The following is a 72,089-nucleotide window of genomic DNA, read 5'->3' as shown; positions in this document are numbered from 1 at the left end:
TATCCCTTCGACTCAAGCCCCAAACCACCAAGGTCGGACCCTAGCTAGCCACCCTAGGACCATGACCAATAACAATGGACCCTCACTGGACTAACCCTAAGCCCACAGACACTCCATGCACACCCAAATGCCCGGAGATCGCAAGGAACCCTAGCCGCCTCCACTACAGCCACTCGGCCTTCAACCCACACCACCAAGTCGCAACTCCAGCCTAGTGACACCATACTTCTCGACTTGTACAGCCCCTTAGGACCCTTACTCGGCAGCCCCTAGAATCCTTGCAATAAAAACGTGAGAGGTGAGAAGGTTTTATGCATATATCATACCAACCAAAGCCATAATAAAAAAAATAATGCATTGACCGAACATTAAACACACGAAGCACACAAAGCCGAATGTATATGATGTGAATGATGCGAAAACGAAAGTATATAGCGTGCCTTGATGATTTATGAACGAAAACTTGAAGAATTTCACGTCGGGGAGGCGCAGGAGGAGCGGGGAAAGACCTCTTCTTGAAAGACAACAACGGCCGAAGCCCTAGCTGAAGAAAACCGAGAGGAAGCTGCTATATGGAGGGGAGGGGCAGCTGCTATGTGTTAATTAGGTTTAGGGTTAGTGAAAGTAAGTTTAGGTTTATTTAAAATGCGCTAATGGGCCCTCAATTATAATTTAAAAGGATTAAAATGATTTTTGAGCCCATTTAGTAATAAAAAAAAACCCAACAAGCCCAAAAATACTCCTAAAAGATATTTTGTTTTGATACATTTTTGAAAATATTGCCCGAGCCCTCAAAAAGTCCTCCGAATCGTTAAAAATGTGTATCGGTAAAAATCACGACCCAGCGAGTAAAAATTACCCACCAAGGCCATTTTCGAAAAAACACCCTTAAAACACCTCATAATAATAAATAAAAATTAAACAAGTAATAAAAATAATTTTCCTGATAATTCCCCGGTCTCTGTTCCTCGATCGAGCACGAAATGTATCTAGAAACCCTAATGCGTGAACTTTTAAAAATTTCGTGAAACAACTCCTAACCATGCACCAAATGCATACAAAATAAATAATGCATAATTTAAATAAAACCTTATATTGCATGCATTCAAGTTACGTAAATTAAATTTCCTGGACCTTACACCAGTACGAAGATCAAATAAATTACAGCACATATAAATGCAATTCATGTAGGGTACCAAATAATATTGGGTATCAAACAAGATCCAACGAAACAACAACAACAACTATGGTCACATGTGTCAGGGTTTGACGTGTCAAATACGCCCTCGACCCTGCACATCTGTGTCAGGGGTCTCAATCTGCAGAACTGCTCAACCCTTCCGCTAGTCATTAAAAGTGTGACGCTAAAATGCTCTCGGCTCTGATGTATAAATAACGCTTCCAAAAGTAAACAGAAATCTCGGAAACAACGGAGTCATGTCTCCATATAAATATGTGTTCAACAATACATATAAATCCACAGATTATTCCAATATATTTAAAAATCCTGTTTTATTTTAAGAAATAAGGAATAATCTTAAAATGCATTCAAATACCACAAAAAGCACATAGTCACATGATTCATATAAAATCTGTCAATTCACATCAACTAAATTAAATGTCGATATAGATGTCGTAAGGAATAAATCAATCCATACATTAACCTTCATATTTAATCACCGCAATAATTTAAGAGGTCCTTGACACTTCTTGGTTACCAAAACCTGTGGCAAATAAATTTTTTCCATCAAATAATTACTCAACTCTTAGCCAAATACATGTTATCATTCACAGCTTGTAGCTAAGCTCGGTTTTAAGATCATAATGCATCAAATACTTATCCAAAATATACTTATCATACATGGATGGAATGCTATCTCAGATATCCATATTTCATTAGAAGACATTAAAAAGAAATTCAATCATTTGTACATTCTTAAACACCCAAAAATATAAACCAAGTGTTACATGATTAGATACAGTTTTAATGTTCAACATATAATAGCAAAAACTCATATCTAACTTATTATTGACTTAAATCAATATTTGCCAGTTGGAAATGAAATAAAATTCAAATATCTAAGTTTTTTTAGATGAAACCATATTTGGAATCTCAATCAATTATTCCCAGAATTTACTATAACATGCTAAAACCAATGAAATCTGAGGACAGAGATTTGCAGCTGATCATTTCCAAAAAAACATGCATAACTATTTCAATTCTTAATGGAATTAAACAATTCTTGTTTCATTTAAAAGAAACAAGAATCATTTCAAAATACTCTGATTCCACGTTTTGATTTTAATGTTTAAACAAGCATTTTCTTTAGTAGCTTTAATTGTGTCCACGCTTTTGCAAATACTTTTGGTTGGACAGTTCATTTATGATCACAGTTTGGAAGTTTATTAATATTTATGAAAATTTTTATTTTTTCCGCAAATTTCAAGTAGTTCAAAAGTACGATACATTATACACACCACCACTCAAATACAGTCTTGTCCAAAGACGTTAAACTTATGTATGTAGTCTTTCTCACATAGACATTAAAGAAGTGTTGACTGGAAGGTGCTGCCTTCAGTCTAGTCTAGGAGTTCAGTTTAGGCAGTAGTGTAAGTCCTAGCTGGGTGGGTTTGTACAAAGTGTTGTATAGATCAAATCTTCTGGTGAATCCTATCCAAGGTGGTAGAAGGGGTGACGTAGGAGCAGTTGAAGTCTCCGAACATTCATAAACATATCTTGTGTATTTAATGTTTTAACTATTATTGTTTTCAAAATGATTTAACTAGTTAGAGCATCCATTGGTTCAGTTCTCACCATAGCTGAAAAAACTAATCTAGTCTTTTGGTTATTCAGTTACACAAGATATACAAATATATCTGTGTTTCTTAACGAAGGATTATTTCGAGTGTTTTTCGCTTGGTTTTAACTCCAAACTCGATCTAATTCATCCTCGGGTTTAGCCTCCCACTCAGTTCAAGCCAGCCCACTGGTCCTCATCTCTCGTCTCTTCAAACTTATCCTCACCTGCGTCGATCAAGTCTAGCGAGTCTAAAGATTCAACATGCATAAACTGGAAATAACAAGTAATACGTAATAAAATCACATGCAACTTTAAAATAGGACGTACATACTTGAACTTTAACTTGCATACATGAACTTGAACATACGTACATATCATAGACGTGCCATCAACGTAAAACTTTTCTTAAACATGCTTACATCGTACATACTTGAACATACATAAACTTCATCATTTTGCATAGAGATATGTTTCAAAGCAAGTGATCCATACATAAATGCGCCTGATCAGACTAAACAACAGTACTGGGCTGACAGGGAAGATCCACTGTCACTACATGAGATCCCCATTCATAATTTAACGGGTGGATTGGTCCCTAATCATACTTTACCGCTTTCCAATCCTGATCTAAACCTGTTCATAATTTAACGGGGTGGATTGGTCCCTAGTCATACTTTACCGCTTTCCAATCCCATACATAATTTGGTCACAAGACATTTAGCATACCTTAAAAACTTAAAAGTATTTTCTTTGCATGTCGAACATACTTACTTGGCGTTGAGGGATTCGTTGGATCTCGCTTAGGCCACTGCTGCACGTACTATCATGAGTTTAAAATACTTAACTTGCATAACTTAGACGTAGGTATTCGTGCTCACCACTGAATCAAATAAATAGCTTATGACATTCTAGATTACTCGGGACTTGACCTCGTTTAATCATGGTACTAACCGTGATCTTGAACCCCAAATCAAATCTTAATGTGAAATTAAAATCATTCACATAAATGAAGGTACATGGACCCCGTGCCCAGCTCCGGCTCTGGGTCCGTGTATGTTCTGGAAAGACACACCGAAAAGAAGGAAGGACACGGACCCCGTGCTAGGGTTCGTCTAGGGGTCTGTGTAGGCACTGGAAAATGGCACTTCGGAAGAAACAAGGGCACATACCCCATGCCAGGGTCCGTGTATGGTTCCAGCTAGCCTCAGATGAAAACAAACCTGCGGAAATTTTTATATTGTGCTTAATTCCCCAACTCAATTGAATGGACTAAGAATAGATACTTCGAGACTCATCTTAGGACGCTACGGTATTGACTCCAACCCGTGCCAACAATCCAACAACCCCAACCTCGACAATCAACAACAAAACGACACAATTCCAAAATTCGACACCATTATCTTCCTACGACTTCTATTGTCTCCCAAGCCATCCCCGACTCGAAACGAAACCTAAAATAGTACCTAAACACATCCCACAACATGTCTAAACGTAGTAGTGATGGCCTAGCGATGTCCAACAAAGCCTGCAACTCAAACACTTCAAGAACACATCAATAACATATTTTTCAGAAAAATGCAGTTTGAGCAGTCCCACAAAAAAAATCATAACTCACTCATTTCTTATCCAAATATTTCAAATTTGTTGTCAAATCGAAGGTATCAAAAAGTTCAACGTTTTATATGTTGAAAGTTTTTCCAGAAAAGCGACCGAAAAATCGCAGTAATTCAAATGACAGCAAATTACAAGTTTTAGGTCTAAAAACGTTTCAAAAAAATCGATCCAACAATTTTCTGCTCAAACTTTGCACATCACACATGGATTTTTATGCATAATAAACAACACAATGCATAATATGACGAGATCAACACAGGAAAAATAGAATATACATGCCTTTAAATCTTTAACGTTACCGAACGACGACACCGAAGAGGGAAGGATGCGAGAGACGATCCGGGACGAATGTGGCGCGATTTTATTTGAAGAAAACTAAAGTGGCGAAAACTTGCTGGATCTTGAGAGGGATAGGGGCGGCTGCTCTCTCTACTAAGAAACCTAGTTTTCTCTTCTCAAAAATAATAAAATTCTGAATGACATATGTGTGTGTGTGTTATCGGTTCTAGTGTGTGTGGGTGTGATTATAGTATTAACGTGTGTGTGTGTAATTAGGAGTAATTAGGGGCTAATGGGTGTAATTAAAAATACTAATGCCCATTTGACATGCTAATAAAAATTAATTCAAGGCTATCTCTACAAAATCCCCCAAGTAAAAATAAAGCATACAATTGTTAATTTTAAAAGTTTTAAAATTCTAAAATCACTCAAATAAATAATTTAAGCTTTTAAAATGCTAGAACTAAATAAATTATTTAAAATGCCCCATCCTTAAACTAAAATAAACTACCATGTTTTAAAATTGCCAAACTCGTCGCCGGTCTCTTTTTCTCGATCCCGTATCGGATTATTGCCTAAAACATGAAACTCGAGAAAACATTTTAACGTGCATCACATAAATATAAATAATTTAAAATAATACAATTTAAACAGGTCATGCATCGCTATAAATCATTTTAAACTTAAATAAATAATTTAACTATTAAATAAATGCATGGGTTATACGTGTACTGATTTTGGGCTCTACAGTTACTCCCCCACTTATATAAATTTCTTCCTCGAAATTAAATCTTACCAAACAACTCCGGATAGCGGTTTCTCATATCTATTTCGATCTCTCAAGTGACCTCCTCCACTGATTGATTCAGCCACATGACATTGACCAACTTGGTTACTCTGTTCCGAAGTTTCCGCTCTTGTTTGTCTAGGATTTGAATAGGTCTTTCCTCATACGAAAAATCTGGAGCAAGCTGCAACGGCTTATAGCTCAGAACATGCGAAGGATTAGCCAGGTACTTCCTCAACATCGAGACGTGGAACACATTGTGTACCCCAGCCAAATTCGAAGGGAGGGCAACACGATAAGCTAGTGTCCCAACTCAGTCAAGAATTTCAAATGGTCCAAAAAACCTCGGACTAAGTTTGCCTCTTTTCCCAAATCTCATAACGCCCTTCATGGGTGCTATCTTCACGAAAACGTGATCACCTACGGCAAACTCTAGATCTCTCCTTCTCTTGTCAGCATAACTCTTTTGACGACTCTGTGCGGTCTTCATCCTGTCTCGGATCTTGACCACCACACCTGCAGTCTGCTGAACTATTTCTGGACCAATTTCGGCTCTCTCACCGACTTAATCTCAATGAATCGGCGATCTGCACTTCCTCCCATACAATGCCTCGTAGGGAGCCATATTAATAGATGCTTGGAAACTGTTGTTGTAGGTAAACTCCACTAGAGGTAGCTTAGATTCCGAAGTCCACTGGAAATCGATCATACAAGCTCGCAATAGATCCTCCAAAATCCGAATCACTCGCTCAGACTGGCCATCTGCCTGCGGGTGAAAAGCTGTACTGAACAGCAGTTTCTTCCCCATGGTTGCATGCAAACTCTTCCAAAAGGACGATGTAAACCTCGGGTCCCTGTAGGACACAATAGAAACTGAGATTCCGTGCAATCGGACTATCTCCCTTATATAAAGCTCCGCATACCGCGTCATGGAGAAAGTCATCTTTACTGGCAAGAAATGTGCCAACTTAGTGAGTCGGTCCACTATAACCAAAATAGCATTGGATCCCCTGACTGACCTCGGCAATCCAACAACGAAGTACATGGTGATATTCTCCTACTTCTACTCGGGGATATGGAGTGGCTTAAGCATTCCTGCTGGTCTCTGATGCTCTGCCTTCACATGCTAGCAAGTGAGACATTCATACACAAAACGGCGGATGTCTCTCTTCATACCTGGCCACCAGTACAGAATTTGTAAATCCTTGTACATCTGGCACCTCCTGGATGAATGGAATACGGAGATGCATATGCTTCTGTCAGAATATCCTCTCTGATCGAATCAAAACTAGGCACCCACATTCTACCTCTGTATCTCACAATACCATCAGACACTGAGTAGAATACACTGCCCTTGGCCTCATCCTTCAGTTTCAATTTCTGTAACTGCTCATCTGAAGGCTGACCTATAACACCCTCTGAACCACTTTAATAAAATAGCAGCGGAAATTAAAATTTTCTTGAAAGAAGGAACGATTAAAATTTCTTGACATAAAACCTTTACAAACAAATGCATATACATGATCAATCAAATGATACAACAAAATACAAATATCATTTTTGTGATCATGTCCAAAATGCTATCAAAATATCTTCTTCCTTCCTTCTCTATATGCACATGACTTCGGCCCACAATCAACATCCCGGCCCGTCGCTCTTATCTGCATCACATGAAATAACTGAAATGAGTATAAAACTCAGCAAGTGGAACTCTTACATAGCAATGGATACATAGCATACTCTGAAAAACATGACTTTGAAAACATTAAAAACCATCAACTCTGAAACATGAATATCATAGTATGAATAACAATAACGATGGTATTTCTCTTTTCTCTGTTGGATTGATATCTATATAGTAACTCTATCTCTGTACCTATATCCCATCGACATAAATCGATAACTCTGAGGGATATAAGCCTATGGTCGTTGATCAGCTAATTGCATACAATCTCTGACTATGTATCTATCAATCCATAATCCATTTGAACTCTCTATTGGGCATTTAAACAAACACTTTGCATACTCTTTCTTTTGTATTCTCTTTTTCACAATTGAGACATTCAATTGCCTCTAATATTCAACCAAGTATATCAATACATAATATGAATCAAATGGAAGGGAATAACATGATAAAATCATTGAAACACCATACATATACTATCATGTGAGCACAAGGAATGAAATTCCACTTACAACCAATAAAACCCTTGAATAAATCTATTGGTACACAACCTACAACAATAAACCATGAATTGAACCATCAACATCTCAATAATCATAAACCCATATCAATTAATCCATAAAACCAACACCATCACCAAACCCATGATTTCTCCCAACACCAAAACTAAGAATAAACTAAACCAAAAGCTTACCTTAGCTTCCTTGAACTCAAAATAACCTTGCTCTCAACACAAACAACCAACAAGATGCAAGAATCAAAGGAAGGAAATGAAAGGAAAAGGAACCCTAGCTTCCTTGCTCTGAAGAAACCGAGAGAAAGGGAAAGAAATGAGAGAAAAGTGAGCAACTCATCCATTTATCTCACTTAAATCCGAAAACCCGTTTCTACTGTTCATCGACCGCAGGTACGCTACACCTTGCACCGCGGGTGCGCTATGCCTTCGGCATTCCAACCCAAAATCCAAACATGACGACCGCGGGTGCGGTAACCTTTACACCGCGGGTGCAGTGTGACTTCGGCAATCTCATCAAAAATATGAATTAAAGACCGCGGGTGCACTGTCACCTGAAGCCAACAACAAACTCTATGCAACTAAAATCGAATCGCAACGCTGATACAATAATTGCCACACAACAACTATAAACAACAATACTATAAACCATAAATCAAGATTCTTAACATCCAAACCATACTAAACTCGACCAAATAGTCAATAATCATATGAAATCTTAGACCGTACCGTTCACCAGGCTTGGCTATTACAATCTCCCCTCCTTAGAGGAATTTCGTCCTCGAAATTGACGTCAGTGCGCAAACAACTCAGGATACTTCTCTTTCATCTCATCCTCTGGTTCCCACGTGGCTTCTTCAATCAAATGATTCCTCCAAAGGACTTTAACAATACCGATCTCTTTGTTTCTCAACACTTTAACTTTGCGATCCAGAATCTGGACCGGAATCTCTTGATACATCAAATTCGGCATCAAATCCAATGGCTCGTGGCAAAGAACATGGGAAGGATTCGCAATATACTTCCTGAGCATTGAAACATGAAAAGCATTATGAACTCTGTTAAAATCTGGCGGTAGGGCTAACCTGTAAGCTCGATCACCAACTCTATTCAAGATCTCAAATGGGCCAATAAATCTCGGACTCAACTTTCCCTTCTTGCCAAACCGCATCACACCTTTAAGAAGTGCTATCTTCAAGAATACATGGTCTCCAACCTCAAACTGCAATTGCCTACGACGCACATCAGCATAGCTCTTCTGTCTCGACTGTTCTGTCTTCATTCTCTCTTGGATAACAGCAACAACATCAGCTGTCTGTTGGACCAACTCTGGACCCAACATCTTCCTCTCACCAATCTCGTCCCAATACAAGGGCGATCTACACTTTCTGCCATAAAGTGCTTCATACGGTGCCATGCCAATCGTCGCTTGGTAGCTATTATTGTACGTGAACTCAACAAGAGGCAATTTGGAATCCCAGCTACCAGGATAATCAATAGTACAAGCTCTGAGCATATCCTCTAGAATCTGAATAACTCTCTCTTATTGACCGTCACTCTGGGGATGATATGATGTACTGAATGCTAACCGTGAACCCATAGCTCTGTGCAAACTCTTCCAAAACTTTGAAGTAAATCTAGGGTCACGATCAGACACGATCGACACAGGAACACCATGAAGTCTAACAATCTCTGCTATGTACTCTTCGGCATACTGGTTCATAGAATACGTCATCTTGACTGGAAGAAAATGCGCTGACTTGGTAACCGATCAACAATAACCCAAATAGAGTTAAAACCTTTCTGCGTCCTTGGAAGACCAGTCACGAAGTCCATCGTAATATGCTCCCATTTCCATTGAGGAATCGGCAATGACAGCAATGTCCCAGCAGGTCTCTGATGTTCGATTTTCACCTGCTGAAAAGTTAGGCACTGAGAAATAAACATGGCAATATCCTTCTTCATACCTGGCCACCAATAGAGTCTACGAAGATCCTGATACATCTTGATACCACCTGGATGTATCGAGTATGGCGCGGTGTGTGCCTCTGTCAAGACGTCTTGCCGAATATCATCACCAACAGGAATACATAAACGGCCTCTGAAAGTTACCAAAATATCTCCATTTAATCCAAACTCTGAATTACCTCTCTCCTCTGCTCTGGCTCTCAACTCTGTCAACTGTGCATCAATGGCTTGCTCTCTACGGATCCTGTCTGTCAAAGTAGACCGAATGATAAATGCTGAAAAACTAGCAATGGTTCCCGGAACCACCAAAGCTATCTCCTCTTGTTGCAAGTCCAACAACAACGGTTTCTGGATCATAGAACTCAAGGAAGAACTTGACTTACGGCTCAATGCATCTGCTACAACATTCGCTTTCCCTGGGTGGTAACTAATAGTCACATCATAATCTTTGACAAGCTCTAACCACCGTCTCTGTCTCATATTGAGTTCTTTCTGGGAAAACAAATACTTCAAACTCTTGTGGTCCGTGAAAATTTCACACTTTTCGCCATATAAGTAATGTCTCCAGATTTTCAGGGCGAATACCACAGCTGCCAGTTCAAGATCATGCGTAGGATAATTCTTCTCGTAGTCCTTCAACAGGCGAGAAGCATATGCTATAACCTTTCCACGTTGCATCAGTACTGCACCAAGACCTTTCTTCGACGCGTCAGTATAAACAACAAGGTCCTCTGAACCACTGGGCAATGCAAGTACCGGAGCTGACGTCAACTTATCTTTCAACTCTTGAAATCCACTTTGGCATTCATTGGACCACTCAAACTTCACAATATTCCTCGTCAGATTGGTTAACGGCAGGGCAATCTTGGAGAAATCTGAAATAAAACGACGATAATAACCCGCCAAGCCAAGAAAACTGCGTACCTCTGATACAGTGGTAGGGATAGGCCATTTCTGAATCGCCTCGATTTTCACAGGATCAACAGCTATACCATCCTTCGAAACAACATGGCCTAAGAAAGAAATCTGCTCCAACCAGAACTCACATTTCTTCAACTTAGCATACAACCTCTTCTCTCTCAACAACTGAAGCACAACTCTGAGGTGCTCTGAATGAAGCTCTCTGGTCTTGGAATAAATCAATATGTCATCGATGAAAACAATGACAAAGCTATCCAAATACGGCTTGAACACTCGGTTCATCAGATCCATGAAGACTGAAGGAGCATTAGTCAGACCAAACGACATAACAAGAAATTCATAATGACCGTACCTGGTCCGGAACGCCGTCTTAGGGATATCAGACTCCCTAACTTTCAACTGATAATAGCCAGATCGCAAATCAATATTCGAAAACATGGTAACCCCTTGCAGTTGGTCAAACAGATCGTCTATCCGTGGCAACGGATACTTATTCTTAATCGTCACCTTGTTGATCTCTCTATAATCAATACACAGCCGCAAAGTCCCATCTTTCTTCTTGACGAAAAGAACCGGAGCTCCCCAAGGCGAAGAACTCGGCCGAATGAAACCTTTATCCAAAAGATCCTGCAACTACGTCTTCAACTCTTTCATCTCTGTAGGGGCCATTCTGTACGGAGCCTTGGAAATAGGAACCGTACCTGGAACTAGATCAATCACAAACTCCACATCTCTGTCCGGCGGCAAACCCGTTACATCATCCTCAAAAACATCAGGGAACTCTCTCACCACATAAATATCATCAATGTTCAATTTCACAATTCTATCCACATCCACAATCGAAGCCAAAAACCCATCACAACCTCTAAACAACAACTTCTTAGCCTCAAGACATGAAATAAAAGGAAGGACCAGCGAAGTACCTGCACTGGCGAGCATACCTTCCCTATTGCCATCATCTGCAAATTTCACCGTCTTAGCAACGCAATCAATCACTGCACGATAGGTTGATAGCCAATCCATGCCAAGTATAATATCAAACGCAACCATAGGGATAACAATCAAATCAACATAAACCACTCGCTCATCAATTTGAACAGAGCACGCATACACAATAGATGTCGGGCACAACACATCCCCCGAAGGCAATACAACATTAAACTGGAGGGGAATAACAGAAGGAACTATACCCAAAGATCTCAAAAATGGTTCAGACATAAAAGAATGAGTAGCACCTGTATCAATCAATGTCGTAGCTACTCTGCCTGAAATTAAAATAGTACTAGAGATCATAGAAGAATCATGGTTTATACCTTCCTTTGTCATGGTAAAGATGCGTCCCTGCACCTTCTCTTTACTCGCTCCTCTTGGACAATCCTTGGCAATATGGCCTGCAGTGCCACATCTGTAGCAAGTATGAGTACCAAATCTGCACTCTCCCCGATGATGCCTACCGCACTTGGGACACAATGGATTCTCGGGATCAAATGGAACCGCCGGTGGTTTAGGACTCGGCTCTAACTTTCCTTTCCCTTTGAAACTGCCCTTTCCTCTTTGACTTGAACCTTGGCCACTTTGAGCAATGGCCTGCTGCAACGACTTATAGCTCAGAACATGCGAAGGATTAGCCAGGTACTTCCTCAACATCGAGACGTGGAACACATTGTGTACCCCGGCCAAATTCGAATGGAGGGCAACACGATAAGCTAGTGTCCCAACTCAGTCAAGAATTTCAAATGGTCCAAAAAACCTCGGACTAAGTTTGCCTCTTTTCCCAAATCTCATAACGCCCTTCATGGGTGCTATCTTCACGAAAACGTGATCACCTACGGCAAACTCTAGATCTCTCCTTCTCTTGTCAGCATAACTCTTTTGACGACTCTGTGCGGTTTTCATCCTGTCTCGGATCTTGACCACCACATCTGCAGTCTGCTGAACTATTTCTGGACCAAGTTCGGCTCTCTCACCGACTTAATCTCAATGAATCGGCGATCTGCACTTCCTCCCATACAATGCCTCGTAGGGAGCCATATCAATAGATGCTTGGAAATTGTTGTTGTAGGTAAACTCCACTAGAGGTAGCTTAGATTCCGAAGTCCACTGGAAATCGATCATACAAGCTCGCAATAGATCCTCAAAATCTGAATCACTCGCTCAGACTGGCCATCTGTCTGCGGGTGAAAAGCTGTACTGAACAGCAGCTTCTTCCCCATGGTTGCATGCAAACTCTTCCAAAAGGACGATGTAAACCTCAGGTCCCTGTAGGACACAATAGAAACTGGGATTTCGTGCAATCGGACTATCTCCCTTATATAAAGCTCCGCATACCGCGTCATGGAGAAAGTCATCTTTACTGGCAAGAAATGTGCCAACTTAGTGAGTCGGTCCACTATAACCAAAATAGCATTGGATCCCCTGACTGACCTCGCCAATCCAACAACGAAGTCCATGGTGATATTCTTCCACTTCCACTCGAGGATATGGAGTGGCTTAAGCATTCCTGCTGGTCTCTGATTCTCTGCCTTCACCTGCTAGCAAGTGAGACATTCAGACACAAAATGGCGGATGTCTCTCTTCATACCTGGCCACCAGTACAGAATTTGTAAATCCTTGTACATCTTGGCACCTCCTGGATGAATGGAATACGGAGATGCATATGCTTCTGTCAGAATATCCTCTCTGATCGAATCAAAACTAGGCACCCACATTCTACCTCTGTATCTCACAATACCATCAGACACTGAGTAGAATACACTGCCCTTGGCCTCATCCTTCAGTTTCAATTTCTGTAACTGCTCATCTGAAGGCTGACCTGCATGGATTCGGTCTAGCAAGGAATACAGGATTTTCAGATTAGACAGTTTAGGAGCCCTGCCCTTATGATAAACCTCTAACCCGAAACTCTGAATCTTTGACTGAAGAGATCTCTGCACTGACAACTGTGCTACGACTGCAAACTTTCGGCTCAAGGCATCTGCCACAACATTATCTTTCCATGAATGGTAGCTAATTTTGCAATCATAGTCTTTCACCAACTCTAACCACCGTCTCTGTCTCATATTTAATTCTTTCTGCGTGAAAAAATACTTGAGACTCTTGTGATCAGTGAATATCTGGCATTTCTCGCCGTACAAGTAATGTCCTCATATCTTCAACGCAAATACAACGGCGGCTAACTCAAGATCATGAGTCTGGTAGTTCTTCTCATGCACTTTCAACTGCCTGGAAGCATAAGCTATAACCCGACCATGCTGCATCAACATTGCGCCTAACCCAAGCTTAGATGCATCGGTTTATAACACAAAATCTCCTTGTCCTGATGGCATGGCTAACACTGGCGCTGAAATAAGAGCTTGCTTCAAAGTATCGAAACTCTTTTGACATTCATCACTCCACATGAATTTGGCATTCTTCTTAGTCAATGAAGTGAGTGGTACTGCAATCGAAGAAAATCCCTGAATAAATTTCCTGTAGTAGCCTGCTAGGCCTAAGAAACTGCGAATCTCTGACGCATTCTTCGGCTCAACCCATTCCTTGACTGCTGCTACCTTAGTTGGATCCACCTCAATACCACTGCTAGATATTATATGACCCAAACACGCTACCTTCTCCAACCAAAATTCACACTTACTGAATTTCGCAAACAACTTGCGACTCTGCAAAACCTGCAAAACTGTACTCAGATGCTGATCATGCTCCTTATGACTCTTCGAGTAAATGAGAATATCGTCAATGAATACTATGACAAACTGGTCTAGGTAGGGCTGAAATACTCGATTCATCAAGTCCCTAAAAATTGCTGGAGCATTCGTCAGTCCAAACGGCATCACTAAAAACTCGTAATGCCCATATCTGGTTCTGAAAGCTGTCTTATGAACATCTGCATCTTTCACCTTCAGCTGGTGATTCCCCGATCGAAGATCTATCTTAGAGAAAACTATGGCTCCCTGCAACTGATCGAACAAGTCCTCGATCCTTGGAAGTGGGTATATGTTCTTGTTCTTTACCTAGTTCAGTTCTCGGTAATCGATACATAGCCTCATGCTCCCATCTTTCTTCTTCAAAAAGAGCACTGGCGCGCCCCATGGTGAGAAACTAGGGCGGATGAATTCTTTGTCTAGGAGCTCCTGATTCTGCTGCTTGAGCTCTAACATCTCAGCTGGAGCTAGACGGTACAGTGCCTTAGAGATTGGCATGGTGCCTGGCATAAGGTCAATTGAAAACTCCACCTCTCTCTCTGGTGGAAGGCCTGTGACATCATCCGGAAATACGTTAGGAAAATCTCTTACTACTGGTACATCAGTTATTGACGGAGTGGGTACATCAGGTGCAGACACAATGCTGGCCAAGAAAGCCTTACAACCCTTGTGCATAAGTCTCCGCGTCTGCATGCAAGAGATCATGCGAGGGAAACTCCTCCATCTCGCTGACTCAAAGAGGAACTGCTCCATACCCAAAGGTCTTACTAACACTGACCTTTTCTGGAAATCAATAAGAACTTTGTTCTTCATCAGCCAGTCCATTCCCAAAATGATATCAAACTCTGGCATCGGCAACATGATCAGATCGGTGTACACTAGGTGGCCCTGCAGCTCGAGATCGATGTCTCTGACCACACTAGTAGCTGACAATTCTTCCCCTGATGGGACTGTCACTGAATAGCTCACGTCGAGTCCAATGGACTTGATGTCCAAGTGACTAGCGAAAGTCTCCGAAATAAAAGAGTAGGTGGCTCCTGAGTCTATCAGTGACTTCGTGGATACTCTCTTTATGAAAATGTTCCCTGAGAGACGATAGCACAACACAAAACTTATATCCTAAAATTCTAATCTTAACCATAAGTACAGAAGAAAAACCTCTAGTCAAGTCACCAAAATACTACTAGCACACTAATGATATGGCTTCTTCCCTGGCTGCCCCTGAAAGGGCCTCCTGAACTGAGGTCGCTGTTGCTGTTGTGGTGGTGCCTGGTAGGGCCTCTTGCCCTGTCTATCGATCTCAATGTCCTTTCGATCCTACTCTGCCGCCAAGGCTCTAGATACTGCAACGGCATAGGTGGTCTGATACGAATCCTCGTACGAATTAAAAAGCAAACATGATTAATTGAAATCACGCCCTCAATTCAATAACGAACAAGGATCGATTGTGTTGTCCCAATCTCTTGAAACAAGCAACGATTTGTGATATTCATCTCTAAGCGATTAAAACTTAGCAACAAATATAAACGATAGTAACAGTCGAATTTCATACGAACCTTCAAAGAACTTGTTTTGACAATCCGTGCGAAAACAATTGACAAACGCCAGAAAGTTCAATCTTTGATAAGTTTGATTTTTGTGAAGAACAAAGCAAAATGCCTTGCAAATTTGAGAGAAAACCTCAAGAAACTTGATATATATCTGAATTGTCTCATTTTTGGTCATTTACAATGATTATATAATCAATAAAACATGAAAAATTAGTGTAAAAAGTCATAACAAAAGTTGGCTAGCAAGGTTGACACGGCAGTGCGCGCGGCTGCGCGTGAATTCGCGCAGCTGCGCGCAAGGATCTGCTCATCTGCCAGCACGGTGCGCCCGGTGGCGCCACATCTGGCGCGGACGCGCGCGCGGGGCTGCGCTGCTTCTGGCACGGGCGCGCGCGCAGTTATGCTCATCTGCGCTAGCGCGCGCTACTGCACTGCTTTTGGCGCGGGCACGCGTGCAGTCCTGCATATCTGCGCTAGTGCGTGCTGCTGCTTCTGCACATCAGCGCTAGCGCGTGCTGCTGCGCTGCTTCTCTCGGGCCATTTTGAACTCATATGCTTGGTTGTTCGGGACTCCTTCATTATATTCTTTGTTGAACTCCACCACTTGCTTGAATATGCTTGATTCATCATTATTGAGCTTGAAGGTCCGAAACAACGACGCTCTCTAAATCTCCTTCCAATCATTTGTATGCCACGCTCGGTCAGATTCGTATCATATTCCCATTCTTCAAAAAGATTTGTCCTCAAATCTTGTCTACCTACGCAAAAACGAAGCAAGTTAGTAATAAAAAGAATTAAATTATCAACATGCTTACCTTTAAATTCATGTTTGTAGGTGCTATTGTTTGCTCGCTTCTTTTGCACTGGAAATCCCAACATCCCCGTTGCCTTTCCTATAAACTCATCAACTTTATCACATACCAAGTAAAAATTGACACCACATGATAAAATATCACTAAATATCACAAATATCAGATTTCTCCCCTTCTTAGACCTAGTCAACACCAAAATAATATCCATACATGAGTACGACCATAGTCTACTAGGAAAAAGATATAATTGATGCAACATATAAGAATCTAGCTTAGGTGCATTATCCCTACATGCAATGCATCTCTCACTACACCACTCAACATATCTTTTCATATGCAACCAACACATATAGTCATGCATTTTATCAATGATGAAGTTACCATTATGTGTCTCAAGAACATGTTTATCATGAAATGAATACGGACCAAATAATTTATTCTCTTTAACCCAATATTTATCATGATCGCAGATATCATTATAACCAACCATGTTATCATCACAACCATCACCAAACAAATATAAATCACGGAAATAGGACATGTCCCAAGTACTATCAATGCAATGTCTCATTTCATCACAAAAATCTAAGCCTAATGTATATAAACCATTGTAGCAAGCAAACCTCATTAACTTAGTAAATAGTGAGACATCAAAATTCATAGTATGTACATGCAATTCATCCATGGTCTCAAATTCATAACAATCAATGAATAAAATTAAATTTACATCCGACCCCCTGACCACCACATTTGCGACATGTTCTCCAAGCTATTGGAAACGATACATTAAAGAATTAAGATAAGGACGGAAGTCATACCTCATGGTTGTTGCGTTGGCAACTAACCTTACCCCTCACCTTGATTATTTCCAACATCATGTTGATCAACACATGGCCTTCCTCCACCATCAGTTCTTGCTTGCCTCCTCATCATGACATCTCCATAGTCCTGCAAGGGTGAAATAACAATGCTCGGGATTGAACTGGGAGTTGCTGTCCACTTCGTGTTTCTGTGGCGAAGGGACTCAAACCGATGGGCCAACACCTCCATAACACGCCCTATAACATGCCTAGATGCAGCCTTGAACGCCTGGAACCGAGCCAACCCCTGAAATCATAAAAACCATACCAAACGTGAAGCACAAGTGGAAGCCGAAAAATCTGCGCAGAATTTTTGTGCAGTTGGTGTCAACATTTCGGTTTTATCATGAATCAAGGACATGTAATGGTTTTAAAAAAATAGATATATGACTTGATTGAAGAGCAAATAAACCATATATACATGCTTGGAATTTGTTTACAAAAGAAAACAAACTATACGACGACACGGTGCGGCGGAGACGGAGCCCTCTTTTTCTTTCTTGTTTTTCCTTGAGCTTCTCACGATTATTGCTAGTGTTTTTCTCTCGGAAATTTTCGAAAATATGGGGGAGGAAAATGGCTAGGAATGAATGGGGAAGTTGCAAAATAAAAGGGAGATTTGAATGGCAAAATAAATCTTGCTATCCTTTGAGTTTGTGAGATAAGGAAAATGATATGATATAATGGGATTGAGGGGGATTTGAAGGATGTGGTGGCCAATTTCTTGCTATAAAAAACAAGGGAGAATATCGCTTAATTGTTAATTATTGAAGATTAAAATTGAGGGAATTATCTTACCAAGAAGGGATAAGGAAGGATGACATAAATGGAGAGTTGCCAAAACATGATTAAATCTTTTAAATGGGGTGGCCGAAATTGCTTAATAAATGGGGTGAAATATTTCTTAATTATTGAATTTTAACTTTTTAAAGTTTTAAACACTTATTATGTATTTTAATGAATTAATAATTTAATTTGGGATAGTAATTTTCTTGCATGCATGGCAAATTCTTAAAATAAATTACTAACATGTTAAGTTACAATTTCTTAAATAAAAGAAGCCTAGATTAACTTATCTCAATTGGTTACACATTTAATTTAGGCTTTTAATTAATTATTGGACATAAAATAATTTATTTACTACTTATATCTAATTAATTAAATAAATCCTTAAACAATCTTTTACATTAAAATAACTTATTCTTTCGCTTAAATTAAATTTGGGAATATTTTCTTACTATTAAATTTTATCTCAATACTCCAACTCCAATCCGGCCTCGCTTATTTAACCGAAAAGATAAAAACTAAACTTCTACGATTTAAAATAAATGATCATGACTAAAAAACTTTTAAAATGCTTTAAATATAAAAGAAATCATTTTAATTTTAAATAATAGTAATTATGCATGGCTTATACGTAGTCTGATTTATCGGGTTCTGCAACTCTCACCCCTTAAAAGAAATTTCGTCATCGAAATTAAAACTTACCGAATAACTCGCGATAACGACTCTTCATTTCTGGCTCAGATTCCCACGTAGCGTCCTCCTCCTAATGATTAAGCCATTTGATCTTCACTAGCTTAACTAGTTTGTTCCGAATCTTCTTCTCCTGTCTGCCTAAGATTTGCACTGGTCTTTCTTCATAAGACAGGTTCGGAGTGAGCTGCAACGGTTCGAAATTCAAGACATGCGAAGAATTTACCATATACTTCCTCAGCATAGAGACGTGAAACACATTGTGTACTCCGGCCAGATTCGGCGGAAGAGCAACACGATAAGCTAACGTCCCAACCCTGTCGAGGATCTCAAATGGTCCGATGAATCTCGGACTGAGCTTTCCTTTCTTCCCGAACCGCATGACACCTTTCATAGGTGCTATCTTCACGAAAACATGGTCGCCAACGACAAACTCTAGATCTTACCTCCTCTGATCAGCATAACTCTTCTGTCGACTCTGAGCAATCCTCAACCTATCATGGATCTTGACTACTACATCGGCAGTCTGCTGAATAATCTCCGGACCCAATTCTGCTCTTTTCCCTACTTCATCCTAATGGATAGGCGATCTGCACTTACGACCGTAGAGTGCTTCATACGGAGCCATACCTATAGACGACTGAAAACTGTTGTTATAGGTGAACTCTACCAATGGCAAATTCGATTCCAACTCCCTGTGAAGTCGATGACACATGCACGGAGAATATCCTCCAAAATCTGGATAACTCTCTCGGACTGCCCATCTGTCTGAGGGTGGAAAGATGTGCTAAACAACAACTTCGTACCCATAGCTGAATGCAAACTCTTCCAAAATGAGTAAGTGAATCTAGGATCTCGGTCAGACACTATAGAAACGGGAATACCATGAAGTCTGACTATCTCTCGGATATACAACTCTGCATACTGAATCTTGGTGAAAGTCGTCTTAATAGGCAAGAAGTGCGCTGATTTGGTAAGGCGATCAACAATCAATCAGATACATTTTATCCATGACTGACTTCGGCAAACCGACAACGAAGTCCATTGTAACATTCTCCCACTTCCACTCGGGAATAGGAAGAGGCTTGATCATACCTGCTGGTATCTGATGCTCCGTTTTCACTAGCTGGCACGTCAGACACTTGGATACAAAACGTCTGATATCCTTCTTCATTCCGGGCCACCAATACAACAACTGCAGATCTTTGTACATCTTCGTACTCCCAGGATGAATAGAGTACGGTGACATGTGGGCCTCTGATAAAATATATGCTCGAATAGAATCGCTGCTAGGAACCCACATTCTGTCTCGATATCTCACAATGCCGTCGCTAACTGTATACAAGATACTGTCCTTGGCCTCATCTCTCTGCTTCCACTTTGCCAACTGCTCATCTGCTGACTGTCTACTGCGAATACGGTCTAGAAGAGAAGACTGAATCGTCAAAATAGATAGACGGGGAACTCTACCTCGAGGATATGTCTCTAGATCAAACCTCTGCATCTCAAACTGAAGGGGTCTCGGAATCGTCATATGAGCCATCACTGCGACTTTTCTGCTCAATGCATTTGCAACTACATTAGCTTTGCCCGGGTGGTAGCTAATGTCAAAGTCACAGTCCTCCACTAGCTCCAACCAACGCCTCTGACGCATATTCAGCTCTTTCTGCGTAAAGAAGTACTTGAATCTCTTATGGTCGGTAAAGATCTAGCACTTCTCTCCGTATGAATAATGCCTCCGAATCTTCAAGGCAAATACTACGGCTGCCAACTCTAGATCATGGGTAGGGTAATTCTTCTCGTGGATTTTCAACTAATGAGAAGCATATGCTATCACCTTCCCATGCTCCACACAAATTTCGCATTGTTCTTTGTCAACGATGTGAGTGGAACTGCGATAAAGGAAAATCCCTGAATAAACTTCCGATAATATCCTGCTAGCCCAAGGAAACTATGGATCTCTGATGCATTCTGCGGCACAACCCAATCTCTGACTGCTGCAACTTTTGCTGGGTCTACCTCAATACCGCTGCTAGAAACAATGTGGCCTAAGAACGCCCCCTTCTCTAACTAGAACTTGCACTTACTGAACTTTGCGAATAACTTGTGCTTTTGCAAGGCCTGCAAAACTGCGGCGAGATGTTTGCTGTGCTCCTCATGATTCTTCGAGTAGACGAGAATGTAGTCTACTAATACTATCACGAACTGATCAAGATACGACTGAAATACACGATTCATGAGATCCATGAAGATCGCTGGCGCATTCGTCAAATCAAACGGCATCACAAGGAACTCGAAGTGGCCAAAACAAGTCCTAAAAGCAGTCTTGAGAACATCGGCATCTTTCAACCTTAACTAGTGATAACCAGAACGCAGATCAATCTTTGAGAATACTGAGGCTCCCTGCAACTGGTAAAATAAATCTTCAATCCTTGGGAGTGGGTATTTGTTCTTAACCGTTACTCTGTTCAACTCCCGGTAATCAATGCATAGCCTCATCGAACCATCCTTCTTCTTCACAAATAAGACTGGCGCGCCCCATGGTGAAAAACTCGGGCGAATGAACTCCTTGTCGAGAAGTTCCTGAATCTGCTTCTTGAGTTCTGCCATCTCTGTCGGTGCTAATCGATACGGTGCTTTTGAGATCGGTGCGGTACCTGGCATAAGCTCAATAGAAAACTCCACTTCCCGCACAGGTGGCATACCAGAGACGTCATCAGGAAAAACGTCTAGGAAGTCCCTAACAATTGGTACATCGGAGGCTAACTGACTGGGTGTCTCGGGAACAAATACAAAAGTCGCTAAAAATGCTCGACACCCTCTACGCATAAGCTTCCTAGCCTGGACACAAGGTATTATACGCGGTAAAGGAAAGTACCTTTCTAGTTCGAATAAGAACTGCTCTCTCCCAAGAGGTCGGACTAGAACAGATCTCCGCTGGAAGTCAATCAAAACTCTGTTCCTTAATAGCCAGTCCATACCCATAATGATATCAAACCCTGGCATCGGCAATACGATAAGATCCGCATAAACAAGATTACCATGAAGCTTGAGATCTATGTCTCGGATCACATTAGTAGTGGCTAGCTCTTCTCCAGAGGGCAACACTACTGAATACGCTACATCAGCCCAATGGTGATCAGGAAAAAATTTGGAAAGGTCTCCAAAATGAACGAATGAGTAGCCCCTGAATCTATTAAGGCATTCGTAGCTGAACTAGCTATAAAAATTCTCCCTGAAAGGTTGGAACATCAAGCTGAACCCAATAATTACAAGAACTACACTTATAGACAAGCGAAGGTCAAAGTTCATCTAACCTAAATTCCCGAAAGTAACACTGATTAGAACATGCAATCCTATCATCAATTCTATGTTCAGAATCTCAACCCAAACCCTCAAAACAATAACTTTCAAATATAAACTTAAAGATTTAAGATACTTGTCAAGAGCATAGTCTCCGGGTTCGTCTCCATTGCATGAAGGGCAAAAACTCTGCCTTGGGTAGACAGACTCCCCTGAGGGCAATTCTTCAGTAAGTGGTCATGACTCCCACACTTGTAGCACTTCCCTGAGCCATTCATACAAGCTCCAGCGTGACGGCGTGTGTACTTAGCACAGACTGGATAATCCGTGGCCCTCGAGACTACACGTCCTTGCTGCTGTTGCTGTCCTTTGTTCCTGGATGGGCCGTGGAAAGGCCTCTTACTCTGATGCTGCTGATGGGGAGGGCGGTGTGGTGCTTGGACTGGTCGCTTGCCCTGGCGGTCACTCTCAATATCATTCAGATCCTGCTCTCCAGCTAGAGCTCTAGAGACAGCGACATCACAAGTAGTAGGGCCAGCCACCCTAACATCACGGCGAAAGATCGGCCGCAGACCATCCATAAACTGCCACAACTTGGCTCCAGCATCATTTGCTATCAGGGGTACAAAATGGTAACCCCTCTCAAACTTACGGATGAACTCTGTAACAGTCATGTCTCCCTGCCTCAGGGTTATAAACTCCCTGGTCAACCTGGAACGCACCTCGTCAGTAAAATATTTGGAGTAGAATACCTCTGTAAAGCGCGTCCAGCTCAGAGTAGCCAAATTCAAGGCTACGGATGCTCCTTCCTACCACAAGCGGGCGTCTCCTCCAAACAGATAGGTCGCACAACGGACCCTATCCTCGTCTCCAAGCTCCCTGAACTCGAAAATAACCTCGAGGGACTTTATCCGGCCCTCGGCAATCATAGGATCTGTCGTCCCTGAGAACTCCTTCGGTCTCATCTTCTTGAACCGCTCATAGGTAGCCTCAGGCCCCGTCTTCCTGGCTACCCTAGCATTGTTCCCCGCAAACTGCGCGAAGAACTGCGTCATTCCGGCTAGCATCTGGGCGTTCATGTCCGATGGAGGGGGCGGAGGTAAATCTCTCTCCTGTCTATGATCCTCACCATCCTCATGACGATGCTCATCATCTCTCATGCGCTCAGGAATGCGTCTAGGAGGCATACTGTTCCATACATATAACCCATACGTAACCAACATGCATAATTCCATTATTTATTTAAATTTAAATAAATACTGCATAATCATAATCTTGACATAAAACATTTCATGAAAACATGCTGTTAAAGTATTTCATGCTTTAAACGAAATGAGTTAACGTAAAACTTACAGACCGAAGACGTGACTTCGTGAGCTTCTGGAGATCAGTAGTAGAACAATCCTTTACAAGAACATAGGCTCTGATACCAACTATAATGGCCCGTATTTTGTATTTGTAAATTTGCGGAACTATTTAAAATTTGTCTCTTTAAATGAATAACATGCCTCATTCATAAAATGACTGATAAAAAGATTTAATGTTAAAGTAGCAGCGGAAGAAATTATCGTTTTCAAAACAACTACTTAAAATAATTCAACATGCTGAAAATGAGTTTTGTGCGTAAAAAGATAAATAAACTGAAGCATGAGGTCCTCGGGTTCCTACTACTGCTCACCCAAGCTAGCTCACTGGTCCCCGCCCTCAGCCTCGACATCATCAGTACCTACAACAATCAAGTCTAGTGAGTCTAAAGACTCATCATACATATATCGTGAATAACAAGTAAAAGTATATCATAAAATTTCGTGTAACGTAAAAATATCGTATCGTAAAGCGTAAGGTGAAAATTGAGTCATGAGTAATATTAAATACGTGCATATCTGAAAATCATACGTAAAAGCTTTGCTCGATAGAGCTCTGTCATAACATATCATATCGTAATTTTCTGTAGAGATAATGTTCTACGCAAGTGGCCCATAACATAACATAACATGCACGTCTGATCAGACTAAACCACAATATATTGGGCGGTAGAGATCATCACAGCCCTTGGACTGGATATCCATACCCATACATAGTCGTAAACTGGTCGTAAGTAACCAGGTGAAGCAATCTCATAAGCGTAAGGTGGCCACAAGACATATCACATATATCTCAAAAATAACATTTTTATATTATGCACGTAATATAATTATAACCCTGTTTTACTGGATGATTTGGATCGTTCCCAGGCTCGTTGCGACCTAATTCTAATATGAGAACATGCAAATAAACTTAGCTTGACCAACACGTCATAATCGAACTAGAAACGAGACAATTACGCCCAACAAATTTAGTATTCAACCATGGCTTCGTACCAACCCGAACCAACATTGAACCATCATTTAGCCATTATTAAAATACTCCTAAAATACTGGAAAACATAACCATAGGGCTGTAATACACGAAAATAGTGAATGGAGGCCAAAATCGTGAAACGCTCCTTCGAGAGTCACTTTTGCACATTGCACCGTAAATTTTCGTACAACCTCTAAAATTAACAAATCACAAACACCCAAAAACATGACCTTCCTAACTCAATGAGGTACTGTCCAGTCCAAGGTCATGGGCTAAAAGCCAACCAAGAACTCGCACGATACCTCTGAACCGCAGAAAAGCTGCTGTCCAATTACAGTCGCGGCACTTGTGCTTGCATCGCTTTGTTTACGAGGCTATTGGCAATTGGGGCTTGAACCACCAACCAGAGCCTCTTCCCAGGGTTGGCATGAACCATGGCGAAGGGCCCTAGGCCAACCACAATCCAAGCAACCACCCAAGACAACCCCACGCCCCAACCGAGAACTCATACTGCACGCGTGGGATGTCTTGCTTCATCTTGCTGTCTTGTCTCATTCCAATGGCCATATGATCAACCATGGCTTGATCTAGACATCATGAGGTGTTGTGTGAACCATGTCTAAGGGCTAGAAGCCAACCAAGATCCACCCAACTTCCTCAAAATCGAAAACCAACTCACACAACAAAAATCAGAAAATTGAAAACCGGAGGGGCACTTGTCTTGTTTGTTTTAAAAACCGATGGGACCATGAACCAAGCCATGAAAGGTCATCTTGGTCATGTCCTAGACATGCTATGGAAGGGTTCTAACCATGGTTACAGGCCTTAGACCAACCATGATCCGAACCTTCAACTTAGACAATCCAAACAAGAAATCAAAACTCACAACTTGCAACTATGGAGAGTTGCTGTCCACTTCGTGTTGCTTTGGCAAAGGGACTCAAACTGATGGGCCAAAACCTCCCTAACACACCCTATAACATGCCTAGATGCAGCCTTGAACGCCTGGAACCGAGCCAACCCCTGAAATCATAAAAACCATACCAAACGTGAAGCACAAGTGGAAGCCGAAAAATCTGTGCAGAATTTTTGTGCAGTTGGTGTCAACATTACGGTTTTATCATGAATCAAGGACATGTAATGGTTTTAAAAAAAATAGATATATGACTTGATTGAAGAGAAAAGAAACCATATATACATGCTTGGAATTTGTTTACAAAAGAAAACAAACTATACGACGACACGGCGCGGCGGAGACGGAGCCCTCTTTTTCTTTCTTTTTTTTCCTTGAGCTTCTCACGATTATTGCTAGTGTTTTTCTCTCTTAAATTTTCGAAAATATGGGGGAGGAGAATGGCTAGGAATGAATGGGGAAGTTGCAAAATAAAAGGGAAATTTGAATGGCAAAATAAATCTTGCTATCCTTTGAGTTTGTGAGATAAGGAAAATGATATGATATAATGGGATTGAGGGGGATTTGAGGGATGTGGTGACCGATTTCTTACTATCAAAAACAAGGGAGAATATTGCTTAATTGTTAATGATTGGAGATTAAAATTGAGGGAATTATCTTACCAAGAAGGGATAAGGAAGGATAGCATAAATGGAGAGTTGCCAAAACATGATTAAATCTTTTAAATGGGGTGGCCGAAATTGCTTAATAAATGGGTTGAAATATTTCTTAATTATTGAATTTTAACTCTTTAAATTTTTAAACACTTATTATGTATTTTAATGAATTAATAATTTAATTTGGGATAGTAATTTTCTTGCATACATGGAAAATTCTTAAAATAAATTACTAACATGTTAAGTTACAATTTCCTAAATAAAATAAGCCTAGATTAACTTATCTCAATTGGTCACACATTCTAATTTAGGCTTTTAATTAATTATTTGACATAAAATAATTTATTTACTATTTATTTCTAATTAATTAAATAAATTCTTAAACATTCTTTTACATTAAAATAATTTATTCTTTCGCTTAAATTAAATTTAGGAATATTTTCTTACTATTAAATTTTATCTCAATACTCCAACTCCAGTCCGGCCTCGTTTATTTAACCGCAAAGATAAAAACTAAACTTCTACGATTTAAAATAAATTATCATTACTAAACAACTTTTAAAATGATTTAAATATAAAAGAAATCATTTTAATTTTAAATAATAGTAATTATGCATGGCTTATACGTAGTCTAATTTATCGAGTTCTAAATATAATATCAAAAGTACTAGAATTTGAGTTTTTACTTGTACCTTGATATTCATATTTGGTAGCTTCACGTCTCGACTCCTTCATTGGCCTGGCAATAATTTCCTCTTCCAAGCTCGTTCGCCAATTGGGTGTCAATGACTCCCTACCCTCATCACGTTCACTTCTTCTGCCCACTCTTCTATTCTCCTCACATCGCCTATCATCACCATGATCCACGTGCAAAGCTCTATCCCCACCAAATCTACTACCTCGTCTATTCCCATCATCTTGCCTATCATACCTCTCCTCTCCTTCAATCCGCCTATACCTCTCACGTAGAGGCTTAAACTCCTTCTTCGATATTCTATCCAACCCTCTCAACATTGTTTGAAATTGACGATCGTCAACCATTATACCTGCAAGAAAAGGTTAGTAGAAAATAATAAAGAATAAATTTTCTCACCACGAATCCTCACTGGTCACTCCAATAAAAATTCACTCGACTCTCCTTTTTTTTTTCTCACTACAAAATACTCACCGGTCACTCCAAAGAAATAACGCTCGCACTCAAGTGTTTTCACTCGAATGTGATAGTTCTCTCGAAAGTGTGATCAATCTTTATATTTGTATATCAAAATAACAAGATTCAACTCGTGGACAATCGCAACTGTCTCACTTGGACTGCGCAAAACCAAGAACGCTAGAATAACGCAGATCTTACAACAATACAAAGCATAACACGGATCTGAAAACAGAAACAAAATTTTCGAAAGATCTGAAAATAAAAAAACGAAAGGATAACACAGATCTGACTCGAAAATTCAAGGAGTAGAAGAAAAAAAATTGCACCAAATTTCGAGAATCACAGATTCACGAAAACTAAGAACGATAGGATAGCACAGATCTGAGAATAGAACGGAATTTTAGACAGATCTGAAAATAGCAGCGATAACTTGCTTGAATCAAAGAGAACCAAATGCTCTGATACCAAATGATACGAATCCTCATACGAATTAAAAAGCAAACACGATTAATTGAAATCTCGCCCTCAATTCAATAACGAACAAGGATCGATTGTGTTGTCCCAATCTTTTGAAACAAGCTACGATTTGTGATATTCACCTATAAGCAATTAAAAATTAGCAACAAATATCAATGATAGTAACAATCGAATTTCATACGAACCTTCAAAGAACTTGTTTTGACAATCCATGCGAAAACAATTGACAAACGCCACAAAGATGCAATCTTTGATAAGTTTGATTTTTGTGAAGAACAAAGCAAGATGCCTTGCAAATTTGAGATAAAACCTCAAGAAACTTGATATATATCTGAATTGTCTAGTTTTGGGTCCTTTACAATGATTATATAATCAATAAAACATGAAAAAGTAGTGTAAAAGGTCATAACAAAAGGTGGATAGCAAGGTTGACACGGCGGTGCACGCGGCTGCGCGTGAACTCGTGCAGCTGCACGCAAGGATCTGCTCATCTGCTAGCACGATGCGCGCGGTGGCGCCACATCCGGCGCGGACGCGCGCGCGTGGCTGCGCTGCTTCTGGCCTGGGCGCGTGCGCAGTTCTGCTCATCTGCGCTAGTGCGCGCTACTGCACTGCTTCTGGCGCGGGCGCGTGTGCAGTCCTGCACATCTGCGCTTGTGCGTCCTGCTGCTTCTGTACATCTGCGCTAGCGCGTGCTGTTGCCTCTGCACATTTGCGCTAGCGCCTGCTGCTGCGCTGCTTCTCTCGGGCCATTTTGCACTCATATGCTTTGTTGCTCGAGACTCCTTCATTATATTCTTTCTTGAACTCCACCACTTGCTTGGATATGCTTGATTCATCATTATTGAGCTTGAAGGTCCGAAACAACAACACTCTCTAAATCTCCTTTCAATCATTTGCACGCCACGCTCGGTCAGATTCGTATCATAGACAGACCAGCAACCCTCACATCGCGGCACAAGATCGGCCGCAAACCGTCCATAAAATACCTCAGCTTTCCTTGGGCATCATTAGCTATCATGGGCATAAAGTGACAGCCCCTTTCGAACTTTCTGAAAAAGTTTGCCACGCTGCTGTCTCCCTGTCGCAGCGTCATGAACTCTCTAGTCAGGAGGGAGCGTACTTCTTCAGTGAAGTACTTGGAGTAGAAAACCTCCTTGAAACCGTTCCAAGTCAAAGTCTGCAAATTAATCGACACAGACGCACTGTCCCACCACAGTCTGGCGTCCCGTGTCAGAAGGAATGTGGCACATCTGACCCTATCTGGGTCTTGCAGCTCAATAAATACAAAAATCACCTCGATGGACTTAATCTATCCTTTAGCTATCATCGGGTCAGTAGTCCCCGAGAACTCCTTAAGATTCATCCTCCTAAACCTTTCATACACCGCCTCTGGTCTGGGCCTAGCCCCTGCATCCACTATCGCCTGGTTCCCCGCAAACTGTGCGAAAGAATTGAGTCATTCCTGAAAGCATTTGTGCTTGAATATCTGGCGGTGGAGGAGGTGGAGCGTCTCTCCCCTCCTCTCGAGACTCTCTGTCCTCATCCCTTGCTTCTCGGTTAATTATGCATCTAGGAGGCATACTGTTCCAACTATTTACCCAACACGTAAACCCAATGTGCATGCATGAACATAATATCAATAGCATAAGATGCACATAATTTGAACTTGAAACATGGACATACTGGAATCATGACTTAATGCTTAATTCATGGAATAATTCAAAACCTTAAAACTTACAGACTTGAGGTGTGGCTTCGTGAGTTTATCGCAACTGGCAGTAGGCATAACCCTCTGATACCAACTGTAACTCCCCAGATTCGAATACTGTCCTCATTGTATTAAGACGAGTCTTTCTAGCGTGCTTATGTTGTTAGAGTAGGTGCAAGTCGAGCCAAGTGTTGGCCTTGTGTTCACAATGAAACTCTATGTATAAACAATCTTTATTTTAATAATATTTCAAATTATTATTTAGGCACATCTTTATCTGTATACCCATGCTAGTTGCATAGATAAAGCCCTTGAATATACAAATAGTAGAAAGAATATGAGATGCTCATATGATGAGTATCATGAAACTCATATTTAGAATACTGTATATTCTAAACAGTTCCTAGTCGATTCAGCCGCCGCTAAGAAGGATATAGGCCTCTCGAGTTCGAGACTAGTATCTGCGATTGAGTACAATGTTTCATTGGTAGGGGACATTGTTATGTCCGAGCATGCAGATAGGTGCTCCTTGTAGAGTGCACTGAACAATCCTCCATAAAGGACTTTCCAAGTGGTTCTCACTTATCGAGTGGAAACGTCCTAGTTTATGGTTGTACACCATTAATCCTTATTACCCGGGACAACATTGAGACTCTATGTGCTAGAATTACACTTTGACTTGTTTACCGACTCTCATGGGGTCATCAGGTGGCAAGGTTGGGTGTTCTGTCGAAACATATAGGAGTCGATGCATTGTAGTCGGGGATTCACCGCTTACCTATGGATATCCTATGTGTTCTCATGTATGTGTAGTATGAAATCTCTGATCAGAGTATGGTGGTAATTATGAAAGGGGTTTCATAGATTACACCATCGATGCAACTACGACATGATATATAGTATCGATTCATTGACAACTCTCGATATACCAATGGTTGTCGAATCGGTCGGGATATATGAGTTAAGGGACCGTACTGTACGCTAACCATAATTGAATGGTTCTTGCAGTCACTATCATTTGATACCTAGGGAATCATGTAAGCGATGCTGCTAGGCGTTTAACATGATTGGTTGGGTACTATCAGACTTGAGTTCTTACATTCTTGTTATCAAGGAGTTGATAAGTAAGAATGGAGCAATTGGGGTATGCTCATATAAGGACATGTTTAGTACGAATCACATTGAGATGTGAACCTACGGCTAGTTGTATCAATGAACCATTGAAGGCCACACAAGTACTAGCTTTCTAGATCCCGTTGAGAAGTAAAATAGTTCAATGTGTTGAACGGCTTATAAAGGAGTTTATAAGCTTGAAGGAAAAAAAAAAGTATGACTTCTATAAGGGAAATGTAAATTTTAATTTATGAATGTGTTCCTAAATTAAAAGTTGGCCAAATAAATAATGTATTTGGAAATTGTGATTTTCATAAACATTATTATGGACTAAATTAAATTAATTCAAGTTTTGAATTAATTTAACACTAGTGGGCCTAGTAGAGTCCAAATAATTAATTAATTCAAGTGTTGAATTAATCAAATAACATTGGGCCTTGTAGAGCCCAATTAGAAATAATTATTAAACTAGTGGGCTTGAGTGAAATCAAGTAAACTTTAAATGGGCTCAAATGTGTTTGAGACATTTAAATTAAAGTCCATGGGCCTTGTAATAGTTACAAGCCCAAGTCAAAAGCATGCTAGGGAGGTGGAGAGTTGGGGATTACTTTTTCATTAAAAAATTGCATGGCATGCTAAAAGTGGTTTTAGCTTTTCCCACAACCAAGAAAAGTCATCCTCCCCTTCATGACACAAGCATATGGCCGAAATTTTGCTTGGAATTCTCCTTCAATTTTTCTCTCTTTTCTTCTTCAATAGTTGAGGAAAGAAAACTCTTCTCAAAGAAAAATGCCATACATTTTGTAGTGCAAGTGTAAGGTGGATCTTTTAAGTTTGGTGGTGGGCTTGATTTTGAAGTAATGAAGCTTGTAGATTTGTCTTGCCTTGAAGAGCTTAGTTGTATATCAACTAAGTTGGAGCCATCATCAATATCAAGAGATTGATAGGTAAGGATTTCTCAACACCCTATGAATGTCATAGTTGTGTTTTTGTATATGTTACAAGCTAGTACATGAGGTGTTCAAATTTTTCTTTAAAATTTTCGGTTTTCATACCTTGAAAACAATTTTTGAACTTCCGTTGCGCTTTTGAACACCTAAAATCGATCCTCTTTCAAGTGGTATCATGAGCTAATGGTACTAGTTTGTGTAGCATATACATAATATTATATTGAGGTCGATTTCTAACCGCATGAGATGAAATTTTTGCAACAAAATCAAGGCATTTTGGGGAAAATTTCGGGCAGCTCGTGCTGCCCGAGGGTCTGTCCATTTCGGGCAGCAAGGGCTGATATGTGATTTTATGCACGAAGGATTATCAAAAGCTCAAGCCCAATTTGCTAGGTGTATGCTAGGATATTTTATGTTGAATGATTGTAATAATTATCAATTTATAAAGTGGGCTTGGTTTATGGCCCGTTCCCTCCCCCATGAGATGTATCCCTATTTGCCATGGATATTTATTTGTAATTATCAGTATAGTGGATGATCAAGATTGGAAGATGGTGGCTATGATGATTATGAAGATCGAAGACATGTAAATATTGGAAGCTAATGTAATAGTTGCATTTGCATCCCATGCATTTCCCTAGGATTGGACCTAGGCCCGTGTTTAGCTCACACGGGCCATTAGTATTGGGACGATTGATCATCCTTGTTTTTTTTACTGTTTATAATATAAGCATGATATGTTATAAATAATGAGTATGTGCGTTATTATTATGATAATAACAAAGTTGCATGAATCCGGCAAACATACGATCAAACATGGCAAGCTTTTAAATAAAAATTAATGATGAGACCTTTCAAAATTAAAAACCCTCATTTTGAATAAGATTCAAAATTAATGTCAAGCCCGAAAAAGGGAATTATAAATTTGTTTATAATTTCCATGTCTTCCATCGACAATGGGTGCATGATGAACGCTACCAGTGCTCGGGGCTCGGCTCATATTATTGGGGGGCCCTGGGTGCCGGAAAGCTGTGACATCCATTGACATGGTGATGTGAACTACGTGGAACTCCCATGATTTCGGCTCATATTATTGGGGGAAATCATGGCGACCGTCCATTAAGGTTCAACATCGATGGGAAAGGCTTGACACGTGAAGATGAACGACGTCATATTATTGGGTCCTAATCAAACGTGAGACAAAAGTTTACGTAAAGGGTTGCATGGTGATTTAATTGGAAACTACCTTTTAGGAATTGTGATTGGCTGATATTATTCGGGATCATAATTCGCTAATTGGACCTTGCGTACCTACTGAGGAAAGGAGTTTCCCGTTTTCACTAGAGGGTAGTGAAAATGTCAAAACAGTGGGAGCGAAAATTTATAAAGTAAAAGTCCATACTTTATATCTTACTAAATATTTTAAAATAGTCATTAACATTTATCTGTTTTACTTTTCAGTACAAAATTTGACAATGTCTTCGATTCGCAATCCGCTATACGCAATACTCGAAAAACACGTGTTAACTAGACCTAATTACATCACTTGGCTAAGAAACCTAAAAATTGTCTTGAATTCGGAAAGGATAGCATATACACTGACTGAGTTGCCCCCTGTTGAGGCTCCGACTAGCTGCACTCCTGAGGAATTGTAGACTTACAAGGAATGGTGTGACCATGACTTGAAAGCCAGGTGTTATATGCAGGCTTCTATGAATGATGAGCTGCAGAGGCGCTTTGAGGATGCAAAGAGTGCTGCTGACATTCATTTGCACCTCAAGGAGCTCTTTGGTAAGCAGACTCGGCCTCTTAGGCATGCTACCGTCAAGGAGCTGATCACTTTGCGCAAGAAAGATGGGGCCTCGGTCCATGAGCATGACCTAAAGATGATTGGGCTCGTGGACAAGCTCGTTGGCATGAATTTGATGTTGCCTTCGGAGTTGACCACTGACGTGTTACTGCTGTCATTGCCTAGCTCATTTGATCCTTTTATGGTGAATTTCAACATGAACAAGCTTGAGCCGACCCTTGAGGAGTTAGTTAACATGCTTGTTACGTTTGAATCCACCATCAAGAAAGAGAAGTTGGTTCATTATGTGGGTTCTTCATCTGGTACGAAGATTGATCCACATGGGAAGGGAAAGAAGCGTTCTTTCCAACGTCTCAAGAAGAACGTGCCCTTGATGAGGCAATCTCCGAATCCTGTCGTGGCAGCCACACCAGTTAAGGTTGACAAGACTAGTGATGTTTATCATCACTGCAAGAAGCCTGGACATTGGAGGCGTAATTGCAAAGAATATCTTGCTAAGAAAAGTTTTGAAAATGGTATGCTCTACATTGAAGTAAACATTTTAATTAACTCTACTTCTTGGGTATTGGATACCGGCTGTGGCTCACATCTCTGTAATGATTTGTAGGTGATGGGAAGAAGTAGGAGACTAAGGGGAGGTGAGACCTTCTTGAGGATGGGCAATATGGCAAGAGTTGCTGCCTAGGCTGTTGAAGATGTTTACTTGTTGTTGAACAATAATTTTAAGTTAATTTTTAAGAGATGTTTTGTTTGTACCTGATTTGATGAAAAACATTGTTTCCATTTCTATGTTGATAAAGATGGATATTCTTGTTTCTTTAGCAAAGGTGTTTGCAATATTTACAAGAATGAATGTTTGATTGGTACTGGTGAACTTGAAAACGATCTCTATGACTTAAAATTGAAAGATATTCCACTAAATGTCCATTCAAAGGCAGAAACCATATGAGATATTGATGGGTAAGCCTCCCAAATATTCTTATCTTAGAATATGGGGGTACCCTGCTTATGTGAAGCAGGTAGTGGGAGATAAATTGGATAATCGATCCATTTTATGTTACTTTGTGGGATATCCAAGGAATTCAATTGGATACTATTTCTATCATACCCAAGAAACAAAAGTGTTTGTTTCTAGGAATGCAACTTTTTTGGAAAAGAAATTTCTATTGGATATAAAAGGGGAGATGATAGAACTCGAAGAGGTTCGAGAGACACCCACAATTATAGAACCCACACCCGAAGAGCCAAGAGAGGAGATACAAGCTCCTAGAAGATCCGAGAGAGTCTCGAGACCACCTATGAGGTATGGTCTGCTTCTTGAAGAGGGCCATGATGAGCCTAACCATGGATGTGATCCAAGGACCTTCAAGGAAACGTTATCTGATGCCGATTCATCCAAGTGGCTTGAAGCGATGGAATCTATGATGAATTCCATGCATTCGAACCAAGTGTGGAATCTCGTTGATCCACCTGAGAGAATTGTTCCCATAGGGTGTAAATGGATTTACAAGAGGAAACTTGGGGCGGATGGGAAGGTATTGACCTTCAAGGCGCGATTGATGGCAAAAGGATATACTCAAAGACAAGGAGTTGACTTTGAGAAAACCTTTTGTCCAGTTGCAATGTTCAAGTCCATTAGCATATTGCTAGCCATAGCTGCATGGTATGACTATGAGATATGGCAGATGGATGTCAAGACAGCCTTTCTTAATGGGGATTTTAAGGAAGAGATTTACATGTCTCAACCTGAAGGGTTTACATCTATCGGAAGTGAGCATATGGTATGCAAACTTCAGAGATCTATTTATGGTCTAAAGCAGGCATCTAGGAGTTGGAACCTCAGATTCGACAGTACAATCAAAGAGTTTGGTTTTACTAAAATCCTGAGGAACCCTCTGTGTATTAGAAGGTCAGTGGGAGTGCTGTGTCATTCCTGGTGTTGTATGTTGATGACATTCTACTCATTGGGAATGATGTAGTAATGCTGCAATCAACTAAAATATGGTTAGCTAGTAAGTTCTCGATGCAGGACTTGGGTGAAGAATCTTTTGTATTGGGAATACAGATCTATAGAGATAGATCGAAAAGATTGCTTGGTCTCACCCAGTCCACATACATTGATACCATCGTGAAGCGGTTCTCGATGGATGAGTCCAAGAGAGGACATCTACCAATGTGTCATGGCGTGTCCCTATCCAAGTCTATGTCTCCCAAGACTGATGCAGAGATAGAGGCGATGACACGCATTCCGTATGCATCTGCGATTGGTAGCATCATGTATGGGATGATATCTACACGTACTGACGTGGCTTTCGCACTAAGTATAGTGAGTAGATATCAATCGAACCCCGGTCTTCCACATTGGAAAGCTGTGAAAGACATCCTCAAGTATTTGAGAAGGACCAATGAATTGTTCTTGGTCTTTGGGGGTGGGGAACTGAAATTGGAAGGCTATACCGATTTTAGCTTCCAAAGCGATATCAATGACTCGAAGTCAACCTATAGGTTCGTATTCATGCTCAATGGTGTTGCTGTCTCTTGGAAGAGTTCCATGCAAGATAGTACTGCGGATTCCACCACTGAGGCCGAATACATTGCTGCATCAGATGCAGCAAAGGAGACTGTTTGGATAAGGAATTTCGTCCAAGAGTTGGACGTCGTTCCTATGGAGTTGCTCCTGTCCCGGTGTTGTGTGACAACACGGGAGCTATAGCTCAAGCAAAGGAGCCAAGGTCTCATCAGAAGTCCAAACATGTATTGAAAAAGTACCACATCCTCCGAGAGATTGTGGAAAGAGGAGATGTCTTGATTGACAAAGTCGGCTCCGTAGATAATGTTGCTGATCCACTAACTAAGCCTTTACCTGGACCATTATTCGAAAATCATCGCGAATTGATGGGTTTGAAGCATATGGGTAGTTGGCTCTAGTGCAAGTGGGAGATTGTTAGAGTAGGTGCACGTCGAGCCAAGTGTTGGCCGAGTGTTCACAATGAAACTCTATGTATAAACAATCTTTATTTTAATAATATTTCAAATTATTATTTAGGCACATCTTTATCTGTATACCCATGCTAGTTGCATAGATAAAGCCCCTGAATATACACATATTAGAAAGAATATGAGATGCTCATATGATGAGTATCATGAAACTCATACTTAGAATACTGTATATTCTAAACTGTTCCTAGTCGATTCAGCCGCCTCTAAGAAGGATATAGGCCGCTCGAGTTCGAGACTAGTATCTGCGATGTGAGTACCATGTTTTATTGGTAGGGGACATTGTGATGTCCGAGCATGCAGATAGGTGCTCCTTGTAGAGTGCACTGAACAACCCTCCATAAAGGACTTTCCAAGTGGTTCTCACTTATCGAGTGGAAACGTCCTAGTTTATGGTTGTATACCATTAATTCTTATGACCCGGGACAACTTTAAGACTCTATGTGCTAGAATTGCACTTTGACTTGTTTACCGACTCTCATGGGGTCATCAGGTGGCAAGGTTGGGTGTTCTGTCGAAACATATAGGAGTCGATGCATTGTAGTCGGGGATTTACCGCTTACCTTCGGGTATGGATATCCTATGTGTTCTCATGTATGTGTAGTATGAAATCTCTGATCAGAGTATGGTGGTAATTATGAAAGGGGTTTCATAGATTACACCATCGATGCAACTACGACATGACACATAGTATCGATTCATTGACAACTCTCGATATACAAGTGGTTGTCGAATCGGTCGGGATATATGAGTTGAAGGGACCGTACTGTACGCTAACCATAATTGAATGGTTCTTGCAGGCACTATCATTTGATATCTAGGGAATCATGTAAGCGATGCTGCTAGGCGTTTAACATGATTGGTTGGGTACTATCAGACTTGAGTTCTGACATTCTTGTTATCAAGGAGTTGATAAGTAAGAATGGAGCAATTGGGGTATGCTCATATAAGGACATGTTTAGTACGAATCACATTGAGATGTGAACCCACGGCTAGTTGAATTAATGAACCATTGAGGGCCACACAAGTACTAGCTTTCTAGATCCCGTTGAGAAGTAAAATAGTTCAATGTGTTGAACGGCTTATAAAGGAGTTTATAAGCTTGAAGGAAAAATAGAAGTATGATTTCTATGAGGGAAATGTAAATTTTAATTTATGAATGTTTTCCTAAATTAAAAGTTGGCCAAATAAATAATGTATTTGGAAATTGTGATTTTCATAAATATTATTATGGACTAAATTAAATTAATTCAAGTGTTGAATTAATTTAACACTAGTGGGCCTAGTAGAGTCCAAATAATTAAATTAATTCAAGTGTTGAATTAATCAAATAACATTGGGCCTTGTAGAGTCCAATTAGAAATATTTATTAAACTAGTGGGCTTGAGTGAAATCCAGTAAACTTTAAATGGGCTCAAATGTGTTTGAGACATTTAAATAAAAGTCCATGGGCCTTGTAATAGTTACAAGCCCAAGTCAAAAGCATGCTAGGGAGGTGAAGAGTTGGGGATTACTTTTTCATTAAAAAATTGCATGGCATGCTAAAAGTGGTTTTAGCTTTTCCCACAACCAAGACAATTCATCCTCCCCTTCATGACACAAGCATATGGCCGAAATTTTTCTTGGAATTCTCCTTCAATTTTTCTCTCTTTTCTTCTTCAATAGTTTAGGAAAGAAAACTCTTCTCAAAGAAAAATGCCATACATTTTTTAGTGCAAGTGTAAGGTGGATCTTTTAAGTTTGGTGGTGGGCTTGATTTTGAACTAAGGAAGCTTGTAGATTTGTCTTGCCTTGAAGAGCTTAGTTGTATATCAACTAAGTTGGAGCCATCATCAATCTCAAGAGATTGATAGGTAACGATTTCTCAATACCCTATGAATGTCATAGTTGTGTTTTTGTATATGTTACATGCTAGTACATGAGGTGTTCAAATTTTTCTTTAAAATTTTCGGTTTTCATACCTTGAAAACAATTTTTGAAATTCCATTGCGCTTTTTAACACCTAAAATCGATCCTCTTTCATATGTCACATAAACCCAATGTGCAGGCATGAACATAATATCAATAGCATAAGATGCACGTAATTTGAACTTGAAACATGGACATACTGAAATCATGACTTAATGCTTAATACATGGAATAATTCAAAACCTTAAAACTTACAGACTTGAGGTGTGGCTTCGTGAGCTAGCTTATCGCAACTGGAAGTAGGCATAACCCTCTGATACCAACTGTAACGCCCCAAATTCGATGACTGTCCTCACTGTATCAAGACGGATCTTTCTAGCGTGCTTATGTCCTCACTCACACGCACCTTGGGAAACTTCCCAGGAGGTCACACATCCCAAAATTATCCCAAGTCAAGCACACTTAACTTTTGAGTTGTTATGTGATAAGCTACCGAAAAGAAGATGCACCTTTGTGATATGAGTAGTATCAATTAAATCTTTTAAGCCCTCTTCAACTGTACAGGCCATTACATTGAACAGTCTCGGAATCCCTCTCATTCCGGTGTGGGATCAGTTCACTCATGTTCCCTCCACCTAGAAGCCTGTCAAGAGCCGCTCATTGTTCGTGCAACCTCATGGCACCGGCGATAACCCCCTGCCCTCTTCGGCCCCAGGCCTCACATGCCCACCATCTTTCGCTTGGTTCGTCCCCGAACCACACCGTACTAAGAGAGGTCGGCTCTGATACCAACTGTAACGTACCGTACTTTTGAACTACTTGAAATTTGCAGAAAAAATAAAAATTTTCATAAATACTAATAAATTTCCAAATTGTGATCATAAATGAACTGTCCAACCAAAAGTATTTGCAAAAGCGTAGGACACAATTAAAGCTACTAAAGAAAATGCTTGTTTAAACATTCAAATTAAAACGTGAAATCAGAGTATTTTGAACATTTCATAAAACTTAAAATATGGCGGTCCTCGAGTTTAGCCTCACGCTCAGTCCAAGCCAGCTCACTGGTCCTCACCTCTCGTCTCTTCAAACTTATCCTCACCTGCATCGATCAAATTTACTGAGTCTAAAGACTCAACATGCATAAACTGGAAGTAATAAGTAATACGTAATAAAATCACATGCAACTTTAAAATAGGACGTACATACTTGAACTTTAACTTGCATACATGAACTTTAACATACATACATATCATAGACGTGCCATCAACGTAAAACTTTTCTTAAACATGCTTACATCGTACATACTTGAACATACATAAACTTCAACATTTTGCGTAGAGATATGTTTCAAAGCAAGTGACCCATACATAAATGCGCCTGATCAGACTAAACTACAGTACTGAGCTGATAGGGAAGATCCACTGTCACATACATTAGATCCCTGTTCATAATTTAACGGGTGGATTGGTCCCTGGTCATAATTTACCGCTTTCCAATCCTGATCTAAACCCGTTCATAATTTAACTGGGTGAATTGGTCTCTGGTCATACTTTACCGCTTTCCAATCCCATACATAATTTGATCACAAGACATTTAGCATACCTTAAAAACATAAAAGTATTTTCTTTGCACGTCGAACATACTTACTTGACGTTGAGGGATTTGTTGGATCTCGCTTGGGCCACTGCTGCGCATACTATCATGAGTTTAAAATACTTACCTTGCATAACTTAGAAGTAGGTATTCGTGCTCACCACTGAATCAAATAAATAGCTTATGACATTCTAGATTACTCGGGACTTGACCTCGTTTAATCATCGTACTAACTGTGATCTTGAACCCCAAGTCAAATCTTAATGTGAAATTAAAATCATTCCCAAAAATGAAGGTACATGGACCCCGTGCCCAGGTCCGGCTCTGGGTCCGTGTATTTCTGGAAAGACACACCGAAAAGAAGGAAGGACATGGACCCCGTGCTAGGGTTTGTCTAGGGGTCCGTGTAGGCACTGGAAAATGGCACTTCGGAAGAAACAAGGGCACGGAACCCGTGCTAGGGTCCGTGTATGGGTCCGGCTAGCCTCGGATGAAAACAAACCTGCGGAAATTCTTATATTGTGCTTAATTCCCCCAAATCAATTGAATGGACTAAGAATCGATACTTCGAGACCCATCTTAGGAGGCTACAATATTGACTCCAACATGTGCCAACAATCCAACAACCCCAACGTCGACAATCAACAACAAAACGACACAATTCCAAAATTCGACACCATTATCTTCCTACGACTTCTATTTTCTCTCAAGCCATCCCCGACTCGAAACGAAACCTCAACTAGTACCTAAACACATCCCACATCATGTCTAAATGCAGTAGTGATGGCCTAGCAATGTCCAACAAAGCCTGCATCTCAAACACTTCAAGAACACATCAATAACATATTTTTCAGAAAAACACAGTTAAACAAGTCCCAAAAAAACAATCATAACTCACTCATTTCTTATCCAAATATTTTGAATTTGCTGTCAAATCGAATGTATCAAAAATTTCTACGTTTTTTATGTTGAAAGTTTTTCCAGAAAAGCGACTGAAAAATCGCAGTAATTCAAATGACAGAAAATTACGAGTTTTAGATCTAAAAACGTTTCAAAAAAATCGATCCAACAATTTTCTGTTCAAACTTTGCACATCACACATGGATTTTTACGCATAATAAACAACACAATGCATAATATGACGATATCGAGGGAGGAAAAATAGAATATACATGCCTTTAAATCTTTAACGTTACCGAACGACGAAACCGAAGCGGGAAGGATGAGAGAGACGATCCAGGACGAATGTGGCGCGATTTTCTTTGAAGAAAACTCAACAAAAATTGCGAAAACTTGCTGGAAATTGAGAGGGATAGGGGTTGATGCTCTCTCTACAAAGAACCCTAGTTTTCTCTTCTCAAAAATAATAAAATTCTGAATGACATATGTGTGTGTGTGTGTTATCGGTTCTAGTGTGTAAAAGTGTGTGTGTGGGTGTGATTATAGTATTAACGTGTGTGTGTGTAATTAGGAGTAATTAAGGTCTAATGGGTGTAATTAAAAATACTAATACTCATTTGACATGCTAATGAAAATTAATTCAAGGCTATCTCTACAAAATCCCCTAAGTAAAAATAAAGCACACAATTTTTAACTTTAAAAGTTTAAAAATTCTAAAATCACTCAAATAAATAATTTAGGCTTTTAAAATGCTAGAACTAAATAAATTATTTAAAATGCCCCATCCTTAACTTAAAATAAAATACCATGTTTTAAAATTGCCAAACTCGTCGCCGATCTCTTTTCCTCAATCCCGTATCGGATGATCGCCTGAAACATGAAACTCGATAAAACATTTTAACATGCATCGCATAAACATAAATAATTTAAAACAATGCAATTTAAATAGGTCATGTATCGCTATAAATCATTTTAAACTTAAATAAATAATTTAAGTATTAAATAAATGCATGGGTTATACGTGTACGGATTTTGGGCTCTACAGTATGTGCGTGTAAGAGAACTGATCTCTGAACACTACCCGAAAGTGTTCTTACACACTGAAGAAAATATTCTTCTAATCTAAGCTGATAACACGTTGAAGTGTTCTCTCGACTGGGCTGAATGATTCTCTTTTAAGCTGATATGACTTTGAAGCGAGCCCTTCTCTTTTCTCTCTTGTGTTGTATTTATCTCATTGTGTCTTCACTGATCTTCACCTTCAATTTATAGGCGCGTAGTTTGATCGTACAGTGAGACTCAATTATGGTATCAGTTGCATTTTGAATCTGTTCCTCGAAATTTGTCTTGTTCTTTCAGGAACACTTTTTGTCTTTAAGCTCTGATGCAACGTCCATTATTATCCTTTGACTGGACAAAAGTTATTGTACCTTTGCGCACAGCTGTATTCCACTTAGTTCAGCTTGTCTTGATCTACAACTGATTGCTCCTAACTGATGTTCTGAACTGATCAGTTGAACTGGTCTATAGTTGGGCTAGTGAAATCAGTTGACTTGTCAGTTTGAACTGATTTCACTCTTGTTCAGTTCAACTAGTTTCAGTTGGGCTCTTCATCAGTTGAACACTCCTTCAGCTGACCGGGCTTCTGAGTTTCTCCTGCTGAACCACCTGTCAACTGAACAATCAGTTGAATTCATTTACGATACATCAGTTGAACTGGTCTAGTTTGGTTGATCAGTTGATGCTTTCAGTTGGCGTCTTCGACAGCTTCAGTTTTTGCTCGTAACTAATTATTTCAGTTTCATCTATCTGCACACTAAGGTAGATTATTAAAAACAAATAAACAAGTTTTGTTAACATCAAAATTAAGATTGCGAACATGAAATGTTCTAACAGATTTCCCGTTAGACGGTCGAATAGATACTAACATCTGCCGAAAATCTATCAAAGCTCCATTCGAAGATAGCCAATCCATGCCAAGGATGATGTCGAATTCAGGCATCAGGAGTACGATGAGATCTGCCCGAACCACATCTTTTTGCAAACAAAGCTCTAAATGCTTCACAATTCTTGAAGTGACAATTTGATCACCATAAGGAATAGAAACTTTGAAGCCAACGTTTTATATCCTCGGGTATAATCTTTAGTCTCTTGACGAATATCACGGATATAAATGACTGTGTAGCTCCCGAATCTAGCAATGCGTAGGTAGCTACACCTAAAATGAATATCCTTCCTGCGACAAACACACCAACAAATCCAATTGTGTCGAACTTAAAGAATTTCTATCATTAATTACCTAAAATTTCTCATTATTTAACACTTTGATCCTAATATTTCTCGAAAAATGCACATTTTGCCCAAATAAATTTTCTAAAAATGCATTTTCAACCCCTTAAAGTTTCAAAATTCCTCAATTTGGTCCTATATTTTTGAAAATTTGCATTCTAGCCCCATAAAATTTCGAATCCAATCAAATTATGCCATAAACTTTCGGTTTTCACAATTTCAATCCCTGGCCTGCTCAAAAATTTAGGTTTAGCCCTTTAGTTCTCGGCCTAGTGCAATTTAGCCCTTAAATTCTCAATTTTTGTACTTTGGTCTCTAAGTTCTAGATTTTTGCCACAACTATCCCAAAATTCCCGATTTTTCCATTTCCAAGCCTTAAAATTATTATTTTGGTTCCATTCATTCCATTGCATGATTAAGGCTTATATTTTATGTTACATTTCTATAATTCTCATTGTCGACCCTTAAATCCAATTGAGGTAGGGCATGTAACCTATTTTACTCTAAGTTCTTCATTATCCCAATCAATTCACATAACCAATTTAACATTTCATGCAACAAAAGATTCGAGAGGAGATGAATATTTTCGTACGTTGATGATTTTACGATTTTTTTTATTCGTTTATGTTTACGTATGATTTTTGGATAAGTTTGATTAATTTAAAATGCATTGTTTTTACTGTCAAATATTTAAGATCATTTTTAAATTTTATATTTTTCTGTAGAGCGCATGCATACGAAACAATTAAATGTTATTTCAAAAATGTGAGATCTTTTTTTTAAAAAAAATATATATTTGTGCATTTTTAAAATGAGTAGACACTACAGTTGGTATCAGAGCAAGGTTCCTGTATAGGGTTGTGCCACCGCCAGCTTCTACCGCTCATTCTTCAAGTCTCAAGTCTGTAAGCTTTTATGTTTTAAATGATTTACTGTTATCACCTGCATGTTTACATGATTTACGCTTTACGATGATTTTCTTGTACTTGTTTAACTGTTTTCCCGATTTAAGGATTTACTGTTTTAAAAAATAGATTAATTGCATGAGGGGTTACCTTTTGAATTGGACTGTATTTAGATATGCCTCCCAGACGTGCTCCCAGTACTGATAGGCAGGATGAGATTCCTGGAGGAGGCAGAGGACCTCCACCACCACCGCCAGGAGACCTAGCTACCCAAGTTTTAGAGGGGATAGCTAGACTGATGGAGCAGGCCCAGCTATGCCAGCAGGTACACCAACAGCAGACAGATGTTTTTGAGCAGTTCCGTAGGCTCAACCCGAAGGATTTTGGGGGTACCACAAATCCATTCAATGCAGAGGGATGCATTAGGTATCTGGAGTTACATTTTGAGTATCTGCAAATAAGAGATGGCGACCGGGCTAGGTGCGCCATTTATATGCTGAGGGATGATGCGTCTCTATGGTGGGAGGTAGCTGTACATGTAGTGGATGTGGCTACTCTCACGTGGGCCAGATTCAGAGAGATGTTCTTCGGGAAGTATTTCCCAGCTAACGTCAGGGGTTGCCTGACGAGGGAGTTCATGAGCCTCTGGGAGGGGGACTTATCTCTGTGGCGGAGTTTATCCGCAAGTTGATAGGGGCTGCCATTTTGTGCCCGTGATAGCAGGAGATGTCGCACAGAAGCTGAGGCATTTCCTAGATGGACCTGAGACCCACCCTTCGTCGGGACGTCATGCTGATGAGGCCGGCAGGTTATGATGAGGCCACTGCCTGCGCTTTTCAGGCAGAGAAGGTACTGCAAGACATAGACTTCGAGATGCATAGGAAGCGGCAGCAGACACAATCCAATTCCCAGCCGCAGAAAAAGCAGTTTACTGAGCCGCGGAGGCAGCAGAAGACCCAAGGGCAGTTTAGGAGGCAGAAGCAGTAGCAGTGACCTCCTCAGGTTCCAAGGGCGCCTAAGCTAGATGACAGGTAGCCGTGCCCCTAGTGCAGCAGGTTCCATTTCGGCGAGTGCATGTGGGGAACCTTAAAATGCTTTGTGTGTGGACATGAGGGTCATAAAGCAGCGGATTGACCTAGAAACAAGAGCCCCACTACCGACCGAGCTTATATGATGCATGTCGAGGAGGCTGAGGCAGATCCAGACTTGACGCTGATTACTAGTAACCCTTTTGTTTAAGATTTCACTTTATCGCATAATTTCATGGGTTTTATGCTTGTATGAGGATTTATTTTTGGGATTTATAACTTAAAAAGATTTAGGATGCATGTTTTACCTAGTTGGGATTAAGAATTTAATTGTTTGATTTGAGGAATTTTAGGGACCCAAGTGTAATAACTGATAACTTAAGAATCAAAGTGCAATTTTTGAACTTTAAGGGGCCAATTTGAAATTTTCGATTTTCCGAGGATTAAATTTCAAATTTTTGGAATCAATGTTCGGGTATTTGAGTGATTGTTCAAGGATTTTGGGTTAATTTCCGATAAGGAATTCCTTAAGTACAACATTATTAGATTTGATGATATGTTTTGTCGTAGGGAGGATATATATTACAGGTGTAGCCACACATGCATTGCTAGATCCAGGGGCTATGCATTCGTTTATATCCAAATCTCTCGTCAAGCGACTAGAAATCATATCAGTAGCGATGGATTCAGGGTTCAGAGTATCGATCCATCCGGGGATCAGATGTTCACTTCTCAGATAGTGAAGAGATTGGAACTTCGGTTACAGAAGTAAGTGGTGAACGCAAATTTGATTGTGCTACCACCACCATAGTTTGACATTATTTTGGTTATGGAATGGCTATATTCTCATCGAGAAGTCATAGATTTACGGCAAAGGTCAATGTCTGTCAGATCGCCTAGTGGGAAACCATTTGTTTTTTAGGCAGCTAGACATCAGCAGATGTCGCGCGTCATTTCCTGCTTGTGTGCGAGGAAGCTTATGAGGAGAGGCTGTCAGGCATTTTTAGCTAGCATCGTATCAGTGACAGATCAAGACAGTCAGAGGCTGGAGGACGTTGACGTAGTCAGGGAGTTCTCCAGTGTTTTCCTTGACTATGTTGCAGGCATCTCACCAGACAGAGAGGTGGACTTTTCAATTGAGCTCATGTCAGGGACATTGCCGATATCTAAGGCACCCAACCGGTTAGCACCTACAGAGATGAAGAAGCTCAAAGATCAGATTCAGGGTCTGTTAGATAAGGGTTTCTTTCACCCTAACTTTTCTCCATGGGGCGCACCAGTTATTTTTGTTAAGAAAAAGGATCGTAGTATGCGACTGTGTATCGATTACAGAAAGCTGAACAGGGTCATAGTCAAGAATAAGTATCTGTTGCCGAGGATCAAGGATTTGTTTGATCAGCTTCAGGAGCATCTATGTTCTCAAAGATAGACTTTCGATCCAGATACCACCAGTTGAGAGTAAGGGAATCAGATGTGCATAAGACAGCCTTCCGGATGTGTTACGGGCCCTACGAGTTCTTCTTGATGCCCTTCAGTTTGACGAATGCGCCAGCGATTTTCATAGATCTCATGAATCGCGTGTTTAAGCTATTCTTGGATCAGTTCGTCATAGTCTTCATTGACGATATCCTGATCTAATCAAAGAGCAGGGAGGAGCACAGTCAGCATTTGATGACAGCGTTATAGACTCTACAGGACAGACGACTGTATGCCAAGTTCAGCAAATGTGAGTTCTGGCTTGACAGAGTGGCATTCTTGGCCACATTGTATCTCATGATGGCATAGAGGTCAACCTTAGCAGGGTAGAGATAGACAGAGATTGGCCAGTTCCTAAGAGTGTGACAGAGATCCGTAGTTTCTTGGGATTGGCAGGTTACTACAGGAAGTTTATTCATGGCTTCTATTATATTGTGGTGCCTATGACCGCCCTGGCGAAAAAGAATGCCAAGTTTATCTGGGGACCTGTGTGTCAGCAGAGCTTTGACAGACTAAAGCTAGCATTGACCACTGCACCAGTACTAGCGATGTCATCAGGGCAAGGAGAGTTTGTGGTGTATACATGTCACACCCTTACTCTATACTTGACATGATTAATGATACTTATACTTGTAATCAAAAGTGGGTTTGAATGATATACCAATATTATGAAGTAATTTCAAATGAGGGGCACCAATTAGAGGGTTTATAAAATTTTTGGCATGATGTCCCTATATTTTGTAAAAGCCAAAAACTCAACTCAAATAACAACATCAAGCATATTTTCATACACAACCATACACCATATTGTTATACATATACATATTCTCATATACAAGCATACTTCGTATCATCATAAACATCTTAAAACTTGTTCAAATCCTGACATAATTTAGTACAATACATATGCGGAAGCTATACAATAATAAGTCCCGGTTCTTGTCGAGGTGAGGCACGTCACAAGCATCCATTGGCGAACCGGAATCCTACGTATCTTCACTACCTGATCCTGTAATACATGAGCTACGTGAGTTTATAAAACTCAATATGTTGGCACTTATACGTATCAATACGCATAGAAGGAACAAACATATCAAGTCGTGATCAACAATGAAACTTTAAACAATGTTATATCATACCGTATATTCATGTTCATTTTTGTACTTGATCCTCATTAGTTGACCTGTACTACTGTTCTTGCTTTATTAAATAGTTACTACTGTGTTGGACGTCAGGGAGCAACCTTTGGCAACCCCACGCCCCATGAACATATATTGGCCAATAGGTTTGGTGGATTTAAACCCACCCATGATGTCAACAAGCTCTATATCATGTGAAAATCAATCATTTTTCTTTCATGTTCATGTTCATGACATAGCACCCCTATTCAATATTCATGAGTTCCTTTCATATTTAATGTATAACAATGGAATATGGTGCTATCTTTTCATCAATAAACATACTAACAATGTACATATAGCAATAATCAATGAGAAGCATTTGAAACCATAATATTACTCATGAATTACTTCAAGAACATGCCAACTTACAGTCCAAGCGTAAGAACACTGGTTTGAGACGATGTTTATCTGTCCTGTGCTGTCAATAAACCAATAGTTCAGTCACTATGTCTCTAGTAGGTGAAAGCTACTCCTTTACATGTAGAACAACTAAAAGAGAAGAAAAATTACACCCTTAGGGAGTTCTTGAGATGGAGAACTAAGTTCTAACTTCAAATGATGAAGAAGAAAAGATGGAGGATCACTTGGGGGAAGAACTTGGCAAACCTTTGTTTTCTCCTGGATTTTTGATGTTAAAAGGTTGACAATGGCTGAAACCCTCGACCCTCATCTATTTAAGTCACAAAAATCAAGCTTCTAACTCAAACTTTTGTCCTGGGGCGCTAGGGTGGTGATGTTTGGCCGCCCCAGCGCGAGCCCTACTGTTAAAACGCCTACAAATTGGTACAGGGGCGCTAGGGCGGTCAAACGTGGCCACCCCAGCGCGGGCGCTTCTGCTCCCTGCGTGCAGACTTCTCAAAGATTGCTCCAGAAACGTCTCTTCCCTTCATAATTTGAAAAAGTGGTAAACATGAAAGTTGTAGCCCTATGTCTTGGCTTGAAACTCCAACTATTTTCATGTCATTTGGATATATGAGTAAAAAGTTACGCTTATTCTTCCAACATGTGTCAGTGAAGGAATGACGATACACACGACACACTTCGGAGCACTTTTGGCTTGTCTTCCACAATGATTTGGACAAAACCCGAAACATGAAAATTGTAGCATTATACCTTAACTTTCTAATGCTGGTGGCCTCACATAATTTGGATAAATATTATATTCATTATGCTAAAACCCGTAAAAATGGCCATATTTTCATCTCATTTCCTACCAATTTCATTACACTACTTCTACTACACATCTTACTATCACTATTTAGACACATATTCATTCTCAATACACCATGGAAAATATAAAAATCTTGTTAAATCTCAATATTGATACATCAATCATCACATGAAATCTAATTAGCTAAATAACTACATAATAAATAACATAAGCGCATTATTATCATTTGTACGAGTAACCGGGCATTACAATTCTCCCCTCCTTCAAAGAATTTCATCCTCAAAATTTGACGTACCATATAGTTCAGGATATCTCTGTTGAATCTCGTCTTCTCGCTCCCAAGTTGCTTTTTCGCTTGTATGATTGCGCCATAAAAGTTTTACTAAGGGTATTTCCTTGCCTCGTAACACTTTTGATTTTCTGTCGAGGATTTGGACCGGCCGTTCTTCATTTGAGAGATTCGATGCAAGCTCTAATGGTTCGTAATGAAGAACCTGAGAAGGATTGGCCAAATACTTTCGTAGCAAGGAAACGTGAAAAACATTATGAACGTTTGATAAACTCGGTGGTAAATCAACTCGGTAGGCTCTGTCTCTTATTCTTTTCAAGATTTCAAATGGACCGATATATCTTGGACTTAATTTTCCCTTCTTACCAAAACGCAAAATGCCCTTCAATGGTGATATCTTTACGAATACATGGTCACCAGCCTGAAATTCCAATCGACGACGTCGCACATCAGCATAGCTTTTCTGTCGGCTCTGGGCAGTATGCATTCTTTCTCTGATCTTGGTTACTAATTCGGCTGTTTGTTGTACCAATTCAGGGCCTAATAATTTTCTTTCTCCTATTTCATCCCAATGTACTGGGGAGCGACATTTTCTACCATATAATGCAGTATATGGTGCCATTCCAATACTTGACTGATAGCTATTGTTATATGTAAACTCAGCCAATGATAGTTTACTGTCCCAACTTCCTGGGAAGTCAATAGTACAGGCCCTCAACATATCTTCTAAGATCTGATTCACTCGTTCTGATTGTCCATAAGTTTGAGGGTGGAATGCTGTACTAAATGCCAATCGAGTTCCCATAGCATGATGTAAACTCTTCCAAAATGCAGACGTAAATTTGGGATCTCTATCAGATACAATGGACACTGGGATGCCATGAAGTCTCACTATCTCTTTGATGTATTCTTCAGCATATTGATTCATCGTGTATGTGGTCTTAACCGGAAGAAAGTGAGCTGATTTCGTAAGTCGATCCACAATAACCCATATAGCATTGAATCTTCTTTGTGTTCTTGGCAAACCAAGGATGAAATCCATTGTGATATGTTCCCATTTCCACACAGGAATGGGTAGTGGTTTCAAAAGTCCTGCTAGTCTTTGATGTTCAGTCTTGACCTGTTGACAAGTTAGACATTGTGCAACAAATTGAGCAATGTCCTTTATCATACCTGGCCACCAAATAATGGTTTCAAATCCTTGTACATTTTTGTGCCTCCTGGATGGATCGAATAGGGAGTAGCATGAGCATCAATAAGAATGTCAGTTCTGATAATTCCTTGCTTTGGCACACACAATCTCCCACGATATGTCCATATTCCTTTCCCATTCAATTCAAAGTTCAAATTTCCTTTTTCTTCATTTCGCTGCCTCAGTTGTTGTAATTCATTATCTGTACTTTGTTCGGCCTTAATTTTTTCTGCAAGTGTTGGTCGAACCATGAAAGATGATAATTGGATTGCAGTGCCCTTTGGCATAACATCAATCTTCAAATTCTGTAAATCCCATAAAATTTGTTCTTGTACTTGCACTGCAGCAATAGAACTGGACTTTCCACTTAATGCATCTGCAACAACATTGGCTTTACCTGGATGATAGTTAATAACACAATCATAATCTTTCACTAATTCCAAACAACGTCGTTGACGCATATTCAATTCTTTCTGTGTGAATAAATATTTCAAACTCTTGTGGTCCGTATATATTTCACACCGTTCGCCATACAGATAATGGCGCCATATTTTCAATGCAAATACCACTGCTGCCAGTTCTAAATCATGTGTGGGATAATTCTTTTCATATTCCTTCAATTGTCTTGAGGCATAAGCGATCACCTTCCCGTGCTGCATTAAAACTGCTCCTAATCCTTGTTTCGAAGCATCACTCTATACCACAAAATCTCCTGGTCCTTCTGGTATCGCAAGGACCGTGCTGATGTCAATTTTTTTTTAACTCTTGGAAACTGCGATCACATGCTTTGTTCCATACAAATTTCACATTCTTTTGTGTTAACGCAATCATAGGTAATGCTATCTTGGAAAATCCCGCTATAAACCGACGGTAATAACCAGCTAGCCCAAGAAAACTACGTACTTCGGTAACAGTAGTTGGTCGTAGACAGTTATTAACAGTTTCAATCTTGATTGGATCCACAGATATGCCTTCTTTTGAGATGATATGGCCCAAGAATGCTACTTGTTTAAGCCAAAATTCGCATTTCTTCCATTTAGCATATAAATGTTTATCTTTCAAATATGCAAAACTAATTGCAAATGTTCTCGATGCTCCCCTATAGCTCGTGAGTAGATGAGAATATCATCTATAAACACAATCATGAACTTGTCTAAAAATGGCTTGAAAATTCTGTTCATCAAATCCATAAAAGCAGCTGGTGCATTTGTTAGTCCAAATGGCATTACAAGAAATTCATAATGCCCGTACCTGGTTCGGAAGGCACTCTTTGAGATATCATCTGATTTCACTTTTAGTTGATGATAGCCTGATCGTAAATCAATCTTCGAAAAGATAGCACCTCCTTGTAATTGATCAAACAAATCATCAATTCTGGGGAATGGATATTTATTTTTGATTGTCACCTTGTTCAACTCTCTATAATCAATACACAGACGAAGGGTACCGTCTTTTTTCTTCACAAATAAAACAGGTGCACTCCACATTGAAAAGCTTGGTCTAATAAACCTTTTATCAAGTAACTCTTGTAACTGTTCTTTCAGTTTCATTTCTGTAGAAGCTAATCGATAAGGAGATTTTGAGATCGGATGAGTTCCTGCCACAACATCAACTACAAATTCGATCTCTCTATCTGGGGGTAAGCCTGTTACATCATCAAGAAATACCTCTGGAAATTCACAAACAACATCTGTATCTCTTAATTCACGAACAGGTGGGTCAATAGTTAAGATAGATGCTAAATATCCTTGACACCCCTTCTGTAGTAATTTACAAGCCTTCATACTAGAGATTATCCGAAGAGGTAAGGATATACCAGCACTTGCTACTGTGAATGGTTCAGTTCCTTATGGTGCAAACTTGATAATCTTCATGCCGCAGTCAATAGTAACTCTGTACTTTGAGAGCCAATCCATTCCCAGTATCACATCAAAATCAGTCATGTTCAGAACTATCAAATTGGCATACATCTGATGGCCTTGGACATATATTGGACACCCTCGTACAATCTGATCTGTCTGTAATTCTTGCCCGGAAGGTAAGGCTATGGCGAGTTGTGTCTCTGTTGTACTTGCTGTAATGCCCAGTCTCCTTACAAACGATTTCAAAATAAAGGAATGCGTGGCTCCTGAGTCTAGTAAAACAATAGCAGTAATACCAGAAATTAAGAACATACTTGTGATCATCGATGTATCCGTATCTACTTCCTCTTTGGTCATGGAGAAAAGGCGTCCCTGTGCTTTCTCTGAACTCCCTGGACAATTCCTGGCGAGATGCCCTGGCTTTTTGCAATGATAACAAACATTGGAACCTTGCATAAATTCTCCGCCATGAAATTTGCCACATTTAGGACAAGGTGGTCTGTCTTGTTCTTTACGTGGAGGGGGACCCTTGCCACGAGGTTCCTCTGGTCGAGTACCCTTAATATCGGTCTTTTTGCCTTGTCCTGTTGCTTGGCTCATTTGAAAGTACTGCTGCCTTTGCTGTTGTCTATCTCTGTCAATGTCTTGGTCATCCTGTTCAGCCATAAGTGCTCTTTCCACTATATCCCCATAGGTAACAACTTTCGACATCCGTACATCTCGTTTAATTTCAGAGCGAAGTCCCCGCATGAAGTGTTCGCCCTTACTTGTGTCATCATGTGCAATATATGGGACATATTGGACTCCAGCCTCGAATTGTTGTATGTATTCTGCCAATGACGTGGTTCCTTGCTTCAGATTAAGGAAATCACTGACTTTCTTGGCTCGTACATCTTTACTGAAATACTTGCTGTAAAACACGATTTTGAAAGTTTCCCATGTCAATGGTATCGTAGGTAATGCCACCCTTGCACTCTCCAACCATATTATTTCATGCTTTGTTAATAAAAATATGGCACACGTTACTTTGTCTGCATCTTCCATATGAAGGTAGGAGAAGATGGACTCCAATGATTTAATCCATTTTTCTGCTACCGCCGGATCAGTACTTCCCATGAATTCAGGAGGATTAAAACGTCGAAAGCGATCATGTATATCTGTTTGAGCATGCCCTTGTCTAGGTATCATGGCTTGTGCGTGTGCCTGCTCATGAGTAGTCCGTTGCATTTCAAGTAATTTCTGTATCTGCTCCCCATGAACTTTTGCTTGTTGTTGGAGCAGTTTAGAAAAATCATCTACCGGTCATGACATACTGCCTTCATCGGTCGCTGTGGCCTTGCCCTTAGATGACTCTCCTTCATGTACCTTACGTTTCGGTGGCATCGTCGCTTATCTTAACCTACATGTAGGATACATAGACACATAGCTTAGCATAAACTATGGAATACAAAGATACTTGCCGAGTTCCCCATGTATGGATGAAGTGCAGTGTCATCCCTGTCGAAGAACCGTGGGCTCTGATACCATTCTAAAATGTCACACCCTTACTCTATACTTGACATGATTAATGATACTTATACTTGTAATCAAAAGAGGGTTTGAATGATATACCTATATAATGAAGTAATTTCAAATGAGGGGCACCAATTAGAGGATTTATAAAATTTTTGGCATGATGTCCCTATATTTTGTAAAAGCCAAAAACTCAACTCAAGCAACAACATCAAGCATATTTTCATACACAACCATACACCATATTGTTATACATATACATATTCTCATATACAAGCACACTTTGTATCATAATAAAAATCCTAAAACTTGTTCAAACCCTGACATAATTTAGTACAATACATATGCGGAAGCTATACAATAATAAGTCCCGGTTCTTGTCGAGGTGAGGCAAGACCTTTGTTGTCTCCTTTGTTTTCTCCTGGATTTTTTATGTTAAAAGGGTGACAATGGCTGAAACCCTCGACCCTTATCTATTTAAGTCACAAAAATCAATCTTCTAACTAAAAATTTTGTCCTGGGGCGCTAGGGCGGTGAAGTTTGGCCGCCCCAGTGTGAACCCTACTGTAAAAATGCCTAAAAATTGGTATAGGGGTTGGCCGCCCCACCGCGGGTGCTTCTGCTCCCTGTGCGCAGACTTCTCAAAGATTGCTCCAGAAACGTCTCTTCCCTTCATAATTTGAAAATGTGGTAAACATGAAAGTTGTAGCCCTATGTCTTGGCTTGAATCTCCAACTATTTCATGTCATTTGTATGTCTGTGTAAAAAGTTATGCTTATTCTTCCAACATGTGTCAGTGATGGAATGACGATACACACGACACACTTCGGGGCACTTTTGGCTTGTCTTCCACAATGATTTGGACAAAACCCAAAACATGAAAATTGTAGCATTATATCTTAGCTTTCTAATGGTGGTAGCCTCACGTAATTTGGATAAATATTCTAATCATTAAGCTAAAACCCGTAAAAACGGCCATATTTTCATCTCATTTCCTACCAATTTCATTACACTACTTCTACCTACACATCTTACTATCACTATTTAGACACATATTCATTCTCAATACACCATGGACAATATAAAAATCATGTTCAATCTCAATATTGATACATCAATCATCACGTGAAATCTAATGAGCTAAATAACTACATAATAAATGACATAAGCGCATTATTATCATTTGTACGAGTAACCGGTCATTACAATACAGATGCATAAAAGCTTGGTTTGGGCGTGGTTCTGATGCAGTAGGACAGAGTGATAGCCTACGCATCCAGACAGTTGAAGGTTCATTAGCAGAATTACCCGACTCATGACCTCGAGCTAGCAGCAGTGGTGTTCGCCCTGAAAATCTGTAGACGCTATCTGTATGGGGAGAAGTTCAGGGTTTTTAAAAATCATAAGAGCCTGAAGTACTTCTTCACACAGAAGGAGCTGAATATGCGGCAGAGGAGGTGGCTTGAGCTGGTGAAGGATTATGATTGTGACATTAGCTATCATCAGGGTAAAGATAATGTGGTTGTAGACGCTTTGAGCAGGAAGCACGCGGTGAATGCTCATCTGTCAGTGCAGAGACCGCTACAAGATAAGATTCAGAGATTTGAGCTTCCAGTTTATGCTAAGGGCAAGGCCCCGAATCTTGCTACTCTGATAGTACAGCCGACACTGAGGGACAAAATTCGAGCAAGGCAGATTTCTGACGAGCAGTTACAGAAGTGGAGACAGAAGGACGAGACTAAGGGCCAGAGACTGTATATAGTTGTGGATGGCATAGTCAGATATAGGGAACGCCTTTGGGTTCCTGACAGTGATTCCCTTCGAGAAGATATCTTGAGCGAGGCCCACAACACACCGTACTCCATCCATCCAGGGAGTACGAAGATGTATAAAGATCTATAGACTCTGTATTGGTGGCCGGGCATGAAGCGAGATATTATGCGATTCGTCTCCGAGTGTTTGACTTGTCAGTAGGTTAAGGCATATCATCAGAGACCAGCAGGAAAGCTGAGACCAATCCCTATTCCCGAGTGGAAATGGGAGAACATTACTATGGATTTTGTGACAGGGCTTCCGAGGACTACTGGAGAATTCAATGCCATCTGGGTGATTATTGATCGGCTCACTAAATCAACTCATTTCTTACCGAATAGGTAGACATTAACCATGACTCAGTATGCAGAGCTTTACATCAGAGAGATAGTCAGACTCCATGGGATTCCAGTGTTCATCGTGTCAGACAGGGATCTGAGGTTCACGTCTGCATTCTGGAAGAGCCTCCATCAGGCGTTAGTTTTGAAGCTTCTCTTCAATACTGCTTTTCATCCTCAGACAGACGGTCAGTCAGAGAGGGTGATTCAAATTCTGGATGACATACTCCAAGCTTGCATGATCAACTTCCAAGGCATCTGGGAGCCGAAGTTACTTCTTGTGGAGTTCACATACAACAACAGTTATCAGGCATAGATAGGTATGGCTCCATATGAGGCACTGTACGGGAGGAAGTGTAGGTCGCCAGTTTATTGGGATGAGGTAGGTGAGCGAGTAGAGTTGGGTCCGGATATTGTCAGACAGATAGTGGATTTAGTGGCCAGGATTCAGGACAGGATGAAGACAGCTCAGAGCCGTCAGAAGAGTTATGCTTATCAGAGGCGGCGAGATTTTGAGTTCGCTGTAGGGGAACATGTTTTCGTGAAGGTCGCACCGATGAAAGGTGTGATGAGGTTCGGGAAGAAGGGCAAGCTCAGCCCTAGATTCATCAGACCATTCGAGATCCAAGAGAGAGTGGGGACACTTGCGTACAGAGTTGCCTTACCGCCGAATATGGCGGGAGTTCATAATGTATTCCACGTTTCCATGCTGCGAAAGTACATGTCGAACCCTTCGCATGTGCTTAACTATGAGCCACTCCATCTGACACCGCACCTGTCATTCGAGGAGCAACCAACTCAGATACTGGACAGGCAGGAGAAGAGGCTCCAGAACAAGGTGATCCCGATGGTCAAGTGGCTAAATCATTCCGAGGAGGAGGCTACTTGGGAGACCGAGACCGAGAACGAGATGAGTAGTGCTACGCTGAGTTATTCAGTACGTTCCAAATTTCGAGGACGAAATTTTATTTAAGTGGGGGAGAGTTTTAAAGTCCAGGAATTTAATTCACGTAACCTGAATGCATGCATTCTAAGATTTTATTTAAATTTTGATTTTAAATATTTTATGCATTTTATGCATATTTATTGCATGATAGGATGTATCCCATGAAATTTTAAAAGTTCATGCACTAGGGATTCTAGATGCATTTCGCGCCAGAACAAGGAACAGAGACCAGAGAATTATCAGGAAAATTATTTTATTACATTATAAATTTTTAGTAATTAATTTAAGGTGTTTTAAGTGTATTTTTCAAAAAATGGGCTTTATTGGATATTTTTACCCGCATGATTTTATTTTTATCGGGTACACAAATTTTATCGAATCGGGGGACTTCTTGAGGGTTCAGCTAATATTTTCAAAAAAATTTCAACATGAAATATTTTTCGGGATTTTGTTTGGAATTAATGAGCCTACTCTTAAGCTTTTTGGGCTTAAAATCCTTTTTAAACTTTTAATTAGAAATTTAAAACCCATTAGTTTATTTGTTAACTATTTAAATAATAATAATTAACCCTAAAACTTATTTAACCTAAACCAAATTCACTCTCTACTCAGCCGCCCATCCCCTCTACTCATCAGCCTCCTCGTGAGTGCAACAGCAAGGAGATTCAGTTTTCTTCTTTTTCTTCAAACTCAAGCTCTACTCCACGTCTCGGGTGTGCATTCCTTCGAGCATTTGTGCACAAAAAATCACCAGGCATGCAACATACTTTTGTTTTGCATCTTACACGCCATATACATACTGATGTGTGCTAATTATTATGCGAAATTCTCGATCCAGTCTCAAGCATGAAGGATTTTTGGTTTGCATGAGATTATTGTTTTCATTTTGTATTGCTGCTCACGGTTTTGTTGATGTGTTTGCAAGGAGGCTGTCCTGAGGTGTTGCTGTAGGATGTGAGGGCTGAGAGTGACGTTTTCACTAAGCTGGAACTGATGGAGGACAATACTAGGTTGAAGATCGTGGGGGTATCATGGTGGGGCTCGGTTTTTGGGTTGATCGATCATAAGGGGAGGAAACCGTTGGTGTCAGGGTGATTCCAGGCTGTGGAACTGCTTCTGATGGGTCCAAACCATGACCTGGGAGGGCCGTAAAACTGCTGGTTTGAACCCTTGAGCAGCACGCACGAGCTGAGTGCAAGGGAGTTGCGGTTGAGGTGCTTCGGCTCCTAGAGTGAGTGCTTAGTGCGTAGGCTGCATGGGGCTGGAGTCATGTTTTCTTTGAGTCCAGAGGGTCCTAGGGTGGTCTAAGATAGGCTGAGACGGGGCTGGTATGTTTGGTTTTGGAGTAGGAAAGAAAACGTTACTAGCACTTGGGAATTACGAGTGGGGATAGGAAAAATTGGTTAAGCACCTTGAGGGTCCTGGCCAAGAGATTTGGGGGATTAGTCTTGATGGTTTTATGACCTTTTAAGTGTTTATAAGGTGTGGTAAAGAGTTGTGAAAATTTTGGTTAAGTTTCGAGTCGGTTCGGGTTAAAACCGAGACCCCGATCCAAGTTTTAAAATGAATCAATTAAGTTTGATATTGGGCTCGAGTTTACATCTAAGAGTGCTTTTAAATTTGTTTTGGGACATTTTAAGGAGTTTGGTGCGCTTTGGGTCAATTTTAGAGGTTCAGGGGTAAAATGGTAATTTTTGGGTTTCTATGAGCAAAATAGTCATTTTGCACCTGGGGTGAGATTTTGGTCCTGGCAGTGCTCTGAGCACATTTTATCATGTCTTAAATGTTTACGCATCATGTTTATTATTTTTATGAAATTATGGTAAATACGGTGCATGCTTGTATTTAAGGAAATTGTTGCGTATATGCATGTTTTTATTAAGTGGCGAATATGATAATATTTTTTGAAGGTTGAGAATTTGTTGTGACTGACGATGTATATATATACGATGACATGAGATATGATGAGTTGAGGCCAAGGCTCAGTGGATGAGTAATGCTGTCACAGATATCCTCGTCGCCCGGTACCGTAGTTATACGTAGATGGATCCATCGATAGAGCTGATACGATAGATATGATACGAAGGTCACAACTAATGAACTGAATTCAATTAAAAAGAAAGTGTATACGTATATGATGATATGAGTTGACACGTTATGATTTTACACGACATGTTTAAGCTATGCTTTTAAGTTCATGAAATATATGTTGAGTATGGTATTTTTCACAGCTGTGTGTCATGTATATGTACTTGTTATTCCTGGTATAGGTGTGTTGCGTCTTTAGACTCACTAGGCGTGTGTGATGCAGGTGAGTTTGATGCTGAGGAGACTGGAGGTGCCGAACTTTGAATAGGCAGCCCTGGTGCGGTGACACGACCCGAGGACAACATGTTTTTCTGCATTTTTATGAGATTCGAAAGGAGATGAATATTTTCACACGTAGATGATTTTACGATTTTTTTACTCGTTTATGTTTACGTATGATTTTTGGATAAGTTTGATTAATTTAAACTGCATTTTTTTACTGTCAAATATTTAAGATCATTTTTAAATGTTATATTTTTCTGTAGAGCGCATGCATGAGAAATAATTAAATTTTATTTTGAAAATGTGAGATTTTTTTAAAAAATAAATAAATAAATTCCGCATTTTTAAAATGAGTAGACGCTACAATAGGACCATGACTCGACCACCTAGGGACCCTCGGGACCTGACCCAAACGCTGCTAGCGACCTCACCCTTCAAGACCCCTTAAGTAGTGCCCTATTTTTACCCCAACCACCAAGTCGTGCGGCCCTTATGTTCATGAACCCTAAACAGCCTGCACCTTGCAACTTAAGACCCTTGAACCTACTGCAATTCATCCCTTTTTACGCACAAAAAATGATTCAAGATGCGAAGAATGTTGGCGGAGAGACGTGGGATGAAACCTTGCAGAAATTCTTTCAAAATTACGTGAGTTTGCTCTCAAAAACCGTGTGTGTGTGTGTTGCTGATAGAGATCCCTAGGTTTATTGTGTTCTAAACATGTGGTTTTAAGTGTTTTGTGGTTTAAAAACTCCCTAACTTGATGTACCTAATTGGGTAGGATTTTAGGCCCAATAATCTTATTATAATAGGCCCATTAGAGTGTAGGTAAAATATTTTGTTTAGGAAAGTTTACGAAAATATTTGCCGAGTTCTCAAAAAGTTCTTATTTTCGTCAGAAATCGATTACCAATTAAAAATACGACTCGACGCGTAAAAACACCTTAAAAGTTTTCATTTTCGAAAATACACCTTAAAATATACAATATATTAAATAATTAAAAATAATCATTTAATAAAAATATTTTCTTTTTATGGTTCTCGATCTCCGTTCCTCGATCATGTCTTGAATAACCCTTAAATCACAGTTTTATGCATTCTAATAGAAAACCCTATTTAAATATGTAAACATGCCTATCACATTCAATATATGCAATTAATATATTTTAATTAGAAATTTTCTATTTTTCCTTGATTTGTATGCAGTTGGATTACGTTATCCAATTTTGGATCTTACAGATACACTAATTCATGCCTGAATGTGAGAGAAATAGAGCCCTTTAGCTCTTGTAAAATGAAAAAGGAAAAAATACTCGTGGGAGAAGAAGGGAATAAAAATATGTCAAGAAAAACGAGGAACGTTGTAATGTGCCCTAGAACTTCTTGCTTGAAAATTTGCGGAAAATTTTAAAATTTTCTTTTTAAAAGAAGTTAAATGACCTCATTCAAAAAATCACTGGTGAATCAAGTTCAATATTTCAAAATATTGCAGCGGAAGAAAATAAAGTTCGCCAAAAATCACAATTTAAAAATATCCAACGACTGATAAAATATTTGCGGAATAAAATAACAACTGCTGCTGTGAGGTCCTCGGGTGCCACTACTGCCGACCCAAGCTGGCTCACTGGTCCCCGCCCTCGGCCCTGGCCTCATCAGTACCTACAACAATCAAGTCTAGTGAGCCTAAAGACTCAGCATGCATATATCGCAGGTAACGAGTAAAAATCTGAATTTAAAATATGCATGAGATAACATATCCTGTCCTGAGGCATGCTGAAAATAATCTGTACTGAGCAATTATAATACGTGCATAACTGAACTGATAATCACAGAAAAAAAACAATATTTGCTCCTTGGAGCCTGCACTGAAATAACTGGTAAAATTTTCTGTTGAGATTATGTTTTACGCATGTGGCCCCTGTACTAAGCTGAACTGATCGGTAACTGGCTACCGGGGAGGCTGAAACTGAACTGAGCTGGCCGGTCACTGGCGACCGGGTGGTACCATACTGAACTGATCGGTCACTGGCGACCGTATAAAATAACACTCCCACATAGTGAATGAACCACAAGCCATATCGCATAAATCTCAAAAATAATCATTTTCTATTTAATGCACGTAAAATAATTAACCGGCATAATGAAAATATCTCGTAATTTTACCAACTGGATTGGATTGGATCGTCCCCAGGCTCGCTGCAACCTAACTGTGCCATGAAAAATATGCAACAGCTTAAACTTGACCAACTATGCAATTTAGTTCAAAAGATGCGACTATGACCCCTAATGACTTCGCATTTAATCATGACTCCGAGCCAACCTGAACCGACACCGAACCGACGTATAGTCATGATTAAAATACGCTGAAAAATCATGAAATAATGCTCCTAAAATGATAGGGTCGAAATCTAGGTGGAATGGAGGCCAAAACACGAAACGCTCTTTCGAGAGTCAATTTGGCACATCACACCGTAAATTCTCGTACGACCTTAAAAATGATCCGAATCGCAAACGGTCAAAAACATGACCTTCCTAACTCACTAGGGCACTTTCCAGTCCAAGGCTATAGGCTACAAGCCGACCAAGAACTCGAACGAGCCTCCGAACGGACACAGAAACTTGCTGTAATTTTCCAGCAGCTGCAACCTTGCTTGCATCGCATCGTTTGCGAGACTTTTGGCCATTGGGGCTTGAACCACCGACCAAAGCCTCTCCAAAATGTCCCAAGGAATGATTCGAACCATGGCTAAGGGCCCTAGGCCAGCCACAATCCGCATCACACCATAACTCAAACGACACTCCAACCGAGCCCCACGTGTATGTGTGTGTAGTGATGTACTTGGATCGTTGTCTTGTGTCGTTCCAGTGGCTATTTGTTTGAACATGACACGATCTAGACATCTAGGGACATGGTATGAACCGTGGCTAAGGGCCATAGGCCAACCAAGATCCATACCACTCCACAAACTCGAAACACAAATGCTATACCAAAAACGAAGGGCAGAGAGGGGAGGGGCTGTCCTTGTTTTTAAATTAAAAACCAATGAGCCATGGACCAAGCCACCAAAAGGGCGACTTAGTTACGTCTTAGACTTGCTAGGGAAGGGATCTAACCATGGCTCTAGGCCCTTGGGGCAGCCAGGATCAGATCCTTTCTCCTTGACAGCAACACTGAAATTTTGAGACCCAAACTTGTACCGATGGAAAGTTGCTGTAAATTTCAAATTCCAGCAAGCAGTGTGACTGAAATATTGGACTAAAGTGATCCTAATCCATGTTAGGACATGTCTAGATGTTGCCGTGGGAGCCTGGAATCGAACCAATATCTGAAACTCACAACACAAAGCAAACCGTGAAATGCATCTTAAAATCGAAAATTCTGCATGTGTAAGTTTCTGAAATTTGCTGATATAATTCGGTTTTAGCATGATAAAACCTGATCATGTACTGAAAAATAATTGATAATATGACTTGATTGAGGTTTGAAAGAAATCTAGACATGCCTGATTTCGTTTCGAAAGAAAACGAACGAAACGACGATGACACGGCACGGAGGAGTGGAACGCTTTCTTGTCTACCTTTCTTGCTCTCGATTATTCTCTCCTCTATTAAGCTACGAACCTCACGGTTTTAACACTCTGAAAATGCTCTGAATTTCGAAATTTGGGAGAGGGGAAATGGTTAGGAGTGTGTGAGGGAGATCCACTAATAAAGGGATACCAAGTCTCCCTTCCTTTGAAATTTGAAAAGTTGTTGCTATCAAATGATATGTGGGATGGTTCTAGAATGTAAGTGGCCGAATTCTCTCTTGTTTCTAGACTAGGAAATGTCCACTAATTAATTAATTAAGGGTGGTCATTAAATGGAAAGATTATCATGCTAATAGATGACAAGGAAAGGGTCAAAAGTGAGTTGGCATATCATAGTTGACACACTAATGGGGTGGCCGAAATTTGTAATAAAATGAAGGGGAAATATTGTTATCTAGTTGATAATTAATAACTCTTAAGAGACTCACTAATCTCTTAAATAATTTATTGAATAAAACCCTTAATTAAGTAACTTAAATGAGCTCATTTCTTAATCACCTCAAATAATTAAATTAAATCCTCAACTTCCCTTTTTAACTTAAATGAACTTACTTCCTAGCTAAATAAACTTCTGGAAGTATTTCTCCAATCTTAAATTCTATCTCAAAACTCCAACTCCGGTCCGGCCTCACTGAAATAACTGAAATGCTAAAAAAATCAAACTACTGAACTGAAATAATAAATAATTAACTTCAAAAATGCATTTAAAATAATCATGCAATGAAGTCAACTAAATTTTAAAAATCTAGAATTATGCATGGCTTATACGTCTACTGATTTACAGGTTCTACAATCCTTCCCCCCTTAAAATAAATTTCGTCCTCGAAATTAGAACTCACCGAATAAGTCGGGGTATCGATCTCTCATCTCCGGCTCAGACTCCCACGTAGCTTCCTTCTCAGAATGGTTGAGCCATTTGACTTTGACTCGCTTAACCAACTTTTTCCGAAGTTTCTTCTCCTGCCGGTCTAGGATCTGCACCGGTCTCTCCTCATAAGACAAGTTTGGAGAAAGCTGCAACGGCTCGAAATTCAGCACATGCGAAGGATTTGCCATATACTTCCTCAGCATGGAGACGTGAAAGACATTGTGTACTCCGGCCAGATTCGGCGGAAGAGCCACACGATAAGCTAGCGTCCCAACTCTGTCAAGGATCTCAAACGGTCCAATGAATCTCGGACTGAGCTTCCCTTTCTTGCCAAAGCTCATGACACCCTTCATAGGTGCCACTTTCACAAAGACATTATCGCCCACTGCAAACTCTAAATCTCTCCTCCGCTGATCGGCATAACTCTTCTGTCGGCTCTGAGCAGTTCTCATCCTATCATGGATCTTGACTACTGCCTTTGCTGCCTGCTGGACAATCTCTGGACCCAACTCTGCTCTCTCTCCTACCTCATCCCAATGAACAGGAGATCTACACTTGCGGCCATACAGTGCTTCATACAGAGCCATACCTATAGACGACTGGAAACTGTTGTTATAGGTGAACTCAACCAGTGGCAAATTCGTCTCCCAACTCCCTGAGAAATCGATGACGCAAGCGCGAAGAAGATCCTCCAAAATCTGAATAACTCGCTCCGACTGCCCATCTGTCTGCGGATGGAAAGCTGTGCTAAACAGCAACTTCGTACCCAAAGTCGAATGCAAACTCTTCCAAAATGAGGAAGTGAATCTGGGATCTCTGTCGGATACGATAGAAACTGGAATACCATGGAGTCGGACTATCTCTCGGATATACAGCTCTGCATACTGAACCATGGTGAAAGTCGTCTTAATAGGCAAGAAGTGCACTGATTTGGTAAGACGATCTACAATCACCCAGATGGCATTCGATCCTCTGGCTGACTTCGGCAAACCGGTCACAAAATCCATGGTAATGTTCTCCCATTTCCACTCGGGAATAGGAAGAGGCTTGAGCAAACCTGCTGGTATCTGATGCTCGGCCTTCACTAACTGGCAAGTCAGGCACTCGGATACAAAACGCCTGATGTCCTTCTTCATCCCTGGCCACCAATACAATAGCTGCAGATCTTTGTACATCTTCGTACTCCCAGGGTGAATGGAGTACGGGGACGTATGGGCCTCTGATAAGATGTCTGCTCGAATAGAATCACTGCTAGGAACCCATATCCTATCTCGGTATCTCACAATACCGTCGCTGACTGTATACAAGACACTGCCCTTGGCTTCATCTCTCTTCTTCCACTGTGCTAACTTCTCATCTGCTGCCTGACCACTGCGAATACGGTCAATAAGAGAGGACTGGATAGTCAAGGTAAATAAACGAGGAACTCTACCTCGAGGATAAGTCTCAAGATCGAACTTCTGCATCTCAATCTGAAGAAGTTTCTGAATCGTCAAGTGAGCCATCACTGCGACTTTTCTGCTCAAAGCATCCGCGACTACATTAGCTTTGCCCGGGTGGTAGCTAATGTCACAATCATAGTCTTTCACAAGCTCCAACCAACGCCTCTGACGCATGTTCAGCTCCTTCTGCGTGAAGAAATACTTGAGGCTCTTGTGGCCGGTAAATATCTGACACTTCTCTCCATACAGATAGTGCCTCCAAATCTTCAAAGCAAAAACTACGGCCGCTAACTCCAGATCATGGGTAGGGTAATTCTTCTCATGGATTTTCAGCTGTCGAGAAGCATACGCTATCACTCTCCCATGCTGCATCAAAACTGCACCTAAACCAAGCTTCAAAGCATCGGTATAAAGGACAAACTCACCAGATCCTGACGGTACAGCCAAAACGGGTGCTGAGATAAGAGCTTGCTTCAAAGTATCGAAGCTCTTCGGACACTCCTCGCTCCACACAAATTTCACATTTTTCTTGGTCAGTGCTGTGAGTGGAACGGCAATGGATGAGAATCCCTGAATGAACTTCCTGTAATATCCCGCCAACCCAAGAAAACTGCGGATCTCGGATGCATTCTGAGGCACAACCCAATTTCTGACTGCTGCAACTTTTGCGGGGTCTACCTCAATACCACTGCTGGAGACAATGTGGCCCAAGAACGTCACCTTCTCTAACCAAAATTCGCATTTACTGAACTTTGCGAATAATTTGTGCTTCTGCAATGTCTGCAACACTGTGGTCAGATGCCTGCTGTGCTCCTCCCGACTCTTGGAGTAGACGAGTATGTCATCTATGAACACTATGACAAAATGGTCGAGAAACGGCTGAAATACGCGATTCATTAGATCCATGAAGATCGCTGGCGCATTCGTCAGACCGAACGGCATCACAAGGAACTCGTAGTGACCATAACGAGTCCTGAAAGCAGTCTTCGAGACATCAGCATCTCTCACCCTCAACGGATGATAATTAGAACGCAGATCTATCTTGGAGAAAATCGAAGCTCCCTGCAACTGGTCAAACAGATCCTCAATCCTCGGCAGTGGGTATTTATTCTTCACTGTAACCCTGTTCAACTCCCGGTAGTCAATGCAAAGCCTCATCGAGCCATCCTTCTTTTTCACAAATAAGACCGGCGCGCCCCATGGAGAAAAGCTCGGGCGAATGAACTCCTTGTCGAGAAGTTCCTGAATCTGCTTCTTAAGCTCTGCCATCTCTGTCGGTGCTAGTCGGTACGGCGCTTTGGATATCGGAGCCGTACCTGGCATAAGCTCAACGGAAAACTCCACCTCTCTCTCGGGTGGCATACCAGAGACGTCTTCGGGAAAAACGTCTAAGAAATCTTTGACAATCGGAACATCTGAGGCTGACTGGCTGGGTTCCTCGGGGACAGATAAAAAGGTCGCTAGAAATGCCCGACACCCTCTATGCATGAGTTTCCTAGCCTGAACATAAGGAATAATGCACGGTAAAGGAAAGTACCTGTCCGGCTCAAATAAGAACTGCTCCATTCCAGGCGGTCGGACAAGAACAGATCTCCGCTGGAATTCTATCAACACTCTGTTCCTCAATAGCCAGTCCATCCCTAGGATGATGTCAAATTCTGGCATCGGTAGCACAATCAGATCCGCATAAACAAGTTTACCGTGCAACTCAAGGTCTATATCTCGGATAACGTTGGTAGCTGCCATCTCCTCGCCTGACGGCAACACTACTGAAAAGGCTGTATCTAGCCCAATGGTCTGGATCTTGAGAAAGTTTGCAAAGACCTCCGAAATAAACGAGTGAGTGGCCCCTGAATCTATCAAGGCCTTGGTAGCGGAACCAGATATAAAAATTCTCCCTGAAAGAGCGGAGCTCAAAGTTGAATCCAGTAGTTACAAGAACTAAACTTATATACATGCAATGGTCAAAGTTCTTCTAACTTAAATCTCCAAAATACTACTGAGTAGAGTATGCAATCCTATCACAGTTCTAAGTTCAATCTTAATCCTTATTCCCAAAGCACGAAAATTTAAATAATAACTTAAAGTTTAAAGGTACCTGTCAACAACATAGTCTCAGGGTTGGTTTCCGCGGCATGGAGAGCAAAAACCCTGCCCTGAGTAAACAGATTCCTCTGATGGCACTGCAGCAACATGTGGTCTGGACTGCCGTACTTAAAACACTTTCCTGAGCCAGCCATGCATGCTCCAGGATGGCGACGTGAGCACCTGGGACAGACGGGGTGCTCCTGAGTCCTCGGGGCTGGGCGTCCCCGCTGCTGCTGCTGGCCTCGGTTCCTGGGCGGTCCATGAAAAGGCCTCTTATTCTGCTGCTGATGCTGATGAGGAGGAGGGCGGTGTGGTGCCTGGACTGGGCGCTTGCCCTGGTGATCCCTCTCGATATCCCGCAGATCCTACTCTGCTGCTAAGGCCTTGGAGACGGCAATCTCATAAGTAGCAGGGTCAGATACCCTAACATCCCGGCGCAAGATCGGCCGTAAACCCACCAGGAAGTGCATCAGCTTGGCTCTGGCATCATTCGCGATCAGGGGCACAAAGTGACAGCCCCTCTCGAACTTACGGATGAACTCCGTAACCGTCATATCCCCCTGCCTTAGACTCATGAACTCGGTGGTCAGCCTGGTGCGAACCTCCTCAGCAAAATACTTGGAGTAGAAAACTTCCGTAAAGCGGGTCCATGAAAGTGTAGCCAAAGTCAAGGCTACAGAAGCTCCTTCCCACCATAAGCGGGCGTCTCCAGTGAACAGGTAGGTGGCACATCGGACTCGGTCTGCGTCTCCCAGCTCCATAAACTCGAAGATAACCTCGAGGGATTTGATCCATCCCTCGGCAACCATGGGGTCAGATGTCCCAGAGAATTCCTTCGGGCGCATCTTCATGAATCGCTCATAAACAGCCTCAGGCCCTGTCGGCCTGGCTGCGGCTACGGCTGCGGCATTGTCCCCTGCAAACTGTGCGAAGAACTGTGCCATCCCAGCTAACATCTGGGCACTCATGTCCGGTGGAGGTGGTGGAGGTGGTGGTAGCTCTCCCTCCGGTCTACGCTCCTCCCTGTCCTCTCGGCGAGGCTCCTCCTCTCTGTTGCGCTCTAAAATGCGTCTAGGGGGCATACTGTTCCAACATAACCCATACGTAACTAACATGCATAATTCCATAATTTATTTTAAATGAACACTGAAGTACTGAAAATCTGGAAGCATGCTGACAAAATAATTCATGCTTTAACCAAAATTCTGAAGAAAATGCTGAACTGAAAAACTTACAGACCGAAGACGTGGCTTCGTGAGCTTCTCGCGGTCAGTAGTAGTGAAACCCTATACAGAACCACCACTCTGATAGCAATTGTAATGTGCCCTAGAACTTCTTGCTTGAAAATTTGCGGAAAATTTTAAAATTTTCTTTTTAAAAGAAGTTAAATGGCCTCATTCATAAAATCACTGGTGAATCAAGTTCAATATTTCAAAATATTGCAGCGGAAGAAAATAAAGTTCGCCAAAAATCACAATTTAAAAATATCCAACGACTGATAAAATGTTTGCGGAATAAAATAACAACTGCTGCTCTGAGGTCCTCGGGTGCCACTACTGCCGACCCAAGCTGGCTCACTGGTCCCCGCCCTCGGCCCTGGCCTCATCAGTACCTACAACAATCAAGTCTAGTGAGCCTAAAGACTCAGCATGCATATATCGTAGGTAACGAGTAAAAATCTGAATTTAAAATATGCATGAGATAACATATCCTGTCCTGAGGCATGCTGAAAATAATCTGTACTAAGCAATTATAATACGTGCATAACTGAACTGATAATCACAGAAAAAAAACAATGTTTGCTCCTTGGAGCCTGCACTGAAATAACTGGTAAAATTTTCTGTTGAAATTATGTTTTACGCCTGTGGCCCCTGCACTAAGCTGAACTGATCGGTAACTGGCTACCGGGGAGGCTGAAACTGAACTGAGCTGGCCGGTCACTGGCGACCGGGTGGTACCATACTGAACTGATCGGTCACTGGCGACCGTATAAAATAACACTCCCACATAGTGAATGAACCACAAGCCATATCGCATAAATCTCAAAAATAATCATTTTCTATTTAATGCACGTAAAATAATTAACTGGCATAATGAAAATGTCCTGTAATTTTACCAACTGGATTGGATTGGATCGTACCCAGGCTCGCTGCAACCTAACTGTGCCATGAAAAATATGCAAAAGCTTAAACTTGACCAACTATGCAATTTAGTTCAAAAGATGTGACTATGACGCCTAATGACTTCGCATTTAATCATGACTCCGAGCCAACCTGAACCGACACCGAACCGACGTATAGTCATGATTAAAAAATACTCTGAAAAATCATAAAATAATGCTCCTAAAATGATAGTGTCGAAATCTAGGTGGAATGGAGGCCAAAACACGAAACGCTCTTTCGAGAGTCAATTTGGCACATCGCACCGTAAATTCTCGTACGACCTTAAAAATGATCCGAATCGCGAACGGTCAAAAACATGACCTTCCTAACTCACTGTGGCACTGTCCAGTCCAAGGCCATAGGCTAGAAGCCGACCGAGAACTTGAACGAGCCTCCGAACCGACACAACAACTTGCTGTAATTTTCCAGCAGCTGCAACCTTGCTTGCATCGCGTCGTTTGCGAGACTTTTGGCCATTGGGGCTTGAACCACCGACCAAAGCCTCTCCAAAACAGTCCCAAGGAATGATTCGAACCATGGCTAAGGGCCCTAGGCCAGCCACAATCCGCATCACACCACAACTCAAACGATACTCCAACCGAGCCCCACGTGTATGTGTGTGTAGTGATGTACTTTGATCGTTGTCTTGTGTCGTTCCAGTGGCCATTTGTTTGACCATGGCACGATCTAGACATCTAGGGACATGGTATGAACCGTGGCTAAGGGCCATAGGCCAACCAAGATCCATACCACTCCACAAACTCGAAACACAATTGTTGTACCAAAACCGAAGGGCAGAGAGGGGGGGGGGGGGGGGCTGTCCTTGTTTTTAAATTAAAAACCGATGAGCCATGGACCAAGCCACCAAAAGGGCGACTTAGTCACGTCTTAGACTTTCTAGGGAAGGGATCTAACCATGGCTATAGGCCCTTGGGGCAGCTAGGATCAGATCCTTTCTCCTTGACAGCAACACTGAAATTTTGAGACCCAAACTTGTACCGATGGAAAGTTGCTGTAAATTTCGAATTCCAGCAAGCAGGGTGACTGAAATATTGGACTAAAGTGATCCTAATCCATGTTAGGACATGTCTAGATGTCGCCTTGGGAGCCTGGAATCGAACCAATATCTGAAACTCACAACACAAAGCAAACCGTGAAATGCATCTTAAAATCGAAAATTCTGCATGTGTAAGTTTCTGAAATTTGCTGATATAATTCGGTTTTAGCATGATAAAACCTGATCATGTACTGAAAAATAATTGATAATATGACTTGATTGAGGTTTGAAAGAAATCTAGACATGCCTGGTTTCGTTTCGAAAGAAAACGAACGAAACGACGATGACACGGCACGGAGGAGTGGAACGCTTTCTTGTCTACCTTTCTTGCTCTCGATTATTCTCTCCTCTATTAAGCTACGAACCTCACGTTTTAACACTCTGAAAATGCTCTGAATTTCGAAATTTGGGAGAGGGGAAATGGTTAGGAGTGTGTGAGGGAGATCCACTAATAAAGGGATACCAAGTCTCCCTTCCTTTGAAATTTGAAAAGTTGTTGCTATCAAATGATATGTGGGATGGTTCTAGAATGTAAGTGGCCGAATTCTCTCTTGTTTCTAGACTAGGATATGTCCACTAATTAATTAATTAAGAGTGGTCATTAAATGGAAAGATTATCATGCTAATAGATGACAAGGAAAGGGTCAAAAGTGAGTTGGCATATCATAGTTGCTACACTAATGGGGTGGCCGAAATTTGCAATAAAATGAAGGGAAAATATTGTTATCTAGTTGATAATTAATAACTCTCAAGAGCCTCACTAATCCCTTAAATAATTTATTGAATAAAACCCTTAATTAAGTAACTTAAATGAGCTCATTTCTTAATCACCTCAAATAATTAAATTAAATCATCAACTTCCCTTTTTAACTTAAATGAACTTACTTCCTAGCTAAATTAACTTCTGGAAGTATTTCTTCAATCTTAAATTCTATCTCAAAACTCCAACTCCGGTCCGGCCTCACTGAAATAACTGAAATGCTAAAAAAAATCAAACTACTGAACTGAAATAATAAATAATTAACTTCAAACAAATGCATTTAAAATAATCATGCAATGAAGTCAACTAAATTTTAAAAATCTAGAATTATGCATGGCTTATACGTCTACTGATTTACGGGTTCTACAAACGTAAGGTGGGAAGATGGTGAACATGAGAAAATAAAGATATTGGAGATCGAAAATGATGAAAAAGTCAATTAAAGGTGGAATATATATGAAAGAGGGAGGAGTTGCTGAAAAATAATAATTTGGATATTTTCTCTTATCTTTGATTTCCATATCTTTATTGAAGCCATTAGTCTTAACCTAACGATATAAGGTTACAAGATCTATTAACCTTGTCACGTGTATCTAAGATACTAGTGGAGAAGAGTCATTAAAGTTGAGCCTATGAACATTTCAAAAGCACGGATAACGAGTATGAAATTTGACTATTCACACATACACATATCATGACATCACATTACAATTTTGCATGATTCCTTTGAGTATCTTGTGAACCAAATGTTTAACCAAAAGTCCTCATGATCTATGTGCGCAGATACTTGTTTCCATGAATGATAGTTAGAAACTTGAGTTAAAAATTATATCTTTCTATGAGGCAAACTAGCACCATGAATCTATCACTATGTTGGGTTGGGTAGATGAGACTTGCAATTCACACACACATGAACTGTTAAGTAACATATGCATGCATAGGACTTGAAAACCTCAGACACGTTATATTTGAGGCCATTATGATTACTTTATTCCACTGCTTGAGTTATGTGATTCCCTAGGA

The sequence above is a fragment of the Primulina tabacum genome, chromosome 14 (genome assembly GCF_025594145.1).
Source record: "Primulina tabacum isolate GXHZ01 chromosome 14, ASM2559414v2, whole genome shotgun sequence".
Classification (NCBI taxonomy): domain Eukaryota; kingdom Viridiplantae; phylum Streptophyta; class Magnoliopsida; order Lamiales; family Gesneriaceae; genus Primulina; species Primulina tabacum.
This window is presented reverse-complemented; position numbering follows the sequence as displayed.